This window comes from Callithrix jacchus, chromosome 5, assembly GCF_049354715.1.
Source record: "Callithrix jacchus isolate 240 chromosome 5, calJac240_pri, whole genome shotgun sequence".
In the NCBI taxonomy this organism is placed as follows: Eukaryota; Metazoa; Chordata; class Mammalia; order Primates; family Cebidae; genus Callithrix; species Callithrix jacchus.
In genome coordinates, this window is record NC_133506.1 from 54311694 (window position 1) to 54383325 (window position 71632).

Consider the following 71632-nt stretch of genomic DNA (forward strand, 5'->3'; position numbering starts at 1 on the left):
GTAATAAAATATTTGCAAGCCATATGTTCAACAAAAAATAAACTAGTATCAGGAATACATAATGAATTCTCAAAACTAAACAGTAAAAGGCAAACAACCCAACTAGAAATACGGGCCAAAGCCATGAATAGACATTTCACTGAAGAGGATATACCAAGAGCAAATAAACACATGGAAAGTTGTTTAACATCTTTATCCATTAGGGAAATGCAAATTAAATCCACAATAAGGTATTACTAATACACCAACAGAATGACTAAAATAAAAAATAGCGATAACACTATTAGCACTATTTACAGAGAAAAATAGACCACTCTGTATGGAAAGTGGAAATATAAAATGGTGCAGCCAATCTGGAAAACAGTTCAATAGTTTCTTGTGAGATTAATTTAAACATACAACATAACCCAGCAGCTGAACACCAATGGAAACGTATGTTCATGAAAAATCCTGTACACAAATACAGATTCACAGCAGCTTTATTTGCAACACCCAAACAAGAAACAACCCAGATGAACTCCAGTGGGTAAATGGTTGAACAAACTGTGTTGCATCCATAACATGAAATACTTCTCAACAATGAAAAGGAATGGAGCGCTGATTTATGCAACAACTTGGAGGGATCACAAGATAATTATGCTGAGTGGATTTCACCAAAATTAAAGAGTTTTATTCTTCAAAAGAAACTGTTAAGAGAAAGACAAATATCACATGGTCTTACTTTTATGTGGAATCAAAACAAGTTGAACGCACACAGTAGAGATAGAATGATGTATACAAGAGAGCGGAGTGGGGAAAGTAGTTGGGGAAGGGAGAGATGTTAGTCAAAGGGTACAAAGTTTCAATTGAGAAGAATAAGTTCTAGTGATCTATTGCATAGCACAGAGACTATAGTTAATAATAATTTATGATATATTTCAAAATTGCTAAAAGGGTAGATTTTAAACATTCTCACTACAGAGTAACAATATGAATGTGAGTTGTTGAATACGTTAATCAGCACGATTTAATCATTCCACAAAGTATACATGTATCAAAACATCACATTTTACCTATAAATATATACAATTATTAGTCGATTAAAAATTAAATTATTTTAAAAAGACCAAAAGGCCGGGTATGGTGGCTCACACCTGTAATCCCAGTACCTTTGGTGGCTAGGAGGTCAAGGCTGCAGTGAGCCATGATTGTGCCACTGCACTCCAGCCTGGACAACAGAGCAAGACCCTGCTCAAAAAAAAAAAAGAGAGAGAGAGAGAGAGAAAAGAGAAAGAATAGCACCCTGTTCTCTCAATAAAGCACTATTAAGAAAAGGCAAAGACAATCCATGATTTGGGAGAAAATATTTGCAAAACATAATTGACAAACACTTATATTCACAATAAAGATCTCTTATAATTTATTAATAAGAAATTAGAAGATAACAGGCAACCAACTTTAAAATGTCCTAAATATTTTAGAAGACACTTCACTAAAAACATATGCAGATGGCAAACAAGCACATAAAAAGATGCTTAGCATCATTCATCAGTAGGTAATTGCAAATTAAAACTATAACCTAATACTATTACACACCCATTAGAATACAAATTTTTAAACTGGCCATAAAATACTGGGGAAGATGTAGAGCAATTGGGACTCTTCTATACTGTTGTGGGAATATAAAACTGTACAACTGCTTTGGAAAACAGTTGAGTCTTTTTTTTTTTTTTTTTTTTTTTAGTTAACCAAAACCTATCACAAAATCCAGTCATTCTACTTCTAGGCATTTATGGAAGAGAAATGAAAGCCTTATCCCTACAAAGGCTTACACCTGAACATTTACGTCAGTTTATTTTTCATGGACAAAAACTGGAAACACCAATGTTCATCACCATGAATAAATAAATTTTGATATTTATTTTTTTCTTATGAAGCAAAATGATCTAAAATTTTGGTATTTCTTAAGAAGCCAAATTAAATAATATAGCACATCCTCTGTAAATTTATCTATATGAATTTCTATAAAATTCAAATGAATCTATAGGTACAGAGAGAAAATAGCTGCATGGGAACAGGAGTGGAGGGAGAGAGGAATTACAGTAAGACATGAGTCAACTTTTATGCGTGATGAAAATATTCATTATCTTGATTATGGTGATGGTTTTACAGATGTCAGTATTCACAGTATGTCAGCATTTATTGAATTATATACTTTACATATGTACAGTTTATTGTATGCAAAGTATATCTGAATCAATCTCTTTTAAAATTCCCAGAAGGATTGATCAAGAAAGAAGGGGAAAACCCACAAATTGCCAGTATCAGAAATAAAGGAGGGGTATCATTATAGATCCTGCAGACGTCAAAAGGATCATAAGAAAATATTATGAGAGATTCCATGCCAATAAATTCAACTACTTATATGAAGCAGGGAAATTCCTTGAAAACACAATTTAACCAAACTGGCACAACTTGAAAAAGGTACCCAGATTGTTCCAATATCTATTAAAGCTGAATTTGTTTTTAAATCCTTTCCAAGGAAATGTCAGGCCCAGCGTACTTTACTGGTAAATACTATCAAACACTCAAAGAAGAAATAATACCACTCTTAAAATGTTTCGGAAAATGGAGAAGAAAATAGTTCTCAAATCATCTTAGAAAGTTAGTATAATCTGGATACCAAAACCTGACAAAGACATTATAGAAAATTATAGATCGATGTGCCTCATGAAGCAGACACACAAAAAGTCCCTAAGATAAAATTAGCAAATTGAATTCAGTGCTATACAAAATAGTAAGACATCATTAAGTGTTTTTTCCAAGGAACATTTAAAAATCAACCAGTATAACTCACCATATTAACAAAATAAGTAGGCAAGACAATATATCTGTTTCAAAAAATACAGAAAAAGTGTCTGACAAAATTCAGTGCCCGTTTATGACACAAATTCTCAGCAAACTTGGACAAAGAAGAGAACTTCTTCAAAATGACAAAGGATGTTTATGAAAATGCTAGTAAACATCATATTCATTGCTGAAACATAGGCTTTCTCCTAAGATTGGTAACATGGTAAGGATGCCTGAACTCATCAATCCTCTTCATCATTGCACTGAATATCTAGCTAGTGCAATAAGGTAAGAAAAATAAAAAGCATATAGACTTGGGAAAAAAAATCATCTTCCCTATACTTACAAATGCTATGACTGCCTACATGAAAAAACATTTAAAGAATGTACAACAATAACCATTAGAACTAATAAGCACATTAAGCAAGATAATAGGATGCAAACAAAATATATAAAATCAATTATATTTTTATCTTAGCAGCAAGTAATTGGAAATGAAATTTTAAAACAATTCCATTTATAGTAGTACCAAAGCCTATAAAATATTTAGGAATAACTTTATGTACAAGCCTTAAATGTAGAAAAGTAGAACATATTTCTCAGAGAAATTAAAAATCTAAATGAATGGATAAAAGCTACATGTATGCCTTAGAGACTCAATGTTGTTTAAAGGCAAGTTCTTCCCAGACTGAACAGATTCCTCTAGCTTCAACACAATTCTAATCCAAATATGAATAGAATTTTTAAATAAAATTGATGAATTGTTTCTAAGATTTAAATGAAAATATAAAAGGCTTAGAATAGTTAAAAAGAAAAAAACCCAATCTTTAAAATAAACAACCAAGGTGGAGAACTTGAACTTACCGGTTTCAAAATATATCAAAAACTACAGTAATCAAGATGGTGTGTTACTAATGGAATCATAGACAAATAGATCAATGGATCATAATGGGGAATCCAAATATAGAGTTACATGTACTCAGTTAATTGATTTTTTACAAAGATGTCATGCCAAGTGAGGGGGAAAAAAAGCATCTTTTCAGCAAATGGGCTAGAAAAACTAAGAAAATATATAGAGGAAAAAGAGTCTTGACTCCTACTTCACATTACAAGTAAAAATTAATTTGAGATGGATGGATCATAGACCTAACATAAGAGCTAGAACTATAAAGCTTCTTGCAGAGTACATGGGAAAATATCTTCATAGACTTGAGGTAGGCAAAGATTTCTTAGAGAGAACGCCAAAAGCACTGATCACAAAAAGAAATACTAACAAACTGACCTCATCAAAATTAAAAACTTCCACTTATCAAAAGTCAACATTAAGAATATGAAACGGCAAGCCACAGATTGGGAGAAAATATTTGCAATATGCATGTCTGACAAAGACATATTCAGAATATTTAAAGAGCCCCTACAGTTCAATAATAAAACAACATAAGCAATAACAACAAACAGAAAAAGACTTGCATATTTCACGAAAGAACATACATAAGTGGATAATAACATGTAAAGTTACTCAATGTCATTAGTCATCAGGAAAATGAAAATTAAAAGCACAATGAGATACCACATCATACCTATCAGAAAGGTCAAAATTCAAAAGATTGATGATATCTACTGTTGGTGAAAATGTGGAGCAACTGGAGCTCTCAGACATTGCTGGTGAGAGTGCAAAATGGTGCAGCCACTTTAGAAACTTTCTAGATTTCTTTAAAAGTTAAGCATATAACCACCCTATCACAAAACAATTCCACTCTTACATATTTACTCAAAAAAAAAAAAAAGACAATGTACGCCCACAAAAACAGACACAACCCAACTATCTATTAATAGAATGAAATATTGTCAGATATATTTATACAATGATATATTAGTCAGCGTTCAAACAAACTGACACGCGGTAATGCAGATGAATCTCAAAACTCTCATGTTCCACACATCAGTACATCATCTACGATGACATGTATAAGAAGTTCAGATCAGAGAAGACTGCTATGATTATGGAAATTAGACCAGTCCAGTCTAGTAGGTGAGGACTAGAAGAGTCATGAGGGAACTTTGAGCAAAACAGCAATGATATCTGTCTTCATTGGGGTGGTGGTTACATGGTTATCTGTGTCACTCACAATGTATTAAATTGGATACTTATCTGTGAATTGACTGTATGTCAATTTCATCTCAATAAAAAGTTATGACATATTGTTGTCATACTGTTGAAAACATATTGTTCAACCTTCAGTTAACATCATCACATACTCATATGCCCCATTTAATGTTCAAAATTTGCTCCTCAAAAATATCTATGACAAAACACAAAATAGACAATAAGGCAAAAAAGCTCAGAGGCTGCTCTGACCTTTGAGTCCTTCTCTAGGACCACAGCTGGAGGAGCAAAGGCTTCAGGCTGGGGAGCAGGCACTGGCACCCCCACCCCACTGAGCACAGCACCAGGGAAGGCAGCTCCCTTGCTCCACTCTAGCCACCTTGTAACTGTAAATGGCAATCTTGACAGGCATGGGCAGGGGCTGATTGGTCATGTCACCTGCTGTCCTCAACAGGGACATGAAAACCAGGGGAACCACATGAGGAAGATCAAAGCAAGTGTGACGATACCCCAACTCCATATTTCACAGCCTCCTCTTCTGCCCAGGAGGCCAGGATAGTTCTACAGAAGAGGGCAGGCAGGTCAGGGCCATGCCTTGGATCAGACAGCTGTGGACTCAAGGGAGGGCAGGTTGGCAAATCACTCTTAAAAGTTGGAGGAGGGTGGTTGATTCAGAGAATGTCACACTGGGGTCAGGGGGAGCTGGAGTCATGTCCCAGTGCCACCACTAACCAGCTGTGACCTTGGACACACAGTCCCTCTGAGCTTCTGTCTCCTCCTTTGTAACATGGGAATGAAAGGATGCCTGCTTCATCAGGTGGTTTTGAGCACTCCCAGGTGATGGTGGGGAGAATTCAGCATGGGCTCTGCCATTTTACTGAGGACTCACTATAAACTCCATGAGCACTGGAATTCAGGGCCGAGCTGCCAGGTAAGCACCTGGTGCACTGGGCAAGACATGAGCCTCACTGCTGTAGGGTATAGGACTGAGGCAAGGAAAGCTGCCACCTCCACACCTCCTGTCTGCACCCACCTTCTCAGACTCTGCCAGTGCTTCATGATAAAGACTTTTGCACACAGGTCCCCTAGATGTATCCAGTTAGACAGGCCAGGGGCAGTGTCTGTCCATACCCACTCTATGACAGCCCTCAGCTCCAAGAGGAAAGGCACGAGGCAGAACCTGGGGCACAGAGGACCACCAGGAGGTCACCAGTCCATCCAACCTGTGCATGCCATGGCATCTCTCCCCATCCTGTCACCCAACCCATCCATCACCTCATCCATCCCATCACGTCCCACTCCACCCCAACGTCTTCAAAACCTGACATACCCTATTCATGCCATCACCATCTACCTCAGGCCTCAGCCACTACATCGATCCCATCTGCTCACCACCCTTTCCGCAAATCATCACATTCCCCAGCAGGCCATGTGCTAAGTATTCAGGATATGTGGGTGAAGAAGGGAGACAGAACACTGGACTAGGAGGACACTGGCGACACTCAGGGAGCCAGGTATGATCGTGCTAAGTGCTGCAAAGGAAGTCACCAGGCAGTGGCTGGACATGTCAGCTTGGGGGTTTGGGGGAAGCCTTAATGCCAAGACCTGAAGGATGGGATGGAGGATGAGACAGAGACAGCTCTGCAGAAAGGTGGAAGGAGCCGTTCTCAGGACTGCAAGCTCAGGTAGAGAAAGAGCTGGACACTGTCCAGGAGTGGAGGGGCCCCTCTTTTCTCTCTCTTTGTCTCTCTCTCTCTGTCTCTGCCTTTCTCTCTCTCTCTCTCTCTCTCTATATATATATATATATGTCTCTATGTATATGTATATATATATTCTGTTTCTCTGTCTCTGTCTCTCTTTACATATGAGTGTGTGTGTATATATATATTTTTTCTCTGTTTCTGTCTCTGTTTCTCTCTCTCTCTGTGTGTGTGTGTCTCTATTTCTCTCTCTCTCTCTCTGTGTGTCTCTGTTTCTCTCTCTCTCTCTGTGTATGTGTGTCTCTGTTTCTCTCTCTCACTCTGTCTCTGTTTCTCTGTGTGTGTGTCTCTGTTTCTCTCTCTCTGTGTGTGTGTGTCTCTGTTTCTCTCTCTCTCTGTGTGTGTGTCTCTGTTTCTTTCTCTCTCTGTGTGTATGTGTGTGTCTCTGTTTCTCTCTCTCTCTGTGTGTGTGTGTCTCTGTTTCTCTCTCTCTGTGTGTGTGTGTCTCTGTTTCTCTCTCTCTCTGTGTGTATGTGTGTGTCTCTGTTTCTCTCTCTGTGTGTGTGTGTGTGTGTGTCTCTATTTCTCTGTGTGTGTCTGTTTCTCTGTGTGTGTATGTGTGTCTCTCTCTGTGTGTGTGTCTCTGTTTCTCTGTGTGTGTGTGTGTGTCTTTGTTTCTCTCTGTGTGTGCGTGTCTGTTTCTCTGTGTGTGTCTCTGTTTCTCTGTGTGTGTGTGTGTCTCTGTTTCTCTGTGTGTGTGTGTCTTTGTTTCTCTCTCTCTCTGTGTGTGTGTCTCTGTGTCTCTCTCTCTGTGTGTGTGTGTCTCTGTTTCTCTCTCTCTCTGTGTGTGTGTCTCTGTTTCTCTCTCTCTCTGTGTGTGTGTGTCTTTGTTTCTCTCTCTGTGTGTGTGTGTGTCTCTGTGTCTCTGTGTGTGTGTGTGTGTCTCTGTTTCTCTCTGTGTGTGTGTGTGTGTCTCTGTGTCTCTGTGTGTGTGTGTGTGTGTCTGTTTCTCTCTCTCTCTGTGTGTGTGTGTGTGTGTGTGTGTGTGTGTGTGTGTCTCTATTTCTCTTCCTCTCCTTTGACTTGGGCTTCAAGGCTTGTTCCAATGTCTCCTGACTCCAAAAAAACCCTCCAAACTTTCCCTCCCATCCCCGAGCAGAGCACTCGCCCATGTGGCACCCAAGGACCCTGACAGTCCTCAGGACCCAAGGACCCTGATGGTCTCTGAGGAGAGACCTGAGGACCTTGATGATCTCTGGCTTGTACTGTGGCTTGCTGTTCATAGATGTATATCCTGTCTCTTCAGTGGAATTCTCAGTGTCTCGAGGAGTGCAGCTGCCTTTGACACTTCTGTGAGCCCTGAGACACAGAACAAGACATGCTCCTTGAGATCCAGAGCTGGAGGGAGCCCTGGCTGTCCCCACTGTCACTGCCTCCCACCTCAGCCACTGAGCTCAGACTGGAGCTGAAGGCATTGTGAGGCAGTTTGGTCTCTTTCCAGTCCCAACCCACCCTGGCTGGCAAATTAGGCTTCTCAGAGTGAGAGCCCAGGCTCTAACGACTTCTCAAAGGAAGCCAGGAGCCCTGGACAGGGAGGAGGCAGCAGCTGCAGGGCCCCTGAGAAGCTCCCATAGCCACCTTAACACAGGGCCTGTCCTTTGCACGGCAGCCCAGCTCAATTTGTATGCAGCTTTCCCCTTAATTAGTAGGAGCTTTTCAGAGAAGCAATAAAACAACATAGCAACTTGGACAGGGCACAGAAGGCAAGAGCCATTTCAGTAATGGAGTCAGTGGAATTGCTCAAGAGAGACAGCGATCACGCTCTGCTTTTAAGAAAGCTGAGGGCAATGCTATCCTGTCGTCTGCCTGGTTATTAAGGATAACTAATGGCTGCCCCCGCCCTCAGCAACAGAAGGAAATTCCATGAATCCGGAGTCCTGGGCAGTGGTTCCCAGGGAACCAAAGTGCTGAGCTCGGCAGTCTGGGGGATGATGCATGGGCCTGGGGCTCGTTTGCTTACCCCAAAGGCCTAGTCAGTACCCAAAGAGGATGAGGGTGAAGTTGGGCACATCCAGCAGGAATGGGAGGGCTCAGCCTCTGGCTGGCCTGCAGGTGTGTGAGATTGTGGAATAATTGACAGATGGGGTGGTAGACCTGGAAGGTCGTAAAGGCAGAGAAGCATGCTGTGGACCACCCCCAATTTGGATAATTCCTCACAGCCAGCCGGAAGGTTCTAGGAGGATACCATAGAAGACTCCATGGTTTGACAGATGCGTAAGCTGAGGACAGCACATGTGGTTTTTCCCCTAAGCTTGTATTAGCAAAGAACACTGAAGGAAAGTACTCTGGTGTTCAGGGACCAATCTTCAGGGGATGCCAGGTTTCTTTCTGACAACACCTGAATTTCTACCACCATGAGTACAGGTTCACAGCACTAACCCAGACACAGACGCTGCAGGGTTAATCCAGTGCAGCTGGGAAGAGCTTGGTGCAGTAGAACAGGTACTAGGTCACCCCCACAGTATGACACTAAGCAAGTTGCTCCGTTTCTAAGCTTCAGGTTCATCACCCACTGAATGGCAGTGGTGAGCCCTAGCCTGACTATGCCATGGGGTGGCATTGAGGGGAAATGTTGGAGTAGGTGTGAAGTAGCATTGGGAATAAGAAAGTGCAATGGGCATGTGTGATTATCTCCATAGTTTGGCAAAAGGATGGGCAAGTAGGAAGGTGGATAGATTGGGTGAGTAGGTGGGTGGATGGGTGGGTGGATGGGTAGGGGGAGGGTGGAGGGATGGGTGGGTGAATGGATGAGTGGATGGATGGGTAGGTGGTTTGATGGGTGAATAGGTAGGTAGATGATTAGATGAGTAGGTAGATGGATGGGTCAATGGATGGGTGGATGGATGAGTGTAAGGTGGGTGGGTGGGTGGGTGAATAGATGGATGGATGGGTGAGTGAATGGACAGGTGTGTAGGTTTAATGGGTGGGTAGGTAGGTGGATAAATGGATGAATGGGTAAACAGATGGGTAGGCAGGTGAATGGATGTGGGTGAATGAATGGGCAAGTGGGTGTGTGGGTGGGTGGGTAGGTAAGTGGATGGAATGATGGGGGTGAATGGATGGGTAGATGTTGGGTAGATGCATGGATGGGTGGATGGATGAGTGGGCGGACAGGTGGGTGGACAGATGGTGGGTGAATGGATGGGTAGGTGGATGGATGGCTGGATGAGTGCACGTGTGAATGGGTAGATAAAGGGATGGACAGAAATAAGGAAGGAAGTGCAGTTAGATCAAGAGATGATGAATGAACACACACACAAAAAGGAAAGGTACAAAATAGAAGGAGGGTTGATTGTATAGGTGCAAAGATTGTTAGATGGTTGAGTAACTGGACTGGCAGATAAGAGGAAAGATCAAACTATAAACTGGCAAATGCTTGGGCAAAATCATGATGAATAAATAATTTCCTGCAGTTCTACAGACAGACCAGGTAGAGGGCAAGGATGGGTGCTCTTGGAAGTGGCAGCCCGGAATCTAGGATCTGACTCATGTGTGACTGCTCCTCCCAAGGCCCAGCTCAAGCCCCTGCCATGTGTGGATCCAGGGGCACATGGCCCCACAGTAACCATGCAGCCCTCAACTTGCAGCTGAGACTTGGTCTGTGAGGAAGGGGGAAAGGCTCCCACCTCATGGCCTTCCTCTCCCATTCCTTCTGAATGAGGTCTCTTAATTACCTTTTAACGACCTGCTTCCTGGCTTTCTCCAGCTGTTTCTTCAGCATCCCTTGGCTGAGTTGCTTTTGGCTGAATGGGAATTTCCTGAGTAGGCTCCATCTCTTCCTGGATTCTGGGTCTTGGGGACCCCCTGGCAAGACACAATAATACAGGCCTCTTCTTGACCTTTTATTCCAGAAGCTATTTTAGTTGGGAGCACCCTGCCTGTCTCTTCCACTGACTCCCACCTCCTACCCCAGGACCAGCCCCATGTGGTTTCTACCAGCATCTGAACTCATGCCGGGGATTTGCTCTGTTGTGTCCCGTGACCCCAAGGGGCCAGGTCTGGAGCCCCAGGCCAGACAGCGGAAAGCCTGGTGGGGTGGGAAGCAGCAGGGAGGTCTGGGCCATGGGTGAGGTAGAAGTGTGTGGTAGGCCTGGGAACAATGACCAGCAGACTCTCTTCCAGCCCCATCATTTGGGAACTCCAATGGCCCACACTTTGCCAGACTTTGCAGCTGGTTTGAGACTATGGGGGCTCCTCCTCAGGGCCTGGGGTACAGACCAAGTAGGGTATAGCCTATCTCTGTAATCCTTTTCAGCACGCCCAGCAGTGGGCTGACAGTTGCAAAGACAGCTCCTAGGAGTGGGGGTTCTGCTCAGCCTGTCTCATGAGGTGACCACCTGGAGCCCCTTGGCTGCTTTTTACTGCTTTCTGCCCTTTTTTTTTTTCCCTTGCAAGGAACCAGGGTCCCAAGCCCTGGAGAGGCAAGGCAGGCAGGGAGGAGGGGGCTGAGGCATTTCCACCCATCACCACGGACACATATCCTCCCCAAACTCACACTTGGCCCCCAAACCAGCTGGAGGATGTGGGGACTAGAGAACTTGCTAGAGTTTGTGCAGAGGCCAGGAGGGGAAGCACAGGATGGTGGATGTGCCTCCCTTGGGGCAGGGAAAAAGCAGGAGAGAGGCAAAGGAGTATAAAATAAGTCCCCAGCAAGAAGATGAAAAAGAAAGATTTCTAGGGAAGGACAGGCAAGGTGACGAGGACAGGTTTCTGCAGAGTGGGACGAGAGGAAGAGCATGAGAAGACAACTTGGGGGCTCCCTGAGGTTGTGGGGACAGAGGCGAGGGAGCCCACTGCTGAGGAAGGACTATAGCCATGGCTCAGACCTCCAGGGATGTTAACCAGAGAACAAGAAAGTCCACATGAGTTCAACTTCACGGCAAAGAAAGCACACTCAAACAGAAGGCAGGGCAACGACCACTGGAGGCTGAACCAGGCAGTCAAAATTCAATTGTCAGTTTCTATTGTGACATCCCTGGTCAAAGAAGAGGCTCCAGCAGCCACAGGGAGGCTCCGTTTCCACATCTGGAAAATGGGGACAGTTAGTTTGGCCTTGGCCAATCTCCTCTGACTTTAATTAGAAATGATAAGACATCGGTCGGGAGAGGTGGCTCACGCCTGTAATCCCAGCACTTTGGGAGGCCGAGGCGGATGGATCATGAGGTAAGAGATCGAGACCATCCTGGTCAACATGGTGAAACCCCATCTCTACTAAAAATACAAAAAATTAGATGGGCATGGTGGCACATGCCTGTAATCCCAGCTACTCAGGAGGCTGCGGCAGGAGAATTGCCTGAACCTAGGAGGTGGAGGTTGCAGTGAGCATAGATCGTGCCATTGCACTCCAGCCTGGGTAACAAGAGCGAAACTCTGTCTCAAAAAAAAAGGAATGGTAAGACATGAGCAAAGGATGTCTCATAGGAAATGGAACCAGCTTTCATAATCCCCTGCTTTGGGGCTGATGTTCCTTCCTGGTGGAGCGGGGGGTGAACAGCCCGAGTGACTGCAGCAGATCGCCCAGGACACAGCTGTCCCTCTTCTCCATCCCAATTATATTTGGCAGGGAAAGTGGATTTTCCCCACTGATGCCAGTGTATCATTTTGTGGTCCAGGGAAAGAATCTGAACTGCAAAATAATTTGACCAGGACAGTGGCCTCTGGAAAGGAAGGAGAAACAGACAAGTCATGCAAATGGTCTGATGAACACACACGCACATGCACACCCATAAAGCCAGTGAATGCCTAGCGAAGCACTCAGTGTATGCTAATGTGCTTCACAAATGTAAGACATTGTTCTGGTCATCATCAGAGGCTAGAGATTAAAAGGAAATAAAACATCCAGAAACCACCGTGAATACATAAGCTGGCCCCATGTGACATTGCTGAAGGCTGGCCAGCCTTTTTAATTTCTCCTGACATTTGTTGCCTGCTAAATCAATTTGATGCATGGCAGGCCAGTGAAGACGGCTCTCCCAGCCTGCCCCTTCTCATCAGTGAGTCAAGGAATAGTGGTTTTTAAGAGATTGCCTTTTATGCTGAAAATGCTCAAAAATGGCTTTGTTTCCTTTGGCAAGAGGAAAAGGTCACCCAAAGTCCCCATCCTTTTAATGCTGATAGATTATCAGACATCAGGGAGAGAAGGAGTTTTTTGAGCCAAGAAAGTGAATGGCCGGATGCGTCATGTTAGACAAGTTTCTTTAATGCTATTTTGGGGCACCACCCCAGGACAGAGAACTGCTTCTGTTTCACCACCTCCTATAGTACAAGTTCTTCTTCCAGATAAATAGCCTCGTGCCTTGTGGGGACCCCCTTGGGCGCTGGCTGTTGATGCTCCTTCGTGAAAGCTGATTCACACAGAGAGATAATGGTGGAGGGGGCATGGAAAGATGCCTCTGGTCTCAGGAGTGGGCAGTGTCCCCCACATCTGTCGCCAGTAATCCTGGCAGCTAGGATGGAACTGGCTGATGGGGAGTCTCCCTGCGTGATGCAGAAGAGGGGTCAGGAGTGGGCTCTCATCTTTAATTCTGCCTTAGACCAATACCCTCTTGGTTTCCTTGTCTGTAAAATGTAGAGGGTTGGTCTGGATGATCTTTAAGGCACTCTCCAATTTTACCTTTTATAATTCTCTTTAAAAACCTTGTTTACCAGTCAATCGGAACTGAGGAGGAGAACCAGCCTCTAAGTCAGAGTGCTACTAATGGAGAAACCACAGTGTCTATACCTTTGGAATCCCACCACAACTTCATGACTCCAAATAATTCCGCTGGCAGGCACAAGTACAGATACTGGCATGTGTGGTTTTCTCTCTCTAAATCACCCATAATGTGGTATGTTGTGGAAAACTGTGCTCTGGAGATGAAAGCTGGGACTTCAAAGGCTTGAGGCAAGAATAGGTGAGTTTCACCCTGAGAACTAACTCGGTTTCTGTAGGAGTTGGGAATGACCCTGAGGATGTCACCAGGTACCAAGGGGAAGAGGGCCTGGGTACATTAGGGATGCCTGCCATGAGCACCTGATGGAAGAAACCACACACAGGCCAAAGGGTATTCCTTTCCTGGTACACGGGAAATGCCAATGAACATGGAGGCAGGAGATGTGGGCCCTTGTCAATGATTCAGGCATGTCATTGCCAGCCCGTGTTCCCTCCCTTTGCGGGGCCTGGCCTGCCTCTCAAACAACCTCTCTTGAGGCCCCTCGGGATTGGAGGGTATGAAGGGGATGGAAATGTGTGTAGACTCCCCTGGATCAAGCCATCCAAACGTGAGATGGTATTCCCTGAAGTGGTTATAGGAATAGTTTAAGGGGCATCAAATTTTATTGGACTCAGCTATAAGCAGTCAATCAAAACCAATCTGTTTCATTTATAATTGGGAGGATCTACCTGTACACCAAAAAAATGTAACCAGGACTGAAATGTACATTATTTCCAGTGGACTAAAATTTTATTTTTTTTGAGACGAAGTCTCGCTCTTGTCCCCCAGGCTGGAGTGCAATGACTTGATCTTGGCTCACTGCAACCTCTGCTTCCTGGGTTCAAGCAATTCTCCTGCCTCAGTCTCCTGAGTAGCTGGGATTATAGACATCTGCCACCACACCTGGCTAATTTTTGTAGAGACGGAGTTTCACCAGGTTGGCCAGGCTGGTCTCAAACTCCTGGTCTCGTGATCTGCCTGCCATGGCCTCCCAAAGTGCTGGGATTACAGACATGAACCACCACACCCCACCTAAAATTTTCTTTATAATGATGTTTACTTTTTTTTTTTTTTTTTTTTTAACAGAAATGTTTCTTTCTGGCTGGGATATCAGAGCTTAAAAGGAGCCAGACTGGACTCTGGCCAGCTGCCTCTCCCTCCAGGCATCTTCAGTGATTCTAAAGGAGGGCTGCAGATCTAGGAGGCTTCCCTCCCTCCCCAGCCGGAGCTCTTGGGAGCAGGGGAGGGGCAGTGACAGCAGAGGAGCAATAGCTCATGCTGACAGGCTTATAAAAATGATGTGATGGGAGAAAGAACCCAATGACTGGTACTTAACTTTTGCTCTAATTAATTTCATGGACAGACCGTCTTCAAGTTTGCAAATGTTGCAATGGAGTCAGAAAGAGTACCAGAGCTAGTGGTAAATTACATCCAAGATGCAAAAAGAAAAAAGATAAAAAGAGAAACATGCATTGCCAAAGTCCACTGTTTAAGTATTTACTACTCGTGAGGCAGGTATAAGTTCCCATTATCACTTCCCCTGACTTGTGAAAGCTGATGCACTCTTGGGAGACAATGAGAATGGCAGGGGTTGCATTCTCTGGTTCCACCAAGTCAGGTGATTTCATTCTAGCACCTGAGGTGGTTGTGTTGTCGTAAAGTCACCTCAAAGGGTGTGGGTGGCTGGGATGGTGGTGGGCAGAGTGTCTCATCTACTGGCACAGGCCACTGGGCAGGAGCTGGGTCTTGGAGGGGTCTCCCCTTGGTAACTACCTCTGTGTAATAGATTGCTGCCATCATTTCAAGGGCCTTGGGTCTGAAAACATGGCCCACAGGAAAGATAAGATGGGGAGAACATCAAGAGAATGGAAGCTGAGAATGTGTGATTCCAAATGATCACCAAATAGCAGAGCATCTCAGACTTGGACACGACCACCTGGAGCAAGGCAAAGGCCGGCTTCACCAGGCATGGCAGGCTCCCGTGAACCCCGTCTGACTGCTCAGCTCCTCACCCCGGGACATACGAGGGGAAAAGGAAGAGACTCTGCTGTGGGTCCCAGAAGGACAGGTCTACAGCCCCAGACAAGAAATACCAACAGGTAAAAATAATCCTCAATTTTTTTCAAACTCTAAACAGGGAGCAATTTTTCACTTTCACGGAGCACTGAGACACAAGGTTTTTCATTTAACAGGCACTCCCTAGATGCATTTAAAAATATATTATATGTGATTGACAAAAAAAAAGCTCAATTGCTCACAATTTCTCTATTGAGTAAAGTATTTTCAAACAAGTAATCAAATTCAAAGAACCAACAGCTTTGCATCGTGGAGTACCTAGCATAACACCTTTTAGCTTAACTTGCTAATCCAAGTATAAGCTTTTGGGCTGCTGGATTGAACAAGAGAAATGTGCTATTGCTTAACCTGGGTTACAGATACTCCTTGCCTTGTAAAGCACAGATCACTATATCTTCAGCACGAAAACAGACGAATATGCTCTCCCAGCAGAGAAGCCTGGTGAATAGACATGTTCGGCACACTTTGTGTCTTGTGCAATTGAAAGAACATGGAGCTTGGGGAATGGAAAGCCCATCAGATCACAAAAGGCCTCATTGGCCGGGCTGAGGGTTTCTGATCATTTGTGATCTGATTTCATTCTTCTGGAGGTAGGACAGCCATAGAGGAGTTAAGGGCAGTTATGGGACAAATCGAGATCAATTTAAAGAGTGAATTGGGTTGAGGACAGGCTGGAGCCAGTGGAGATTCACTGAGAGATCAGAGAAGAAACTACCAAGCTCGGGCTCAGGGCCGCAGTGGGCACAGGGCTGAAACCCAGAGACTTTTCAAAAATAGTCCCCAGGATGCAGTGGCCTCTGGACATAGTGGTAAGGAAAAAAAAGGCAATGACACCGCCTGGGATTCCACAGCAGAAACCGGGTGGCTGGTGAAGACTTTCTGTGAGATTTGGAATAAGGATGTCGATGGGCAAAGATCACAGAGCGCAGAGGGAGCCAGTTCCAGGGGCGAGGGGAAGTCACGCACCTGGGTCCTACAGAGTGAGAGAGAACTCCAGAGCAGGTGGAAATGCTGGCCAGATGCTTAGGATACACGCAGAGGAAGAACCAAGAGAAAGTGATGTCCAGAATCCAGAGTATGAGATCTGGGAAGGTGGTGGGAGCCTCGGGGGAGAAGCCAAATAGAAGGGATTTGCAGGGAGATGGGCATGGACTCACCCCTGTTAGCCAGAGTGGTCTCATTAACAGTCTGTGCCAGACCAAATAGGGAATGACTGGTGTAGAAATTAAGCACTAGGTTTAAGCCGCCCTTTGACCCTTTGAAGAAGTTTGGTGGTGAGGCATGACTCGCTGAGGCCTGCTGGGTCACAGGAAGGAAGGAAGTCAGTGGAAGAGCAGCGCTGGCAAACAGAATCAACATGGTGGAGGCACTCAGGAAGCAGAGCAGGAACGAGGGAGGCCCTGGACCAGGGGAGGTGCACCCAGCCTCAAGGTGAAAATCCACTGTTCCTGGAAGACAGGGGAAAGGGTCAAGATGGCAGGTCTGGGGAAGAGGATTCAGGAACTTTCATATTCCTCTGTGGCTTCTATTCCTGCTGCGATGGAAGAGCTGGTGTGGGGGTGGTAGAGGAGGAGGGGGAGGGGCTCAGGTTTGGATTGACAGCCTTGGAAACAGCCAAGGTGACACCCAGGTCCCAGCAAAAGTGTGTCTGAGCAGCACTGAGACTCCCGGTCTGCCGGTGGACAGGCAGAGGTAGCTACCATGACTACTCATGACTGTGTCCCCAGCAAGTGGACGTCCACACCCACTGGGGTACCCAGGCCTGGGAATATGGTGGCAGGGTGATCTCAGGCTTCTGTTTCCTCTTGTGTCCAACGGGGATAATCTTACTACCTTCCTCACAGGGTCTCTGAGGTGGTTAAGGAAGTTCATCCACGCAAAGCCACTCAGGACCATGGCAGCAGATGGAAAGCCCTTGAAACAAACCCTTGTTACCACTCCGGTGGGAGCAGCTCCTGCTACCTCCATCTCAGCACCATGGGCGCTGGGCTGCCATCCCAAAGGGCTGTCATTCTTGTTCCTACTCTGCAGTGACAAGGACAGGGCCTGCCTATGCTCAAGAATGCAGCCTCTTTTGAATTTATGGATGGTCCCAGGACGAGGCCTCTTAGAATTTCTCGCCAGGTCTCCCTCCCATCCTAGCATGCCTATGATATGTCTTCGTGAGGTCTGCACCACTTACCCCTCCCATGGGACTTTGTTAGAGGGACACACTTACAAAGTCACAGCTCCCATTTGATCACTTAAATTGCACAGAAAAAGAGGCCCTGTCACTTCAACCGGGGCCACCAGGGACTTCTCTAAGAGCCATATTTTGCTCTAGAGGAAAATGACTTCTGTACCTGCTGTGGGCCGCTGCTATTCGACTTGGAGTCTAATTTCACAGCATTAGCAAAAATGATTCCTTGTACAGCTCTATAAATGTCGTGGGCCCACAAAACACAGTCCTGACCTTCAGAGAGACTGAGTTTTCAGGGGGTGCCCTTTTCACCTGGGGCCCTTCTGGGGCAGGGAGCCCCCTTGGGGCTGAGGACAGCGTGTTACCTTCATTGAGGAGAACAAGCTGTCCTCCACCTCCTTGTCAGGGGTCTGCGCTGCAGCTGTGCATGTTTCTGAGTGGATCTCTGACAGTGTGACTCCTCCCCTTGCCTCTGTCAGTTGGGTGTCTTCCGGCCACGGCCGTCAGGACTTGAGTAATCCTCTCCTGCCCAGTTGCGGTACCTATCCCTTTTCCCTGCTGGCTGGGGCCGCTCAGGGGGTCTCCTGCAATGGGGCATGGCAATATCTCAAAATGTTCTCTTTGGTGGCCTTTGTTCCCTACAGAGAAATTCCCAATCTTTTTGTTTTTTTTTTTTTGAGACAAAGTCTCGCTCTTGTCCCCCAGGCTGGAATGCAATGGCGTGATCTCGGCTCACTGCAATCTCCGCCTCCTGGGTTCAACTGATTCTCCTGCTTCAGCCTCCCGAGGAGCTGGGATTACAGGTGCGTGCCACCATGTCCAGCTAATTTTTGTATTTTTAGTAGAGACACGGGTTTGCCATGTTGGCCAGGCTGGCCTTGAACTCCTGACCTCAGGTGATCTGCCTGCCTCAGCCTCCCAAAGTGCTGGAATTACAGGCATGAGCCACTGCAGCCAGTACTGATCTTTATTATAGTAAGAAAAAGGACAAGGAGAGAAGGAAGGGAAAAATCAGCGGGCTCTGCTTCCGTTACAGGGAACTGACTACATGCAATTCTTTGCAATTTACATCTCAAGTGGCTACCTAGTATCACCAAGGGGATCTCCTGCTGTCATCCCAAAGACCTCCCCGGGAACTCTGGACACAGGTGGCTGAGCACAGTGACTCCCTGCAGGCCTCACTGAGAGCATGCAGGCAAGGGTGTGTGGCCAGGAGGAAGGGTGGGAGCAGTCAAGGCCTTCAACAGCCATTGCCAGGAGCTAATGCAAGACATAAATCATCTGTCAGCTTACAAAGTGACTTTCAAAGTTGTCAGAATGGAATAATTTAAAAAAATGGATACTGTAAGAGAAAGCCGTCTCTGCCGCGGTCAAGCTTGCCTTACTGAGAGCACGCCACCACACATGTTGCTCGCCCACAGGGTCACCACGACGCAGCTGCTATCTCTGCTTGGTGCACCCCAGGCCTTGATGACTTTCCTGAACTCCCAGGAGAACCAGGCCATGGCAAGGAGCCTCTGGGCTGTGCTTTCCATGGGGAAAGAGCAAGAACCATTCGAGGAGGTGACTTGATGGCTCATCAGCTTTCCACCATCAGTGACAGAACCCAGCTGGCCCCAGTGATCCGAGAGAGATAGCTGATGAAATGCCACCAACACCATCACTGTTTCTTTCTGTTAACTTGCCACACAGAGCCAAAACCAACAGCAATCCATCCAACTCACCAAATAAATATTGAGGCACTGCTGTGGGGCCCTGCTAGGAGGATTTCCCTGGATTCAGCGGGTTCCTGAACAAGGAAAGAAGATGCGCTGCAGGGGTGGAGTGGGGAGAAGAGACCCTTTTGTCTCTGAGCACGGTACCCAGCTTCCACCCCTCCTTCTGTAGGGGGAGAGGTTGGCAGGGTAAGGTTTGCATTATAAATAGCTGATGTCTATTAAGCACTTATTATGTATTATGTCCTACTGAGCTTTTATCTTAGAGCAATCCTGACCCTTAGGTCCTCTCATTATCCTTCTTCACAGATAGAGAACTGAGGTCCAGAGAGTTTAACTAACTCACCCAAGATTACATCAGCTAATGGAGTGGAAGTAGGAGCTGATCCCAGACCAACTCACTCAGGAAAAGGGTTATTTGAAATCATGGTTGGGGAGAATCCTGGAAGACAGGGAGGAGGAAGCTGGAGATGGGGGTTCAGAGGGGCTGTCATAGTTCACATCCTGGCTCAGCACTTTCCTGCTGAGGGGACTTGAGCAAGTTGTGACCTCCTGATCACCTTCTTTAACTGGGAATCAGTATTAAGGGGTGTCAGATTTGTGTCTGGCTTACCCAATAAGCCCTGATGAGCCCTGGCCACGGGCTGGTTCCTACAACTAGTGTGAACACGTGCCTCTCAACCGCAGGGACACAGCCCAGTCAGCATTCTCTCTCACGACTTCCAAGTATAGAAGGCCTTTGTGGGTCAGGGGCCTCCTAGCCCCTAAACTCCACCTTTTTCCAGAAACAAAGATTCCACATCACATCAAAAAGGGCTGGGGCCACAGGGTCCCACGGAGAGCCGTGTCTTTCCTACTTCACATCAGAAACACGTCAGAAAACGTAGCTAAATGCCACTGGAAAGCCTGGCGGTGTCTTATTTAGAGCTTGGTTTTGTGTTTACATCTCTGAACTGCCTCTACCCATTTTCACCCCTGACTGAGCTTGCGGAAGTGGCCGCACTGACCTGGTCACATTTCTTTTCTTGGTAGGTTTTTTTTCCCGTGTTGGATATAGTAAAGCCTCTGTACGTACCAGGCTCATCTGAATTCTTGGCCTCAGCTGCAGCCGTGTGCATCGCCAGCCTCCCACTTCCCGAATCACACCAAAGAAAAATAAAATTGACATCCATCGGAAATTCCCATCTGCTTTCGACATACATTTTTGTAAATGTTCGTGACATCCTAGTAGGGGCATATGTGTGTCTAAGGCAGGCATGTTGATGGGCTTGGGGAAGTTATGACCCACCTTAAACACGATGACAATGTGCACTTCTTAGGGGGCTGGGAGGATGCTACAGGCATGAGTGCTCAGTCACCCGATCTTCACTCCAGACGCTAGGGAAAGCAGGTCGGTGTAAGGAAGAAAGCCTTTCCAATTTGTATTGGCTCCTATTTACTATGTGTCAGGGTCCAGGGCTTCACTCCAGTGAATGCCTCACTTAGGAAAGATTAGACACTTGACAGACCACATATTTCTCTCTGGGTCAGTCAGTGTGTTCCAAAGCCCAAGCCATTATGGAAAACAGGCTTGGAAAAATGCATCTTCCCCACTGGGTTTCAGACTCACAAGTTGCCCCTTCAGCAAACATACCATTGCCCCAGCTGTGGGGATCACCTTCATGATGCCCCCTTCCCGCCAGAGCCTATAAAAGAATCCCTATGCTTCCCATAGGCCTCGTGACCTCGTCTTCCCTACACAGTCCACTTGTTGTTAACGGAGCCAGTCAAAAGGCAGACCTGTTGGATGCCAGTCTTCCTTATTTGACCACCTGTTGATCAAAGTGACCACACAAACCCTGCTTTGCCGTCACCAGTACATCCACAGCAGCGCTGTGGTTCCCCCTCTTCCTCTCACATGGTTCTCCCCATCCCACCTGTGTCCTGCCTCCTTCTCCCAAGGGCAGACATGAAGCTATTTGTCCAAGCATCACATGTGAGCTTTGGGGAGACGCTCATACATCCCTGCCCTGTTCTCTGGCAGTTGCAGACATTGTTGGGCCCAGACCCTCCTTTTCTTTCTTAAAGGTCACAAAATCTAATTAGAACACTGCTAACTGTATATTCTTGCTGTCGGTAAGCCTTAAATAATAAAAATCAGACCAAATGAGACTAATCAAGGGAGATGGAAAATCGATGTCATATTTGTTCCAAGTAATTTCCTTTCAGAAGAGAAAAGGCTCTTAGGAGTGGTTTGTGAATTTAAAAGATGTTTAAAGTTGCAACTAGACATCGGAACATCAAAGTCAACCCCAAACAGAATTTCGCTGGATGATCTCTCTCTCCTTATTCCCGGAAAAGTCAGTGCTGTTTGGTAGAAGGGCCTAAGATGGGGTGATGGCCTTCCTCCTCCTGTCTGTTCTAAGTAGTTCTGGCTTTGCCAAAAACAAAAATGAAAATAAATTTTTTGAAAAATATGATCCCTTAAGACAGGAGCAAAGAGTAATAACAGATGAAGTTCTTTTTCCTTTCTTATTCTTCTGCATACTTTCAACTAAAATGCACACTTAAGAAAGAAACCTAAATAATAAGAATACAACCCACACATCCTCACACATGCATAGTGAGGCCGAGCACTGATCCGCCCCTTGAAATGATTTCTCCTTTTGTCTGAATACCCAAAATAGGTTGATTAACATCTCCGGTTGAGCATTTCTTTCCCATGCCTTTTGGTTTTGTGTGTGTGTCCATGACAATGAGAGTGATTTATGCCAAGAAAACTGGTTGACCTGTGTTATGGTTAATGCTGAGTGTCAACTTGATTGGACTGAAGGGTACAAAGTATTGATCCTGAGTGTGTATGAAGGTGTTGCCAAAGGAGATTAACATTTGAGTCAGTGGGCTGGGAAAGGGAGACCCACCCTTAACTAATCAGCTGCCACCGAACATAGAGAAGGCAGAAAAATGTGCAGAGACTGGCCTAGCCTCCCAGCCTGCGTCTTTCTCTTATGCTGGGCACTTTCTGCCCTCAAACATCAGACTCCAGGTTCCTCAGTTTTGAGACTCGGACTGGCTTTCCTTGCTCCTCAAGCTTGCAGATCAGCCTATTATAGGACTTTGTGATCATGTAGGTTAATACTTAATAAATTCATATATATATATATATACACATACATACATATATATGTGAGTGTGTATATATATGAGTATATGAATGTGTATATATGTGAGTGTATATATATGTATGTATGTATGCATGTGTGTGTATACATATACATATATACATACACACACACACATATGTGTATATGTATATATATATACATATATATATATAAATCCTATTAGTTCTGTCCCTCTAGAGAATCCTGACTAATATAGATTTTGGTACTGGGAGTGGGGAAGCTGTTTCTTCTGGCAAAAAAGGCTCATCAGAGTTTACAAACTCGGGGTCCCCAGCTTCATCAGAGTCCTCCCACACGTCCCCATTCCAAGTTGCAAGGTCCCATTCTTTTCCAGTCAGTGCCCTCGCTTTAACAGTAAACACCTGGCAAGGCTGTGCATGCACTTTTCTTTGCATTTTCAGCCACTTGCATGATAAGAGCTTGTGTCTGTTTTTCCACAATTTCAGCTCTTTCTCTACAGGAGATAAGACTCTCACTCAGGGCCGTCTTAGCAGATTTGAGGCTCAGTATCTGCTTGTGAAGCCGGGAAACAGAATCCCTGAGTTCATCATTTTCTTTCATCACTTTGTCCACTGAACTTAGGAGCAACCAACCAGCTTCATTATGTCCCTTGGTTCTCCACATATGGTGAAAGGTATTATGTATAGAGTCACTAAACTCCTTGTCTCTCAGGAGCCATCAATCAGGAGTGTCAAATGCATTTATTTTGTATAACTCTCTAAACAGTTCATGTCAAGGACTACCAGTGTTCTCCATAGTATTAGAAGTAAAGTCCTTAGCAATTTCGGGTTTAATCATATTAAGCAGCCAACTCCAGAAACCTCAAAACCAACAAAAGAACGTATCCTTAATATTCTGTTCCTCTAGAAACACTCCTGGTACCAAAATCTGTATTAGTCAGCGTTCTCTAGAGAAACAAAACTAACAGGATAAAGGAGAGAAGCTTTTGCTTCTAATGGTCTTGGTGGACTTGTGTACCAAGCATGAGGCACCGCCTGCTTCCTTGCTGCAGTCCCCATTGTGTAAGATGATAGACATTTTCTGAAGAATGAGCTGATCTTAGGGAACCCTGGAACTGGGAAGAGCCAGTGTGCCCAACTGGCTCCCATACGTGGACTTCTGAAGGGCTGTGCTCCTGGCAGCTGAGTAGCTAAGTAGCGGCCTTCCGTGGCCCACTCACTGGAAGGATGTGTCACCCAAGGCTGCTACCATTTTGTGTCTTCTTCATTTTCTGTCATGGTAAGATCATCTAGACAGAGACGAAACCTAAAATCTATCAGCCATTCCCATCCTGGACCAGGGTGGGGTCATTCAAAAAAGAAGCTGGGCTGAAATGTACTTAGGAGTTTCTGAAGAAACCAGAACCAACTCCTTGAGCATTTATGAACTCCCCCTGCCCTCACCCAACCTTACAAAATGGTTTGTTTGGACAAATTAATTAGTTCAAATAAAACTGAAAAGGAAGTGCATAAACAACTTAAAATAATTTACGCTGATATTGAGAGTGTTCAGGCTAACAAGCCCTTTCTTTTCTGTTTTGAGATTTCCCATAGAGGCGCCACTGAGCATTGCTTTAGGAGACCAGTTCTAATGGTTTTGTGAACTTGATAGTACTAAAATGGAATATCTTTTCTTAAAAGCACCAGAATTCAGTCTCGTCACTAATTCAGACAGTGTGTTTCTCAATTAGGAAGGTTAAACTGTGTATCACACCCTGCATATAAATTTCCAGATAAAACAGAATCATCAGAGCGGTTGAAAGCCAAGTGATAACATGATTTTCTTCAACTTATTCAACTAAGGAAAGGGAAAACCTAGTCCACTTTAAGAGGAACAACTTTAGAAAGATATTTATTTCATGACCAACAAAAACTGAAACACCTTTCTTCTTGAGCCACCTGGCCCTTTGGGGGAGTCACGTTTTCTGAAAATCTCAAAACTGAAAAGCAGAAATGTCATTTAAAATAAATAACCTAACCATTTCCCAGAAACCAGGGTCCAAGCAAAAAGAACACTTCTTGACCAGGGGAGTTTTTATTTTGCTGCTGGGGGAGGGCCCTTCCTGCAACTTTGGTCTGAATTCAGAATTTCAACTCAAACCACGATTCCAAATCTAAGCTCTTTAAATGCTCCAGTCAAAAAGGCACTTCCATTATACCACAGTTCTGAGGGGAGAAATTCATTTTCTTGGTGGCACCGGGTGGCAGAGGGATTAGTTTAGTGTCCCTGTTTCAAGACCCCTGGGAGCAGGTCACCTCCATGATCCCATGGTAACAGCATCTCACCTTTTATGAAGGCCCTTCTCGCAGCTTCCTCTCTGGGCAGGCAGTTCGAGCTAACGGCCAAATTGTCAGAACTCCTGCAGGCTCTCTGCAGAGCACTAATTTTCTTTTGCTTTGCTTTGATTTTCTCCATCCTGCCAATTGAAGACAAACAGAGTAAGCCACTTTCTTCTCCACCAGTCAAAACGTCTTTGCCATTTTGTTGGTTTCAGTGCCTGCCTTTTTCCCTAAAACTGAGACTGAGGAAGAGATGCCCAAAGTCATGCTCCCAAGTTTCCCCTAGTTCAGAGGGGCCTCATCAATAGTCAGTCCCCAACAGCTAACATCTCCTGTAGCAACATGGACGGGATTCTGCTCTAGGTACTGCAAAGGAGTCAGTGGTGATAGCCATGGGGGAGGGCTGATCCCTCTCTGGCTGAAACATGAGTTACAGGTGGAGTTTGCCAACTTCAGGTGACCACAGTGGAGATGAAGGGCTGGGGCTGGGGAAGTCTTGGCAGGCTCAGACAGTTTGGGAATTCAGACCTGAGCAGGCATCAGTTTCAGTCATTATGCATAATTTTTCCAATATTATTTGATTTCTATAGTTGACTTTCAGTCCATTCAATTTTAAACTTGGTTTCATCCTATTATAATATCCTTGCAACCACCTACTGGATGGTTTAGATAGTTCCTGCTAAATTGCATTTTTTAATGTAATTATTAAGCAAAAATTCCGTTTCTCTGTGTACCCCCTAAAGCCTTCCTGGGAAGCGTCTGGGATATGTGCATTATAGCACATTGAGAGATAGAGCATGGTCTTGACTAAACAGGGTTTTGGGTAGCCCCTCTTTAGCAAGGGACAGACTCAGACCCAGGAAGGCATGTGACCTGCTTGGGGGACAGTGGGTTTAGCCAAAGCAGAGCATCTGAGCTGTTAAGAGCTCAAAGCATCACCTCCTCATCTAAGAATTACATCAGGAGATGGTTCATCCCAGAAGCCCATGTTCTCATCACACTCAAGAGCTCTGCCTTTGTTCTCTGAGCTAGAAGAATCAGCCGGCAATTTCTCTACCTCCATCCACTGATTGACCTATATTTATAGCTCATTAGTGCTTCACACTCCCAACCCCAGAACACTCCCAGTCTTATTGCAGGCTCTTCTTCTTGGTGAAACTCAAAAATAAGAGAAAGAAAAAGGGGGAACCCTATATCAAAGAAAGAAACAAGCAAGAAGAAGGTGGCAGATTCTTTGGAAGGGCTACACTTCCAGGACAAAAAACAAAGAAAAGGCAACCTGACTGTTTCACGGCGATCAGTGGGGATTTTTCCCATCTTCACAGTGCTCCAGTGCCTTACTTAGGGTCTGCTTCAATAGCTTAGCACTCCTGTTTGTGCAATAAAATACATTTTAAAAAGTCAACTTAGCCTACGTAACATTTTTGTGTGAATTCTGCTAGTATAAAGTCACTACAAATCTTTGCACTGAGATGAATTGTATAAATCATTTCACATAACAAGACAGGTCTAGCTGGCTGCTCACAGATATCCATCCTTTTCTTCTTTTTTCCCCAAAGACATGAACCTCCAGAGCATAAAGACCAGGTTTTGCTCAACATACAGAGGAGAGAACACTCAACAAACTCTGCAGACTTTACAGCCAGCCTGAAAACTGGATGTGCTTGGGTAAGCTCTTAAGGTGAGAAGCTGCTGAGTTTGAGGGCACATAATTTGATCAGCAGCATATCTGAATTTAGGAATGTGGTCTGAACTGCTGAAATGGTTGGCATAATTCCCTTGAAATTGAATCTGTCTCTTCCCTTTGGTGCAGGGTTAAAATGCAGTGTGAGGTCCAACTCTAGGGAGTTGCTCCCATCAATTAAAGAGAACAGCCCAGCGCTGTGGGATGATCAGTTTAGTATCCGAAGGGGCTGTCAGGCAAGCCCGTGATGCAGACATTCAAATGAGGAAAGAAGCGTGAGCTGGGATGGGGGTGGAGACTGCATAGAGAGGTGATGCCTTGGATCTCGGGCAGGGCTGGTTGACCGGCAGATTCTGAGGAACTTTTCGAGCTTCACCCTTGACTCTGAGCTGCACAGGTCTTTGCCTGAACCTTTCCACTGTGTTTACAAGTCAGTATGGCTCCAGGCCTCATGGCTCTACACAGTTAGAGCCCCACAAGGAGATAACCGCAACTGAGTCCCAAACTCAGGATGAAGCTGTGTGCGGTGGAAGGGCTCTGTGAGGAGGGGCAACAATCAGCCCTCTTCTGCCCCAAGCCAGCAGAGTAGCCCCAGGCAGGTGACTCACTCTGAGCCTCAGCTCTTCCTCTGTCCAGAGGAGGCATGGGATCAGGTGGCCTGAGGTTCCTGTGATTTCTAAGGTGTCATGCAGTCCAGGGGAGCCCCTGAAGTCTGATGTCTTTGCCCCTATGTCTCCTGGTGCCTGTATGCTGAGGCTTTGGTGGCCTCCAAATTGGTGACCACATACAGGTGGGAATAATTCAGGACGCTCTGTCATTGGACTTGCAGAAAGGTGAAACACATAGACTCCCAGAGGACTCCCTCTTTCTTCTCTTGGGGTTCATGAGGCGACGTGGAAGACAGGGGAAGACAGGAACCCCAGGCTGGAGACTGGCATGGGTTGAATCTCTGGATGGAAGGAGCCAGTTCCAATTTGGATAGACTCTGTTTCACTTCCTTTTGGACTGTTCTGTCCTCTACTCATCTTCCCTCTCCCCTTTCTGCCCAAATGGCTGATTTTCTAGGGAAACAAGGAGATGAGGTGAGATCTGGGGAAATGTGCCCAGCCCTCTTTGCTCCCTCATCAGCACCGGCCCCTCACTGGAGCCTGAGCCCACCCCCATACCAGATTCTCTGAGGTGACTCCTGCTGAAAGCTGCTGCATGGCCTTCCATTTGGGGTAAACAGGTGGCTGATCGACAGGGTGGGACAGGTACATTGCGGCACCGTAGATTCTTTTATTTCAGCAGCTCGCTGTGATGCAAGAACCCTTTTCCCTGTGGCCTGGTGCCAAGCCCTGGACTTGTCTATGAAAGATGAGAGCTGTGTCTTTACATATTTTCTTGACAAACTAAGAGAAAGAGAATGAGAGCCTAATCCAAGATGTCACTCAGAGACAAGAGTGAAAATAAATAGATTTCCCCTTTTCCTTCATTCATAAAAGGAAGCCAGTTACAGCTCAAGTCGGGCAGAACTCAGGGCTCCTCCCTCTCTAAACAGGCCAGAATCCCAGTCATTAGTGGCAGGGCTGAAGTTTGGCAAACTCTGCAGAAGTGCCCGTGGCACGAAGTGGGATTATCCCCAAAGCGTAGGAGCTATTACTGCAGGGCACCACTGCCCTTGACTCGACATTTGCTGCTGAGGCAGAGGGTGGATGTTACATCTCCTCTTTTTCCTCGAGGTTTGGTCCCCGAGTTTTCCCTGGAGAGAATGGACATCCCTCCAGGTCCCACCAGGGCTTTTCTCAATGGTCTTGCAGAGGACAGTCTGGCAAAACAGTCAAATGCAGCATGTGAGCTTTGATTGGACTCTGATTCTAAAAATAATAGTAAGAGCTGCAATCGACCATTTGGAGTCACTGGAGGCACTGGAATGCAGACCGGGTATTAGAAGATATTAGGGAATTGGAGTCATCTTCTTAGGGTGGACTAACAATGTGGTGGGTAGGAAGGAGAACGGCTTCATGTCTGCACCTTTGTTTTAGAGATGTCTCAAAAGCACTCAGGCACTCAGACACACATGCGCGCACACCAGTATAGATAAAGCAAAGGTGGCTAAATAAACAGCTGTTAATCTAGGGGTGGGTGTGTGGGTGACACGGGACTATACTTTCAACTTTGCTCCATGCCAGCTGTCCTTGGGGTCATGCCTGCACTGTGCTGGTGAACGTTCTGGGTGTTCGTCTAACTGATCCTTTCACTGTGCAGTGAAGACAAGCCAGTAGTGGGAGACAAGTAAAACCTCTAGGGACTCACATGTAGTGACTGGTCACAGAGAAGTGTGAGGCAGACTCACCATTCCCTTCATCTGCAGTGCCCCCCCATTTGCCCTCCACAACCGGTGTCATCTTTTTTTTTTTTGAGATGGAGTCTCACTCTTGTCACCCAGGCTGGAGTGCTGTGGTGCTATCTCGGCTCACTGCAACCTCCGCCTCCCAAGTTCAAGCATTTCTCCTGCCTCAGCCTCACAAGTAGCTGGGATTATAGGCGCGTACCATCATGCCCAGTTAATTTTTGTAATTTTAGTAGAGATGGGGTTTCACCATGTTGGCCAGGCTGGTCTCAAACTCCTGACCTCAGATGATCCACCTGGCCACCTCCCAAAGTGCTGGGATTACAGGCATGAGCCACCAGGTTCAGCCAGTGTCATCTTTCATTTGTCTCCTTAGTTATCTCCTCAAGAGTTCTAGTCACTCAGTAGAGTGTCATTTGGCTGGGCAGCCAAAGAGATCCAATCATACCTTTCCCCAGGAACCTAAAGGAGATTTAACCAGGACGCCACAGGAGAATCTTCTATGTTGCTAAAGACTGAAATTGAGGAAAACGAGCAGCCACACACAACTGTGGGATCAAGACCAAGCCCTTGCCTTTCTCATCCTCTGTGCTGTCATCTGCAAAGTCGTACATCATCTCTGAAGTCTCCTTTCCTCTCATGATCTATCGTTTTCATCAAGGAAGACCTACTACTGGCCACTAGGAGGATGAAGTCCTAAAATGTATTACACTGTAGGACACTGTGGTAGCTAGCGCCTCCCAGGGAGACACAATATGATAACTTGGTAACACGAACGTCACCATTGCAGTAAAAGCTAGTTTATCTAACAGGCAATCACTTGGAAACCAAGGATGACCAAGATTCTGAATAATGACCTGCAGCTTTGAGATGTCCAAAGAATGACTCCATTATGCTGAGTGGAGTTTAATGTACAGCCGAGTTGGAAGTTCATGCATGGGGCACAGCAGATCAACAGAAAAAAAACAGCACTGGGGGTCTGGAGATGGGTCAGTCGCTTGCAGGGCAGCTGACAGTACTGGGCTGGTCTCTTATTTCTCTGTCTTTATCTATCATGTGGAATCTTGAGTTTTATCAACCCAAGACAGCAGTAGCGGGTAGGGGAGAAGGATGAACCAAATAATCTCTGGAGGCCCCCTCTAGGTTTCAAACTGTTAGATTAATCTACTTTTCTCTGCGTTATTTAATGTGACTGCTTTTTGAAATATACGGTGTGTTCTGAACACCAGATTCATCAGGGCGTCGTCTCTGGGTTACTCATGAGTTTATAAAACATTCTTTCTGTTGGGCTTCCTCTTTTTTTACGTCTTGATTTCCTTTAAATGTAGAGCTCTTCAACATCAAAAGCTGCTCCAGAAAGCCCAGGCTGCATCATGCATGACATATGGAGGATCATTTTACATTTTCCACCTTTGGTAAACATGGCTTTGAAAAAGGCCTTTTAAGATGACTGTTGGTTTTGGCAGTGCCTTTTCTTGGGGTATTAAGACAGTCAGGCTAGGAAAACAAAGAGCAGTCTTGAAAGAAAGGCTCCCATACCGAAAGGAGAGTCTCCACAGCAGCCACCAGCACCAAGCAGGCCATTAGTCGGTCCAGTGGCCAGAGAATGGACTTCATGGGCTTTGCGGGGAGGTGGCCTCCATGCAGCATGAGGTATCCAAAGGCCACCAGGTACCCAGCCCCCAAGATGTTGATCCATGCCATTCCCATGAGAAAAAACAGTCAGAGCACACATCTGAAATGATACCGGAAAACCAGCAACTTTTACCATGTCCAAGTAGGATCTGGGAGGTTGAAGAGGGAGTAAAACACAAAGATGCTGTCACTTGACAGAGGGACAAAAGCATGCCTTCCGCAGGGCACCTTAAAATATCTTCAAGAAACATGGAAAACGGAGGCAGTGAGAGAAATGCAGCGAGGAGACTCTCAGAGGCTCTTAGCAAAGCCAGTGCTGCCCGTGAGGGCAGGGTATTGTGTAAAGTCAGGTTCATCAAGGTATAACTTGCATATAGTAAAAATCTCCCTTATTCGGTGTGCAGTTCTTTGAGTTTTGACAAATTGCATACAGTCCTGTAACCACCACCACAATCAAATCCTGAATATTTCTGTTATTTCCAAAGTTTCCCGGGCTCCTTTGCAGTCCCCATGCTTCCAGGCAACCACTGATCTCTTTTCTGTCCCTATAGTTTTGCCTTTTTCAAAATATCATGTAAACGAAATGATACAGTGTGTCACCTTTTGTGTCTGGCACAAGGCTTTTCAGAGTCATCCACGTTATCTACACAGTGCCTGTAGCTCCTTGCTTTTTATCGCTCAGTAATATCCCTCGCATGGACGCACCACAATTTATCCATCACCAGGTAATGAACAACTGGGTTGCCTCCCGTTTTTGGTGATTATGAATAAAACTGTCATAAACATTCATGCCCAGGTTTTTGTGTGGAAATAAGTTTCCATTTCATTTGAGTAAATGTATAGGAGGGGAATGGCTGGGTCGTATGGTAAGTACACATTCAACTTAATAAGAAGCCACTGCTGTTTTCCAAAGTGGCTGGGCCATTTTGTGTTCCTGCCAGCAATGAGTAAGACATCCTGCTGCTCTGCATTTTCTAGCACTTGGTATTCCCAGGAGGGTTTGGTTTGTTGTTTTAATTTTAACCATTCTGATAAGTGTGTAGTGGTATTTCATTTTAATTTTTAATTTGCATTTCCCTGATGACTAATGCTATTATCTTTTCAAAATATGCTTAATATCTTGTTATCTTTTTTGATTATTTAAATCTTTTGCCTATTTTTAAAAATGAGTTGTTTTTTTTTCATCAAGCTGTAAAAGCTTTTAAATATTCTGGATACAAGTACCGTATCAGACACTGGTTTTGTGAATATTTTCTCCCAGTCTGTGATTTATCTTTTCATGATTTTGATACTGTCTTTTGAAAAACAGATGTTCGGTGGTTTTTGGATGGATACTGATCATCGACTTTTTCCTGTTATAGCACATGTTTTTTGTGTCCTGTTTAATAAATATTTCCCCAACCCAAGGTCATAAAAAGCTTTTTCTATTTTTGTAAAAGTTTTATAGTTTTGGGTTTTACATTTAGGTCTACAATCCATTTCGAGCTGATTTTTTTATATGATGTGAGGTCTGGATTAGGCTTGTGGTGTGTCAGGTTTTTTGGTCAGGGAGCTGGGTTGTGGACATACAATTGTTCCAGCAGCATCAGTTTTCAACTGAACTCCCTGCACCATTAATCTTGAACACTGCTTAGTACATAACAGATGCTCAGTAAAATTGCTGACTGCATGAATAAGTGGTAAGCCCATGCAGAGACCTAGTCAACATATACCAAGTGACTTGAGAAGGAGACATTCAGAAAGTTGTAGATGGTACAGCTTCTTTGAAAAACAATTTGGCAGCTTCTTAACACACTAAAGGTGCATTCATCCCATGACCCAGTAATTCCATGCCTATGTTTTTATCCAGAGGAACAAATATATTTCCACAAAAACCCTATGCAAAAATGTTTGTGAACAGTTTATGCATAGTAGCTCAAAACTAGAAACAGTATTGATGTTTATTAGCTCATGAATCGATCATCAAAATGTGGTGTAATCCCTGGGAGAAGAATTAACTGGGAAGAGGGGACAGGAAAATGTCTGGGATGATGGGAATGCTCCGTGCCTTGATGCACCTCCATCACCGTTGGCTATCATACTTAAGATCTGAATGTTTCACTCTATATAAATTATACTTCAATTTTATAATTTTTTTAAATTAAAAAAGAATATTATCATAATGTCTTATCCAAAAGCAGCAGTTCTTGGGCTTACCATGCTGAAAGGGAATATGCCCACTCACACGGGGGCCTGGGACCAGGACCTCAGCTCTCACTGGCAGAAAATAAAGTTGGGAACAGGGCTGAGTTGGGCGAGGTCTTCTGGCCTCAGCTCTCTGCTGATCTCCACAATGTACTCTGCCTGCATCCTCAGGGAGGCTACCTGGAGAAGCAAAATGTCAACTGAGACACAAGGAGGAATCACAGTCCCTGGCCATGGCTGCCCTGACCCCTGGTCTCAGGCATCCAAAGGAGGACTTCACCCAGTGGGCATACCATGAGGGGCCGGAGTGCAGGCAAGGTCCCTGGGACTACCAAAGCCATATGCTCAGGGGCCAAGTTCATCCTCTCACATCACCTTGGTGCCTTGCTTGTCACCATCTCCTTGGTAAAGGAGGTAGCACAAGGACACAGCGTGAGTTTCCAGAAGGCACCTCCTGGAGCCTCCCAGCCCAGCTCAGAATGTGATACCAGAGCTGTAGGCAGAGCACTCGCTGTTCCATGTGGATCCTCAGAGGAGTTCTGGGTTCCCTGGCAGGTGCTCTCTTCACCCTTCCAACCCCTTGAAGACCTGGATTGAGTGAAATGCAAAGTCTACCAAGCGGAGACTTTGCCATCTTCTCTCTGCCATGTCTCCATGCTCAGGGGAGTGCTCAGGCACCTAGTTTGGATCAATCAGCATTTGATGAATGAATAATGGATTTTGAATGTCCCAGAATTTAAGGAAAAGGCAAGAAGTGGAAGAAAGATATGAAAACATTTGACTATTTCTACCATTCATAGTTACACGTTCCCCTATAGAACTCCATCTCTTTTCAAGAAGATGGATATTTTCCAGGCTAACTGAGAAGGGCAAATCCTAAAAGAAGACAAAGACTGCTTACCTTTGGATAGGTAAACACTACGTCCCCAAGTCTGTATTTTGGAAACTCTTTATTTGAGATGCCATTTGGAAATCTTATTTGCAAATCAGCCATCCACTTTTTATTTAGTATCTTACTAAATCTCTGGATTTTAAATCATCTACTGAAAGTACCCCCCCACACACACTTCACGCCATCAGAATAATGCTTATGAATTAAAATTCTCTCCAACATAAGCATTTTTTAATTAGATGGAGACCTTGGAACCTGGTAACTATATTTCTTCCCTGAGTACCGACCGTCTGGGTGATTACAAGAAGACGAAATGGAGAAATATCAGAAAAAAGATTGGCCAAGAAGGGAGGCTGAGATGGCACTTGGCATGTCCTAAGTTCTCAATTGCCTGCCCAATCTGAAGTTCCTGACATGAAGAGGCACTCAGACACCCTCGGTACTCACAGAGTAACAAATTGGCATCCGGCTTCCTGGCAAAAATCTGGGAGATACAACCACTTAATGAGATTTGAGTGTATTTCTGTACTAGTGTTTCTCCATGGGTAATCTGTAAAGGAAGGAGCAATTTTCTTTTTGTCTTCATTATGTTTCTAAAGACCATTGAGTCTATGTTCTGTTAATGCTTCTTTCAAATTATATGGATTGATGAGGATGTTGGAGATGATAATTTCAGGGTCAAGGGATGAGCTGTCTTTTACAAAGTTGAGAGGATGCTGGAAACTGCTTCAGAAAGCCTGACAGCTGGCTCATCTGGGGAACCATGATCCTTCCCACCTCACGGCATGGGAGTGTTTCGTGGAGACACCTGCCCAACCTGCATATGATACTGGGGATCAGTTGCACACCTGGGGTGCAGCCCGTGCTCCTTTCCTCGTCAGCCTCAGCTTCCCCTCTGTACAATGGGAGTGTTGGTGTCTGATTTAACTGAACAGGATTGCTATAGGGTGGTCTGCAGGTGGCAAATCCAGGTGGCATCTCCACGTTGGGAATTGGGAGGCGGGAGCTGAACAAGGTTGTAAGAGAAAAATCACATGGGGTTGGGGGTGGGTGCTGAAGGTTTCAGTATCAAGCTCGGAGAAAAAGAGGGTGAGAAGAGAGAAGAGAGAAGGTGGGAAGCTGGAGAGTGTGACTGTCCACAAAAAGAAGGCAAAAAAGAAGAGGAAAGAACAAGAGAAAGAAAATGAGAGGGGAAGCTGGTGAGTAACAGAGAGACCCAGAAACAAGAAACAGAGAATCACAGAGAAAGAGAGACAGGGAAAGGAGGAAAAAGAAGAGGCTTGGAAAGAATAGAAGGGAAAATAAAGGGTAGAGCAGAAGGAGGAAAGAGAGAGAAGAGAGGAAAAGAAGGAGGAGGAAGAAAGGAGAGAAATGGAAAGCCAAAGACATTCAGTAAAAGAAAACCTAATGCAGATAGTAGATGAATTCTCAGGAAACCCTTAGCAGAAAAACTGTGTGTGCTGGAAGACAGTACCTAAGATTAAAATAGAGATTGTTGATTTGACTCAGGGTAAGTTTTTGAGTCTTTACTGTGTCAAGATAAGACCATCCCAGGAAAAGACTACCCCAGTCGAAGTCTGCAGACCCAGGTCTTCTTCAGCTTCTGTCACCAAGAGCTGTGTAATCCTAATTACAAGGGAGCAAAACCCCCAGCACAGCACCTGGTGTGCAGCCCATGCTCCTCTCCTTGGGCAGCCTCAGCTTTCCCATCTGTACAATGGGAATGCTGGTGTCTGGTTTAACCTAATGGGATTACTATAAGGAAAAAGTATGAAATGCTTGGAAAGCTAAGAGTGTACATGAGCGGAGTGGGCACTGTTCTTCCTATTTCCTGCTCTTTTCATTTTTAATCTGCATTTTAGGGCAGAGGTGAGCCAACTCTTCCTCTCAAGGTAAGCCTGGGTTGGGCTTAGTGGGTTTGGCTCTGTTCCTGACCTGTGCCCATAGTAGTCAGTTATTCCCCAGGACAAGGTGACCCAGGTGTCAAGTCCAATTATTTCTGTGAGGTCCTATTCCTCAATGCAACCATCCTCCTTTAAAAAGAAACTGAGGCACAGGAACCCTAGCTCCCCTGCCCAAAGATACCCAGCATGTCTAGGGCAAAGTCAGCATTTGCCAAAACTTAGCATTTCCCCTGAAGAATCATGTGCACAGTCAGATTGCTGGGCTCACATTTACAGAAAGCAGGAGGCAGCCCCGGGCATGGAAAATATTGAAAGATCCTAAGACTGATGAGAAAACCACAGTATCTGGCCAGACCTCAGCAATTGCTTTTCTCTATTGAAGATTCAGCAAGTAAATCAACAAGATGACATGGATGAAGGCATAGAACTTCATGTGCTACCCTGTGGCACCAAGGGCAGCCACGAGGCACAGCTGAAACACAGGCTGAAAGATGCAAGCCTAACACTATCCGTGGACATCAGCGAGCAAACACCACAGGACAGAATGGCCATCTCAGGCCCTAGGGCACAAAGACTGTTGGGATTTGGGGAGGGTGAGGAGTTGGGTTTGTTCATTTGTTTGTGCTTCTTTGGCTTTTATAAAGCACTCCCATTGTCCAGAAATTCATTAAAACCCTTTGATGTGTTAGGAAATTGGATAAATTACAAGACCTAATTTGTTAAGGCCTGTCAGGGGAGATAATGAAGCAGAATCTGTCAACCCCACAGTGATAAGGAGACAGGGTCATGCTCTGAGGTGAGCATCGTGGCCCAAGGGGCTCTCAGTGGGTCTGAGATTTAAACAAAAAAAAACATCAAGGATAGAGCCCTTAAAGAGATCCTGGGCAGTGAAGACAAGGTGCTCCCACTGGTCAAAGATGGGGCAGTTCAGGCATCGGTGGGATGATGACTACCGGGAATTGGAACGTTGGAAACTTACCAGGCATCTTGGGAAGATTCTAGGGAACGAACTTACTATTCTGAACACTGGTAAATAAAGGGAAAAATCAAGCATTTATCTGCTTAAAAAAAACATAAGAATTGTATATCGGGGAAATTGGATAGTTAATGAGGGGAAGTTTCTCTTTGTAGAAGTCTTTCAGGCAACAAATAAAGAAGACATGATAGAACTCGAATATTGCCATTTTAAGTGAAGCCATGGGGATGCAATCAGCAGAATGTAGACTGTGAAAAATTCGACAGCGTCTGATCAGATTCCTTCAACTGGTAAATTGCAGGGAGGGAGAGAGTATCTGTAGACTAAGATTTAGAAGATATATCAACCAAGTAATCACTTATAAAACATAGTCTGGATTTGGTTCTTGAATTGAACACATTTTCTTTTAAAGTTATTAGCCAGTCAGGAAAACCTGGACACAGACTCAATGTTTGTTACTGAGGAATTGATCATTTGTTTAGTGTGATAATGGTATTGTGTTTATGTCTTTTGAAGAGCCCACATCTTTTAGAGATATACACAGAAATATTCTTGGTGTTTGGCTTTTCTCCAAAATAACTCATGGGCAGGGGGAGACTGAGGGAGTCAACTGTTGAGGATGGTTAGGGTCACAGAGGGGTTTATGGTACTTTTCTCTCTCTTGTGCATATGTTTGATATTTTCCATATTTTTTTAAAAAAAAGACAATCAACAATCCAGGCAGTGGGGCCTATGCAGGATCACCTCAAGGCCAAGCTTATAAAATCCATAGTTGATAAAATACTGCAAAGTATCAGTTCATCAGCCCGTCATCAAGAAGTGCTGGAGGGATGGTGTCAAAGACCACGCCAGTGAGGGGCTCTGGCAGCTGATTCCAAAGTTGGTGGAATCTCTGATTCCTACTCACTATCACCCCCTGAGTCCTGAGTACCAAGATGGCAAACTGGTTCTGCCAAGCTAAGCACACCCGAACCCTCGCTACCCAAGATGGAAGCCTTGTTTCGCCAGAGCTACCCATGAGGCAAGCAAATGAAATACTCACCTGGGCTCACCATCATCAATGCTTCAAGAAAACTGTGGTTTGGATGATCAAAACCATTTACCAGCTAACCTATCCCCTTCCAAAAGAAAGAGAATGTTTCAGCCCCAACTCCTACAAAGAAGAGTGACTGCTTTAAAACACGGGCTGTCAGATGGGCTAATTTCCTGAATGTTTCCCAAATGTTTCTTTTCATTTCTTCCTATAAGAGATGCTTTCCACAAATACCAAGGTATTGATTTTCCAATCGATCGAGGTGGAGAATGTTTCATACAGTTATGACTCCTGACAAGTGGGGAATAAAAAGCCAATCATAATGAGTTCATTTACTTGGCTTGATTATATTACTTTATAACACAATGCTTACCCAACACACCCTCTCAAGGACATCTCCCCCTCTAGGCTGCCAGCTCTTCACGATGAGGCCGATTAATGCTAAAATCCATCTTACTGCAAGGATGATTTTAAAATCATCCTTAGTGGGCTTAAAAAAAAATGCTGTAGCCATGATATGAACTCTTCCCCTACACCCATGAACAGTTGAGTGATAGAGTGAGAATGACTCAGATTTGGGGGTGGGACTGTAGAGGGTGTCTGTTGATGAACGATGCAGGGGGAATGCAGTGAAAGTCTAATTGTCTGTTATAAATATGCTGTATTTTCCCTATTGATTATATGACACCAAAATGAAAAGGATTACCTTATTAGATCATATTTAGGCATAAGGATGCCCTTCGTGCTTGACTTGGGGCACTTGCAAGAGACTAATTATTTGAGATGAAGACCGAGGTCTGTTCAGCACCCCAGACGGTCCAAGTGCCATCCCTATTCCTCTGCAGATGCTGTTGGACTCTTCACTCTCTTTCATGAACCTCATAGAGATTCTCTGTTCTGACAAGCCTCCTGTGGCTATATGGATCCCTCCGATGCATCTTCTCAGCAAATTAGGAGACAGAGCCTAAATAGGACTTCTGTTTAAGGGTTTGGATGGCTGGTGCATCGTTTTCCATAAGCTTTTTGGGGCAAGGACTGGAGTTGAGTGGTCACCAACAGAGCCTGGCACTTCCTTAAACAAAATGCCTTAGAGTAAAACCCCAGCGCTCCAGTGCTCCCAGGAAATGAATCATGGAGGTCTGCCCGAGGTGACTCCGGGGAGAGCAGACCATTTGTCCCTGTGGACACCACAAAGCCTTCTTGTTCATCTTCCTGGGTGACTTGTTTAAAAAAATAGATTCCCACTCTTCCCTGCCTTCTAAACAGTATGTATTGAGCATAATTTAGTTCTTCCTTGATGCGTGAGGTCAGCCCTTCCCTTGCCTTCCAGACCTCAGCCCAATTAGGCTACAGGGCAGATGGTCCCATGGTCTGCACATTTCTCATGAGAATGAGGTATAGGAGCAAAGCTCCGTCCTGCCTCTCATCATGTGACTGTGGCTGAGCAGCATGAGCCTTCTGGGCCTCAGGGTCCTCGTCTGAGAAGGGCGCTTCTTAGTGGGGCCAGAGCAGAAATTCAGTGAGCAAGTGGTCACAGTGTTGAAAATGCATGGGTCATGGTTGGGGGATGCTAGGGCTGCAGACATGCCAATTTTGGCCACTCTTGACTATTATCATGCCAATTTCTTGCATCAGAGACCCTTAGCCAGCCACATTTGCTCCCCATGTGCTTAGACCGTGGTTACTAGGGCGTCTTCCCATTTGCTATTTAACTCCTCTTAGTTCTAGACCTGACACCACCCACTCAAATGGAGTAAGGGTGGTGTCTGTCTCCACTGCTTCCACTGTACCTGCTGTCACCACCTTCTCTCTGCCTGCTCAGGGCTGAAGCCCTCTGCACATGCCTCCTGTTCCTCAAGGGTGACCTGGTGAGATGAGGTGTTCCAACAGCCCAGTGTTGACTCCAAGATGGGATCCCATTCCAGCCCCACCATTCATTCCCTGTGTGGCCTTGGAAGGGTTATTGTACTGCTCTGAGCCTCAGTATTCTCCTCTGGAAATTGGAGCTACAACCCTTAAGCTTCAGGGTTGCATCTAAAGAATTAGGATCAAAAGAGATAAACTCTTGCAAATTCCCAGCACTTGGCAGGGGCTCCAGAGGGGAGCAATTAATCTCCCCATTTGTCCAGGCAAGGTGCTACCAGGCTTTGATTTTGGCTGAGTTGTTTAATTTTCACTTCTGCTAACAGCCTCCCTTTAATGTCACCTCTCTCCTTATTCATTTCTGGCTTTCCACGCTGCCACAGAAACCACTCCAGGCAAAACAGTGAAAGTGAATGATAAGTTGGAGCCAGGTTCATTCTCGATAATATAGAACTTGGCCACCAAAGCAATTACTTAATGTAATGTTCCCCAGGAAGGGAAGGGGATGCTGAGCTTATAGAGTGGGTGCCTACCATGGGCCAGGCCCTGAGCCAGGCACTTCATCTCCTCTGAGCCTCCTTGGCACACAGATCCCAGAGGTTTACACTTCTCAGACAGCCCCATGTGTCTGCACCCACTAATCGTGTGTCGTTATTCCATTCCCACCTTCAGACAAGGCAATGCTTGGCCCTCACGTTTCCCTAACACTCCAAGCCACTGTGCTGGGTCCACAGGCTGCAGAGAGATAGAAGATCCATTCTCCAGCGAGCTGGGCTGGTGGGCATGTTCTGTTCCCTTGCCACACCTTAGGAGAGGCAGGAATGACCACCAGGAGTACTTGGTGTGGCATCTGCCCCAACTGTGGACTGCAGAAGGAACTCAGGCTGCAGGGCTGTCCAGGAAGGACCACAGGCTGAAAGCGAGTAGACTGGAACTCTAGACCCCAGGCAGGCCCCTGCACCTTGCTGAGCCTCAGTTTCCCCCTCTATAAAAGACTAGCAGGGCCATCTTTCTAACTCTCTTGCAGTCCATCCCCACCATGAGCCTTGCCAGGCCTCAGATTAGCCTGGGGCAGGTTGGACCCACAGAGGAGCAGTGGGTGCTATTGCTTCTGGGCTCACAGACCTGAGCTCTGTTCCCAGAGTCCTGCCCTTTCATAGTCTTAAGCCCTAAGAAGCTGTGCTTCTCACAAGTTCCCCTCTGCTCCATTTCTATGCCTGCCCCAGAGTTCTTTCTAGAGCTCCCTGGATAGTGAGCCAACAGCTGTCTGCTTCTCCACCTGCCCCAAGAGGATAAAGGTTCTGTTTCATTGTGTTCTCTTGCATGCAGCATGAATAGGCCATGGGGCCAAAGAAAGGCCAGCCTGGGGGCCAGGGGACCTGGACTCTGCTGCCTGCCCTGCCCTGGGCTCCCTCCCACCTTGTGGCCTCTGGTTTACTGTGCCCTCTTCCTGGAGTGTTCTCCCATTGATACCCTCACACTTCCGGCCCTCATTCTCTCATGGTCTCCCCTGACCTCCCAGTGCTTAACCCCACCCACTCCTCTTGGTCCCCTCACTAGCCTTCACCTTCCCCACAGTTCTTGCCACCACCTCCCATTACAAATGTCTCTGCTTGCTTGCATATGTCTGCTCCTTTGGAATCTCATCTGCGGGGTCTCACTGCCTGCCCAGCTCCCAGCACGATGTCTGACACAGAATAGCTATCCATCAATGTTTGTTAAATGAAAGAATGAATGAAGGAAGGAAACGTAGAATCTTAGATGAGTGTTTTTGCATCCCTCCAACCCAGGGCCTCTGTAAAATAGCAAGAGTTGCACTAGATGGCGTTTTTCCAGTCACTGTGTCTGAACGGTTCACACAACAGCTCTTAGAATTGGGTTCTTCTTAGAGAAGGTTCTAGGAGGGCAGGCTCTGGAGAAGTCCAGACTCAGTCCCTGTCTCCCACCAGGAGCTCCCACTGGGGTATGGAGAGGTTCTGGTCTGGAATGAAGTTCACCTCTGAGCAGCTTGAGGAGTAGGCAGAGCGCATGACACATGACAGCAGGTACAGCATCTGCGGCTCCCCGCCACACACGCCCATACAGCAGAAACACAGGAGGCACTAGGGCAGAATCTCACACAGGGCAGGGACATCACCCAGGGGACGAAACACAGGGAGTGCATCAAGGAAACCTTTCAGGGAAGTGCGAAGCCTGTGGGTTATCTTAGGTTGGTTTTCAATCCCTCGCTGAGATCAGAGCATTTAAATTAGGGTAAAAAGGGAGTTTAAAAAAACATCCACTGGACCTTAAATTATAGGTCTACGCTCTGCCACAGAGGGGAAAAAAGGTCTCAAAACCTGCCCGAGTCTCTAGATCCTCAGGGGATTACAGCACACATTCTCTGTAAAGGCCACTGACCTCCTACAGGCTGAGCCTGACAATCACACAGGCCACGAGCTTTGAGATGTGTATTTCCAGAACACACCTGGAAAAACTTGAGTCCCATTAACCACTTCTTGAAGCTTCAGCAAACCTGTGGTCAGTGTGTTCACTGCCGAGTCCCCGTCACTTCCTTTGACAGGCTGCCTGAGCGCCCGGTGATAGTGTGGGCTTCAGTTTCTTGTTTAAAACAATATGCAGACCTCTGCATTGAAGAGTAAGCCAGAACAAAGCAGAGAAAACTAGGAAATGACAGATGTAAAAAAACGAAAAGAAGAAGAATGCCATTTTTTGATAATACTAAATACCTATAGCAAGGCCCCTCGGCTTCCAAACAAGGCTCCCTCCTCTCTGCTTCCACAGTTTTCTGTATCACCTTCTGCCATAACATCACTCTCCCCATACTCCAGGTATCTGTTAATATTTCTGTGTCCCCCTCTGGACCAGGGCTTAGAAAACTGCTTCTGTAAAGGGAACATAGTAAATATTTAGACTGTGTGGGTCATATGGCTGCTGCCCGTCACACTACTCAACTTGCCACAAACAGGAGTGTTGGACTCGGCCCAGGGGCCACGGTTGGTGGATTAGATTCAGTTGGTGGGTTAGATTCGGTCCCTGTCTTAGATTCAATTCCTTGAGGGGAGAAAGACCAGTTGTTTCCCTCGATTACTTCCATGATTAGCTCAGTGCTTGGCACATAAAAGGCACTCGCTAAATGCTCAATGATGGATGCACAAATGAATAAAGAACGAAACTAACCGTCCAAGAAGTTGAAGTTTAACCAAGAGAAGCCTTCCTACGTTTGTTGTTGTTTAACAGTTGAGAAAGATTCCAATTTGGAAAAATGAAAGCAGCTAGCATGTATTAAGTACTCGGAATGTGTCAGGTACTGTGCTAAGTGCCCCACATTTCTTATTTTGATCTCAACCATAAGCTGAATCAAACACACGTATGCTCCTGAAATCACTTGTAAGCAGCTGGTTCCCTAAGTGTCTCTGCTTGCTTGCGTATGTCCGTCTATTCCTTTGGAATCTCACCTGCGGGGTCTCACTGCATTCATTGAAAGAGCAATGGCAAGGCAATGCAGCCAGTATTAGAATCATTGTGGAATTCTGAATTTGAAGGTCCAGCTAACATAAACTGGCTTCTTGTGGCATGGGAGTAAAAAGCCTGGCTGCTTCATAGGAGCAAGCAGGGAGAGGGTGGGAAATCAGCAGCAAGTCCACCCACCTACGGGACAGTCACCCCTTTCTGACTGCCCCCAACATAAAATGTGAGGGAGGCATTTGTTGAATCAGGTCAATAGTCTTGATTAGTTTTTTTTTTATTGGATGTTTCACTATGTTGCCCAGGTTGGTCTCAAACTTCTGGTCTCAAGCAATCCTTTCACCTCAGCATCTCAAAGTGCTGGGATTACAGGTGTGAGCCACTGGCCTGGCATCAGTTAATTTTCTTTTTTAATGAATCAACTGTTGAGCTGAAAGCTCAGGATTCTTGGTAACACTCAGAGCAGCCCAAGGTACATCATGCAGAACTTCCAGGGGAAAGTGCCATCTTCAACTTCTCGGCACCTTCCCCCAGGCTGTCCATCCTCCTGTCTCCTAGGGCCTGACATGTTTTCCATGTCAGGCCCTAGGCTAAGCATCAAAGGCAGAGGACGCTTAGGCATTTAAACTTGGGAAATGGAATGTCACCTGGCCAGCTGGTTTTATCAAAGCCTGTAAGCAAAATGGGTTCAAGCCACTAGGAAATATTGGGTGGGAGGCATGGTGATTGACTTGGTCATTTAAAAAAATCCAGCTTGACTTAGTTCATTCTGCACTGTTGGGAATCACATCTATGCTTCTCTCATATTCTCAGGCACAATTGACTCCAGAAAACAAACTAGAACAATGCCTTTCCCTTCATGATTTAGCTCTTATCTCTTTGGATATTTCCAAATTGTAACCCTAAGCCTGTGAGGGGCAGGGTGAGGAGGGAGGTGAAAGAGAGAGGCTCGTCTGTTTACAAAAGTATTCATTTCCACAGGATTTATTTGACCAGCAAACTCCTTAATCGATTTTTAATATTGTGCTTATTTATTACATTAACTAGACAATGCAGGCACATACTTAAAAAATAATTCAAAAGGCACAAAAGGGTAAATAGTGAAATGTAACTCTCCCTCCCATTTCTGTCCCCCCTCCCCCTGAGGGGGGGCACCATTGCAGGCTTCTTCCATACTCTTCCAAAGATATGCTTTGCATGTAAAAGCATGTGCATATATATCTTTTTCTTAACCAAATGGAAGCACATTCTATACACAGCATTCTGCACTTTGCTTTCTTCACTTGGCAATATATCTTGAAGCTCATTTTGTATCAGTATATATAGAGCTGCCTCATTCTTTTTAACGGCTACATAGCATTATGCTGCTGAGACAGACCACAATTTGTTTAACCAGTCCCCTAGTGATGGGCATTCATTCCCTGCTGGAGTTTCTTAGAGAATGAGATTAACACTAGATGAACAGAAAAACAGCACCTGAACAAGGTGAGGCATTGCTAGCACAGGCAAGCAAAGGGGAAACCTCCTTGCAGAAGGAATCTTAAAGAAAAGAGCATCCAGCAGGAGCTGCACATCAGTTTCCTCCTTTGAGTTGCTGGCGGGGTATAGATCACAATGCCCTCATGCTGTGAGTGGGGGCTGGTGCTTCTGGGATGTTACAGAGGCAATCTGGCCCCGCACATTGTCAGCCTCCTCCACATAGGTAAAACAACAGGCTCACCCCGGAAAACCTTCACCCCTTCACCCATTCAGTGAATTTATCCAATGGGGCCCAGTTGGCCTCAAAAGAAAACCTTTCTCCCCAGGTTTCTCCTCATCCTACAGCACAATGCTGCTTGCTTTATCTGCAAAGTTCCGAGTTGCACCCTCTTCCCTGTCAGGCCCTAGGCTAAACTTCAAAGCCAGAGCTCGCCTAGGCACTTAAACATGGGAAATGGAATGTCACCTGGTCAGCTGATTTTATCAGAGTCTGTAAGTAAAATGGGTTCAAGCCGTGAGGAAATATTGGGTAGGAGGCAAGGTGATTGACTTGGTCATTTAAAAAAATCCAGCTTGACTCGGTTCATTCTGCACTGTTGGGAATCATGTCTGTGCATGTCTATACACATTTCCGAGCACATTATTTCAGGGACTAGAGGGTGAGAGAGAGAGCACATTGCTCATCTGTGGAGCTTGCAACTCCCAAGAGACCCAACGGTCTCACCAGCACCATTTCCATTTTCTTTATGGCTTCCAACTCCTACCTCAAGTGTGAGCAAAGCAGGGCAAAAAACAAAACAAACGTCATGATGTTAACAACAAAAAAAAACCCAAAAACACAAAAAACAAGCCATGGGAAAAGAAGAATCAAACCACGATATTTTGTGTACTATTTTATGCAAGGCGGCTGGATTGTTGCACAGTGTGATCAGGAAAACAGATGCAGGCACTGAGAAGATCACAGACTCCTGGCTCAGTTTTTCTTAGGGAGAAAATGAATTGCTTGGCAATGTACCACCTTTCAAAATAAGAATTCTGCGAAATACCCTAATATATTAGTGACTCAGTCTAAAAATTAAGAAATATTTAAAAGTCAGGTTTCACAGCCAGCATCTTAATTTAGTTAAAGTACCAAATGGTAAAAATGAAAACAAATCCGTAGGCATTTAGAAGACCCACGAAGCAGGGGCTCTGCTCCCGAGACACTCTCGAAGATGCTCAGTAAAGGAATTCCAGCAAAAGCAAAGTGGTAGCTCAGCAGAGGGCGACCACAGGCACCTGCAGGGAAACCAAAGGCCCCATCCTGTCTGCTAACCCTTGTCTTCACACACAAGGCTCTATCTTCTCCCAGCAGCTTCCAAAGAACACCTACAAATGGATGACTCGGCAAATGGAAACTGAATCTAATTCCCCTCTCCTGAGCTAAGCCCATTCTCTGAGTCTATTAGCAGAATCTCCAAATGCTACCCCAGGGAAAGCAGTACCTGTCAGGTGTGCCTTTCTGTTGAATAGGAATATTATGCAGGCTGGTGGTCTTCAGAAAGTCTTCATTAAAGTAATGAAATTGAAGGATGCATGCTAGCAGAAAAACAGAAGGCAACAGAATCTTGGTGAACAGCAACACCGCACCAAACAGCTCCAGGCCTGCATCGCGGAACGTGGAATGGGCTACAGGGGAGAGAGCCGTGGTTGAGAAGCAGGTCTCTACCTGGGTCCTACCAACAAAGACGACTGCCTTGACAGGTCCCAAAGCCCTTTCTCTTGATATCTAAATGGCATTTGGTTGTGAGCAGCTGAAGTAGGGCCTGCCCGTGGTCCTATGAGCTCATGTGAGACCTGAGAAAGCGTGGTGTTCTCAGAGAACCATTTAGAACATATGCTTTTGGTGTAAACTTGGACTCAACAGCCAAAGTTGAGGGGTGTGAGCTGAGAATGGGCTTTGGTGAGAGTCTGGTGAAGCCCCTAGGAGGGAGTGAAAGCACTATGGGGCTTCAGTCTGTGGGCTCCAGACCCACATCACCCCACAGAGCAGGAGTGCCCAGGCAGCAAGATGTGGGTGGGTTCTCACCACGTCCTGCCTACCCTTGACGACGGAGCTCCAACCTTGAAGACTTGGAGCTGGAAAATGCATCTTAAAAGACCTTGAGCAGCTGAGAACTTTACAAAGGCATCCCTTGTGGACAGAACTAACTACAAGAGTCCCTCTCCATCACCTTCTGTGCTTATGATGGCCCCATGGGGAACCTGAGAAGGCCACAGAGCTGCCAAACCCTGCTCCTTTGGCAGATGCAGGTTCTATTTCCTCTCTGCTCTATTTCCTCTACAAGTTTCCACACAGGAAGCTGGGGGGACTGGCTTCAGTCTGATACTACATCTGCTTCTGATCCCAGAAGCCTGTGAATTCTGGCAGAACTAAGTGTCTTTTAGCAAACTGAACTGCAGGAGCTATGACCCATGAGTTCGAGAAGCTAAATTCGTATCCCTTTTCAGACAGCCCCAGAGTTTGGCTGAAAATTCCATCAAAGCTTTGAAACTGCTAAGTGTGAAGACAGCCCTAAGGGCTGCCATTGAACGAGATACCATGACCATCCAGAAGCACTTCAGGACGCTTCTTCAAGAATTGTTGTGCATCTGCAATTCAGGCTGAGTCCCTGATAAAACACATTGCGGATTATTGGAGAAATGAACAAAAGCTGGAGCCAGCAGGGCAGGCACTGGCTGTAACCCGGAAGGGCCAAGCGCGAGTTTGGAAGTACAAACACCCCCGCACAGAATCATATTTTCCATTGGAAATCTTTGCTGGAGAGAGTCCAAGCTCATTCTCCTAGGAGGGTCTGCACCAGCTTTTATGAGACTCCAGAATGAAGTCGGAGTTTGGGCCTTTAGCTAAGTTGCCTGCAGAAACAAGCAAGCTCAGAGCTGGAGGAAGGAAACCACCTGGGAAGCCGGGAAGCCCTGGGGCTGGGAATTTTGTCTGTTTATTGAGCGATTTGGGTGGTATTGGAAATCAATCTCTCCCACTGTCTGGGCCACTCACACACACACTGGCTCTCTCTACCTGCGTGTGTGAACTTCAGGGTTATCTGGAGGGAAGGGTTGAAGTGTGTGGTGTGGATAAGGCCGTGTGACCTTATTGATGAATGCACGTGGGCTCCCTGTAGTTTCTCCCGGGGCCTCTACTATAGTCCTGTGATGCTGGGAGCTGCCCACCCATGTGAGAGCAGGAACCAGGGGGCAGATGGGACAGAGGAGAACTGCAAGTCCAGTTCCCCAGCCAGCATGGGCTGTTTTCCAAGCCCTGTCCTCTGAGAATGCTGGCAATGCCAACATGGAGGTGTTCGGGAAGGACATGAAGACACTGGGCCCTGACCTGTGTCTCGCCTTCTGTCTGGTCTCAGAGTCACCCAGATGTGCAGCCTCTGGACGTGGCTCACTCCTTCCCTTTTACAGAGCTGATCCCTCCCTTCTCCTCCTCTGCGGCTGCAGCCATCAGGATATGTCAGCCAACCGTGCCTAATGTGGGTCCTGTGAGTTTTGCTTGAGCTAGGGTCAGACACTTAGCCGAATGACTGCATACAGGAGCCATGGGAGCCACATGGCCTCCCCCTACCCATGGGGACAATGCCAGGCATAGTACAGGCACCAAGTCTTCCTCCATAGCGCTGAGCTGGGCCAGAGTTGGTACTGCAGGAGGTGAGGGTGCCAGGCTCAGCAGAGCAGAACAGCGGGAGCTTGGAGCTGTGCATTCACCTGTACGAGGCCACTCAGGGCAGGAAGAGAAAGAGGTGGATGATCCCATACAGCACACCCAGCCACTGGAGCCATCGACCAAAGCAGGGCTGCGTGGCTGTGGATCCAGGAGAACCTGGAGGAAGGAGCCCAGAGAGGGACACTGGGCTCCCTCCTGGAGGAAGGCAGGGAGGAGGCCGTCAGGGTTGGCTCTGGGTGGTTGGGCCCCCAGTGTAGAGAGATCACTCTTTCTTCTATCATCTTCACCCTCTCCCTCACTTCTCTCCAACTTGAGGCGGTGGTGTGCCCAGGGGTGGATTCTTAGAACCCCAGGAGGAAAAGATAAGAACAGACAAGAGAGTCAAAACTAAGGGGGCAGAGAGGCCTCCTCCAAAACCCTCTTATTGTCCAGGTCCCCACCATCCTGGGTAATGGCTGTCTTCACAATAGAAGGCGTGGCTCACATCCCACCTATGACCAGAGAATTCCAGACCCCAAAAACAAAGGCTAGCATGGAAGAGGCCTGTCCCTGATGTGGGCATTTCACTGTACCATGGCAGGCCCTGCCCTGAGCTTCTGGTTGTGCCCTGGGCCACCTGGGACCATTAACTGTGTGTACCCTGAGAACCATCTGAAGACAGAAAGCAAGAGAACAAGCAGGAGAGAGAGAGACAGAAAGAAGGAAGGAAGGAGGAGAGGGAGGGAGGGAGGAAGGAAGGAAGGAAGGAGGAGAGGGAGGGAGGGAGGAAGGAAGGAAGGAAGGAAGGAAGCGGGGGGGAACACATTCCCCTGAAGCAGTCCATGGCATAGCATTCGGTCTTTCAGGAAGTCATTATTGGGTGCCATCTGTATGCCCAGCTCATGCTAGGCACTGCAGAGGCCACTAAATCGCTGGAGGCATTAGCTCTGTCCTACAAGAAGTCAAAACGTAGTTGGACAGAAATGATCCAAAGAAATTGCTGGAAGCCAAAGAAGAGGGCACGTGATGTTGATGTGTCTCCCGTCTTGTTCCCAGCAGGGATGAGGATGGGGAGATGGGAATGTGCACCACCCTCACTTCCTTGGGTCACCACAGGAAAGTCTAGCACAGTGACTCTCAGCCACAGGCAATTTTGCCCCCCTGGGGACATTTGGCAAGGCTGGAAATATTTCTTTTGGATTATTGATTACTAGGAATGTGGGGAATGCTACTGGCATCTAATGGGTAGGGCCCAGGGATGCTGCTAAACATTCCCCAATGCACAGGACAGGCCCACGGCACAGAATTATCTAGTCCCAAAGGCCAGTGGTGCTGAGGCTGGGAAAACCAGCTCTGGCACCACAGTTAAGAGCACGGGTTTAGAGTCAGCCAGACATGATTGCACGTGGGCCCGGCAGTTCGCTGCTGGGATCCTCTGCCTCCTCATCAGTAAATTGAGGATGATGACAGCACCTGTTTATGAGGCTCATTTCATCCTGCAAGAACAGAATGAGATGGTTCACAGTGAAGGCTTGGGGGCAGCGCCTGGCTCATGCATTTAAACAGTGTTTGTTCTTGCCATTATTATAAACCTGAAAACTGCCAAACTAGGACAGAAACTCGTGAGCTTTGCTCCTCAACCCAGGTTTCTCTTACCCAAGGAACATTCCCCAAGAAAGTGCAAGGCATAGCTTGGCTTATCTAGGGATCCTCCTTGGTGCTCCCAAATGTGTGCAGCCAGCTCTGGGGATCTCTAGGACACAGCCAGCCAGCCCCACCTTTGGAGGGTGAGATGTGTGGACAGGGCTCCAAGCCGACTCATCCCCTCGGGAAGACTGCATCCATTCCCTCTCACTCCTATTGCTGTCTTAAGGATTAAGGTTTTCATGTACAAGCCTAGGGTTTGGGACAGTTTGGGGTTTGGAGGGCTTCTTAGGGGTGTGAAGGGGCTCAAATCAGAGATGGTCTTTCTCTGTCCCAGCAGGAGAAAAGCTGGTGAGTCCAGGCCCAAGCTCTGCCCCTAGGGCTCCCTGCAGTACAGAAGGGGCAGGTCCCACCAACTCCCATTAGAGGACAGCATCACCTGGCGACGGGGAGGGCTGCTTGGGGCTGGCCTGGCCAAGAGCTCTCTGGAGCATGGTCCTGGTGGCATACCCAGGACACTGAGCTGGGACACAGGGACTTGGGCCTGCCAGATGGAAGCCAGCAGGGAGGGCTGATATTGGTTAACTCTCTGGTAACAATTTGTGCAAACGCCACGGGAAACGCGAGGCCCCTGGGAGCCTTGGTCTTGGCAGACTGTGGTTCACCAAGAGCCTGTTGCAGATCCCAAGTCCCCTGTACGTCTTTTCCTTTCCCGCCCTCCAGGAGCCTGAACTTGACCTCTCAGCGCAGGTGACTTAGGTTGCCCTTGCTGCCTCTGACCCAGCCTTCTGTCTGGCCCATTCTTTGTCTAGCTTCTTGGAGATCATCTGGGGGCATCTGCACTCTGCTTCTCTTCCCCAGCCCCAGCAGCCCCCACCCGCAGCAAGCACAGCCTCCACACGTCAGTGGCACACGCGGCCTCTGTGGCCCAGACGGCGGTGTTTAAATGCCACAGCCACTTCAAGGTCTCCGCGTCCATCGGTTCAGGAAGGCATGTCGTACTGTGTATACAACTATGAGCAAAACCAACCCCCGTGCACACATCCATGCTGCGTGCAGCCTGGCAGCTCTATGATATCAATTGTAATAGAGACATTTGAGAATTGTGCACACACACACGTAAAATTGTAGCTGCAATCAGAACTATGTCAAGAGATATAGAATGGTGACAGAGCCTGAAACTGGGGGTCTAGTCATAGAGGCCAGGGAGGCTTCCTGGAGGAGAGGACTGGGCCCTGGGAAGGAATAATGAGGGCTGCCTGAATCAAGAAAGGAGCGAAAGTGAGCCTGGCATGAGCTTGACCCCCAGAGAGAGAGATTTCAGGAGGAAGCCAGGGAGCTGGAGCCCAAAAGCAAAGAGAAGTGTGATAAGATTGAAGACAGGAGAGGGAGGCCATAGGGAGCACTGAATGCCATGCTGGGCACATTGGCCTTTCTTCTAGTGGCAATAGTGAGCCATTGAAGGCTCTTGGCAGTGGAGGGACAAGGTTAGATTGACTGGAAAGAATGTTTCTAGCTGCAAGGTAGAGAATAGACTATAGGGGACAAGCATACTTGGACAGATCAGTTGGAGGGCATTGCAGTGGTACAGGGAAAATTGGGGATTCGTATACAGGGAGGGCGAGGTGGAGTACAGAGGAAAGTGGGTGATTCCGGAGAAATTTAGGACAATCAAAAGCATCCTTATTGTGGGTTAGATATGACTCGAGGGTGAGGAAAGAAACGTGCTTACAGATTTCAGATGGATGACACACAATTTGCCAAGGCAGGAAACTGGGAGACCAGACTTGGGAGAAGTCCTGAGCCTGGTTTGGAGCAGGTGAGGTCTGAGGACCTCTAAGCCATCCAGGGCCATTCTCCATGTGAGCCCATGCTGCTTTCCAACCGAGAGCTGCTCCCTCCACACTACCATCCATGGGCTTCACCCAGGAGTTCTCCAGCCAGGAGTGAACTTCCTGCTCCCTCTCCCTGTAGAGACCCAACCCTTCATTCAAGGCACGCTCTTCCTCCAGGAAGTCCTACCGGACAAACCAGCTTTGGTACAGCACCCCTCACTGAAGCAGTGACGAGACCCAGATACCCAGTTACCATCTTACAAGACCAAAGCCTGCAAGAAGCGCTTCCCCGCACGAAAAGAGGCTCCAACTCTGCTTCTCTCTGCCTTGCACTCTAGTTATTCACAGGCATGTCCTGGTGCCCTGCCTGGAGGACAGAGACCCTGCCTTCTAGTCTCTGTGGCCTGCACACCCCCATGCCCAGGGTCCAGCACCAGCACCAACATTGAACCACAGCCTCCTCTCTGAGCCTGGAAGTGAGCAGCCACATTTACATCCCAGCATATGCATTCCAATAGGCTGCAGGAGGTGCTTGCTAAAACATCATTCCATCTTGTGCTTAGAGCTGAGGTCGAGCAAATGGATCTGTGCAGAAAATGCTCTTTAAAATGCATTACGCACATGAGTTTAAAGAGATGCCTGCTGCTCAGTGAATTTCAAAAAGGAGCAAGCCAGTGATGAACGACCTCTGTTGTTACCAGGCTAAGGAACAAGGAGCTCTGTCTGCCTGTAAATAAAGTATGGACATGTGTCACCTACAGGGCGTCGCTGGAGGGAGACTCTTGAACCTGTTGGACAGGAAAACACAGGTCCCAGCTCATCAGGATACCATACAATAAGGTTCTTATTTGGATAAAATATGAAAACAGTCACAGCTGGAGGAAGGGGTTCCCCATACCCATTATGAAGGACAGGGTCTCAGGGAGGCTGTGACTCAGGGTCACAGTCCTACTTGGACTTGCTTGGGTGTGAAGGTGGCTCCTATGTCAAGAGCAACACCCGGGAAGTGGCCTCAAGGCAAGAACAAACAGGTGTGACTGTTGTTTTTGTTTTTTTTTTAACTAATCTAGCCGATTTTATGCTTTAACTTTTCTATGCTGGGTGGCACTATGAAGACAGGTCCTAGCCTGGCTTAATGGAGGAGGAAATTAGTTGAGATCATCTGTAGTATATTAATTATAGTGTAGACAGCTCAGGAAGAGGTTAGCTTTGAGGGCAAAATTCAACCCACACAAACCTGAGTCTGTGTTCATCATGTTCCACTGGAAGAAGACACCATCTACCCCCATGCTTAGCCATCTGCTGTCATTCATTCATTCATTCACTACACAGCCTGTCATTAAGGCACAGGCCCAGGTGGCTGGGGACATAGGATGCACAGGAAACACATGGCCTTGTTTGGTCTTTTTCTCCTCCAGGCTGGCACCCGACACCTTTCAGAAGGGAAGGGAACTAACAGTTGGGTACCAGGCACAGAGGAAGCAGCAGTAACCAGGACAGACGGGGCTTGCAGCCTGATGGGGGAGACAGGAGGAACTGGATGGTGCAATGAGTCCCATAGCAGAGAAAGGGCAGAGGCCATGCAAACACACTGCTCCCACTCCTAGAGCTAGCTGTGAGGTGAACAGTGGAACGAGCTTTTAGCAAGCCATGATTAAATATGCCTCATGTCCAACACACTGTGCTAGGCACTGGGGGGAGATGAAAGACCTGCAGAAGCCCTTCTGCTGCTCCAGGGCTCTGCACACAGATGCAAGGAGCTCCGGAGCAATTCTGGAGCTAAGTGCAAAGCAATGACTCTACTCTGAGCAGCTGAACTGGGAAGGTGAACTCACCCTGCTCTGATAGGCAGAGAGGAGAGTTTGCTCTTACTTTGGGGAGCAGAGTTGGCTGTCTGCAGACTTCCTTTCTCTGTATTACAAATCATCCTGGATCCCTCTGGGCTGGGGTATTGGTGTTGTCATGGGGCTGTGCACAGAAATATATACCGGATGAAGGATGGGCTCTACCCCGCCAAGGTGAGCAGGTGTATAATCACCCTGGTGCGAGTGGTTTGGGCAATTATTCATCCAGACTGTTTTTTCCAAGATGGACAGCTTCTCATCAAGGCTCAGGGAAGCTGGGTTTGTGACCTTGGGCAAGTTATTTGCTCCTGGAAACCCCAACCCTCAGCATCTGCAGATGAGTAGTGCCTGCGAACTAGTCCCCAGGGTGCATTTGTGAGCCCGAGCCACCTCCACTACTTCTGCACATTTATCAGACAAACCGATGAATGATGCACAAGCACCAGATGCCCTGCGCTGGGAGACAGGCTTCTTGCTCAGCTCCCCAGGGCAAGCCTCATTCATTGAACAAGCATTTACTGAGCACTTGCTGAGTACTACAAGTGTGCTGGCTGACCAGCAGGTACGCTGCCGGCTGGCGCTACCTCGGCTCGCTGAGCTTGGAATTTCCATGGTGGTTTGTTTTAACTCAACTCTACACACACTTCACAGCAGGCTCCCCACCTTCCATTTGCTAAGGAGACAATGGAGCAGGCAGTGAAGGTGGAAACTCTGGTGTCGCACTGCCTGGGTTTGAATCCTAGTTTTGCCACTGAATGCTGTAACGTGAACAGGCGACAATCCCTCGATAGAATGAAGGGCAGATCGTGTGAAGCACTGACATGGAGGACACTCTGAATACACTGACTGTTGCTGCTGTTACTATCATGCTACTTTTAAAAGAAAGTGTGCGTGGCCATGTGAGGATGTCTCACCTGGTCTTCCTCCCTGCCTGAGGCCCCCGGCACAGAGCACAGCTCACAATCTTCACTGTTGTCTTGTGACTTTGCGGGGAGCACCCCCATCTCTCCCTGTTCCTCAAGGAAAACACAGATTTTAAATCTTCCACCTTCTCTAGAGTCCCCAGTGAGACTGACTGGTGTGTAAAAGCCCTCCCCAGGAAGAAGAGATCATAAAGTGGGATATTTTCAATTGAGGCTACTTTCCTCCAGAAAACCCTGCCTCTGGGTCTCTGGGCCATTGAGCAGGAAGCACGTCTCCAAAATCTCAGCTCTGTTCAGCAATTCCCAGCAGACAGGCTCACTGCTATAGGGAGGGGGCCCTAAGCCACATGTGGCTATTTAAAACATCCAAAACATGATTACTTCAACATGGAGGCAAGACAAAAAATATTGCAATATCCACATTCTTTTTTATTCTATATCATGTTTTCAAAATCTGGTGTGTGTTTTGCTCTTACAGCATATCTCAATTCAGAGGCTGCATTTTCATCAGAAACATTTGATCTGTATTTAGATTTCAGAAAGTGTAAAGTGGAAGACAGATGCATATACTTGGGTTGTTCCAAACAAGCATTAGAGTTTTCCAATAATAATCAAGTGTTACCATTTCCCATTTTAATTAAGTGAAAGGAAACCTCTGCTCCTCAGTCACATCGGCTCCCACCATAGCGGTCCACCCCAAAGCCCTGCGGTAAGCTGAAGCTGGCAGAACCTCCCAGTGCTCCTGAATTTGTCGCAAGACACCACCCAGAGAGCTGTCCCAGGGTTGGCGTGGGTTGAATGCTCAGTGACCTATGCCTCCGTCAGGGAGCAGCTGTGATTTTTTTTTTGCAACTTTTTCACACGTTAAGCCAAAACCTGCCTTTTTGTAGCTTACACGCTCCCACCTTCCTTTTGTTCCCTGGAGCCAAGTGAAGACAAGTTGGCTGCCTCAGCCATGTAGCGACTCCTCACAATTCTCAGGCAACTCTCGCACCTCCTTATTCTTTCTCTCTCCCACTCTAAACCCTCACACTCAATCTGTTTAGTACCATGGGAAGAGAAACAGAGTAAGCAAGTATCAGTCCTTCACACTTTAGTAGAAATTGGCCCATCAACTTGCTTTCCTCTGTAGGGGTGGGAAGGTGAACAGATGCTCCCTTACTCCAGGCTGTGGGGCCCACGGAGGCAGCAGGAGGACCAGTGTAATAGGACAGCAGCAGAACCAAAGGGCGTATCAGCTCTGGCTAGCCAGGGCCTGGATGGCGGTGGAGTTTCCAGGACACTGTGTGGTTGGTCCTGATGAGGGCGATCGTCTCCAGCAGCCTGTGTGCAGAAGGCCAAGCAGTAAGTCACAGATGCCACCATGGACGCCTCAGGACTGACACCCATCCTGGCAGCAGCACCATCACCTGAACCTTCTGTGCCCTAGCCCACCTGTTGCTTGTGGAGGGGAGATGGCCAGGCACAGAGAAGGGATATGGAGACAGGGCAAGGGCACACCATGGGTCCTCCCCTGGCTGCCTCAGACTGAACCCCTCCTTAGATGGCTGTTTCCCCCAACACACCCCAGAGCCAGCTTCAGGGGCTGCCCCTGCATGTTTGCATGGCCTCTGCCCTTTCTCTGCTATGGGACTCATTGCACCATCCAGTTTCTCCTGTCTCCCCCATCAGGCTACAAGCCCCATCTGTCCTGGTTATTGCTGTATCCTCCGTGCCTGGCACCCAACTGTTAGTTCCATTCCCTTCTGAAAGGTGTCGGGTGCCAGCCTGGAGGAGAAAAAGGCCAAGGAAGGTCGTGTGTTTCCTGTGCATCCTGTCCCCAGCCACCTGGGCCTGTGCCTCAATGATAGGCTGTGGAGTGAATCAATGAATGAATGAGGACAGCAGATGGCCAAGCATGGAGGTAGCTGGTGACTTCTCTCCTTCTGGTAGAACGTGATGATGGGCACAGACCTGAGGTTTATGAGGGTGGAATTTTGCCCTCAAAGCACACCTTTTCCTGAGCTGTCTACATTTTCATCCTGGCTTTCAAGACATGGGAAGCGGTAGACACCAGTCACCCACACCCATCCACTTAGGCAGTCAAGAATGAGCAGGAGAAGAGGGCTTGGCCAACCCCTCTTGGCCACATCCAATGTGGCCCTGGCCTCTTAGTGAGCTGCAGAGCACCAGGGAGGCTGAGCCTAGCACTGCCCAGGGTGGTGATGAACAAGGGGCCTTTGCAAGGCATCAATGTCACTGGGAGGCATGAGTTCCTGGAAGAAGGGGAGCTGGTAGAGGTTCAAGCACGCCAGGCAGCCAGTGGTGAAGATGGCAATGAAGACACAGAGCCTGCCAATAGCCACAGCACTCAGAGCCTGACAGTATGGCCACCAGGAGCCCAGGCGGAGGCCACAGAAGAGGATACCATCTCGGGGGAGACAGGTCCCACCCATGTGACTGTCAGCCCTGCCCACCCCACACCCTGACCACATGCACTGAGACCCAACCAGGAAAAGCTCTGAAAACAGCCCGCCTGGTGACTGCTGACACACACCCAAGAGCACAGCAGCCTGCTGCTCCTGGACAGGGCTGACCCTGCAGGGTCCGAGCCTGGGCTTCCTTGGGATGGCCTGAGCCACTTCCAGGAACTCCTTGTCCCTCCATCTGAAGAGCAACAAGACCTAATGGCAGGTAACACCCCATCTCAGCTCCACCAAGAAGTGCACTCTCCCTCCGCTTCTTCTCACTGTGACTCTGCGTCACCACTGTGCCGGGGAGCTTAGCCTACAGACCTGCTCCAGCCACTCCAGAGCGTATTCTACCCAACATGTAGCCCAATGCTGGCCCTACCACGGGAACCTTCTTGGCACCTGCCCAGCCCACGAGAAGGGTTACCAGGCCCTTCGCTGCCATGGGAAGAAAGGCTCCACGATGGTTTCCAAGCCCAAAATGAAGGCAATGACCTTCAGGACAAAACCCTTGCCCAGGCCCTCAGCCTCCTAGCCTTCTCTGAGCAAGAGCTGGTGACATCATCCTCAGAGTCACTCTCACCAACCTGGGAAAAGCCAGAAGTGAAAAATATCAGCCAGAAAGAGTCCCCATGCCTTTCCCCTGCCTGACAAATGAGGGGCAGATCATTGTGGAATCTGGAGATGAACCCCAAAGGATCCACAGTTCACTCCTTAACGAGCAGTGAGCATCTGCCTGGAGCTGGCCCAGCCTCAGCCTTGTATGGAAGCAGACTATAGCACAGAGAAGGGGAACGGCTCGCTGAAGGTCACAGAGCACATTCTCGGCTTCCCTGGTCCTTTGGGCCCAGAGGAGAGTCTATGCTTCCCAGGCTCAAATCTCAGCACTTGACAAATCAAACCAGATTTTCATTGTTCCTCTAGCCCAGACTGGGCCTCTGGAAGCCGTAAAGTCACCCAAGCCTGTTGCTGGCATCCTGCACCCCACCCCTCGGCTATCCTGCATCAACCTCCTTCCCGGGGGCCCTTCTTGGGCCCAGGTAACTGTCAAAGCATTCAAGCAAAACTTCCCAGGCTGGGTCAGCTACTAAGGGTTACAAGATTCTAAATTTGGGACAGCGGTGACTGTGCAGTGAAGCATTAACCTTGTCCCAGGCGAGCTGGCCTCTGCCCCTGCCTCCTGGGAGGTGGTCCTGCCTGAGAAGAGTATCTTTGTTTAACTGAGGGTCACGGGACACCCCAGATCACTTATGCTGACAATACGCTTTATGGCAGGGGCTTTGAGCTCAACCCCCAGAGGACTGGAGATGAAGGTCAGCTGCATGGGTGGACACATCTGTGTGGCAGAGACACAGTGGCTACTTCTGGGGCTGGCGGCACTTGTGTGCAGTCACACATCATACAGGTAAGTGGTGTCTGCACGACTTCCTGAGAGAGGAGAGCTGAAACTCACTCCCAGAGCCCTCCTGGACTCTGGCCCACGTGCCCTTCCCCGGGCAGACTTCACTGGAGGAACTGTCGCTGTGAGCACTGCTGTGCTGAGTTCTGAGAAGACTCCAGCAGAGCCCGACGGGAGGGTGGACTCAGGAACTCTTGAGAGATACTGACCCATCCTCTATCTGGATCTCTATCTCCACCTCAAGCTAAGGAAGACTGACAAAACTCTCCCTGGTCCTTTTAGGGGTTTCTGCATTTAAATGGCCTATGTGCATGCGTGTGTATGTTTTGGCTGAAGGTCTGAATCTCAAATGCTGGCTGGAGCCTCAGGCACTGGGGTGCAGAGTGTTTGGGGTGCCTCAGCAGCACAGGAACAGTCCCTTCCTTTGACCCTGGCTCTCAGGACCGTGTGCCCAGTGCATGGGCAAGGCCAGCTTTGGTGGAGCTCACTCCTCACCTCACACTGGACAGGTTTTCTTCCTGCTCTATATACTGAGTGGCTATTACAGGCCGGGCATGGCTCAGGTGCCCAGGACACACACAGAAATAGACAAAACTACCACCTGCAGGAGCAACGTGCCCCTGCCAGCAGCGGGTGGAGGGAGCCCTACAAAGGCACTGACAAACCCTGCAGGAAGAATTCTTTTTAACTTCGAAGAACTTGACATTTCTCTCTCTCCCTCTCTTTTTCCACCTGCAAACACCTCCCAGCACTCCGTGAAGCATGTGGTCCCTACACACCTTGGGAAACAGGCTGTCCTGCCATTCCACCTACCTGTGCCAGCTGCACCTCCCCATCCCTCTTGCTCCTCATGGCCCACGATGTTGGTAGAGAAAGACTCTGTTCCCAAGAGGATACAGCTTATGGCTCAGCTGCAGATGATGAGGCCCGCAAGCGGCGTCCCGGGGGCTGGAGGCTGCAGGTGCACGGCGTTCCCTGCATCCACGAGGCTGAGCCTGATAGGAAAGAGGCGTACACCTGTGGGCTCCCTGGGATGGGTGGGCCACAGACAAGACACCTGTTTGTGTGGGGGCTATGCAGCCTGGTGCTCTCCCTCCCACGATAGTTTTCTCTCTTGTTCTCTCTCTCCCGTCACCCTCCAAAACTGTGCCTCTTCTCCAGGAAGAGCCACCTGCTGCCCTGCCTGTCCTAGGAGGCATCCCTCACCAGCTCCATCGCTGAACCTGGGTTTCCTCATCTGAAAAGTGGCAAGATACCACAGCCTACCTCCTGTGAGTGTGGTGAGAATTCTGTAGCTAAATTACATTAACACTGTTATCCTCAATGTGCCTACTATTATTTTCTCCTAATGACAGTGGAACAGCATGGTGTACAGTTAGAAGAGCATGGGTGGAGCCCCCTGGCGTGTGTGACTCCCAGCTCTGCCACTTATAAGCTGCGAGAGCCTGGCCAGTCACCTGCCCCTTCCACGCCGCGTTTTTCCCCATCAGGAGTGCGGTTGTGAGGGTAAATGGGTGGATTTGTGAGGGCTGCGTGGCGGCCCCCAAGGATGCTGTGTGTTTTCCGTAGCATGGCGATCACTTGCTGAGCCCCTTCTTGGCCTTTCTCTGACTCCTCTGGCACTTTCATGATACTGGGGGCTATGGCACTGCCCTGGTCTTTTCCAAGTGGGTCCTGACTCTTCACCCAGGCATCAGGCTCCCTGGGGAAGGACTCAGGTCTTATTCTGCTCACTTGGGACTGAGCAGCCCAGAGCTTCTCAAGAAATAGGAGCTGGGTGGGTCTGAATGCACCCAACACCCACCCATAGTAACCTGTCCAGGGCCTACCCTCATTCCCAAGCCCCCCTCCTTACCTAATGATTCCAAGATGTCCTAGAACCTTCTCCCAAACAGCACCTGCGGAAAAGATGACAGCTTGGGCTCCGGCCTTACAGGTGTCTTCTGGGCCGCAGTACAAGGCTGTGGGCAGGATCTGTCTTTCTCGTCCCAGCCCCAGCACTGTGCCTGGCACTCAGCAGACACTGGCGGGATTATTTGAGCAAATTCGGGTTTTACCAAGCAAGAGAAGCCTCGCAGTGGTCTCAGATCTGTTAGACCCACACCTAGAGGGGCAGAGGTCCATGCCCGTTGCAGGAGGAGGGAAGGGCCTGTGTCCACCCAGCTGGCTGTCGGCAGGTGGGAGAGCCCACGTGTCCTCACTCACTCACTGAGGGCCAAGCCCCGCCGAGAGCAGGGAGCACGTTGGGCTTCCTGCAGAGGCAACCCGGCCATGAACAAGCCCTGCAGGAGGGTGAGTGTGATGGGGGCTGGAAGGGAAAACCCTGAGGCTGAGGAGGCCTGGGAGCTGCCTCTCAGCTGAGTCCTGTTGAGAGCGGAGGACAAGAGCTTCACAGAGAAGCTTCTCGTGGGGCCTGCGGAGGCGAACCCCTCATTGCCAGGGAAGGAGCTCAGTGCATAATGTTCAGGACAGATAAATTGAGAGACAACCACCAAAGCACATTCTTTAGAAACATGCTGGCAGGGCCAGGTGCGGTGGCTCATGCCTGTAATCCCAGCACTTTGGGAGACTGAGACGGGTGGATCACCTGAGGTCAGGAGTTCAAGACCAGTCTGGCCAGCATGGTAAAACCTGTCTCTACTAAAAATACAAGAATTAGCTGAGTATGATGGCAGGCGCCTGAAATCCCAGCTCCTCGGGAGACTGAGGCAGGAGAATCACTTGAACCAGGGAGGCGGAGGTTGCAGTGAGCCTAGATCACAGCATCATACTCCAGTCTGGGCGACAAGAGGGAGATTTCATCTCAAAAAAAAAAAGACACTGGCAGAGGACACAGGCAGTAGCTGGGAGGACAGTGAGGAGGAGCCACTGGAGAGGGTGGCGCTGAGGGCTGGATTTGTCATCCTCAACCTACAGAGTTCTTTGGCTTTTAAATTATGTACGTGTATTACTTTGATAGAAAAACAACACAATACTAGATTTCCTTATTTCATCTGATCAGAGTAAGAGGACGGGAGCCTCAATGATCCATCCTCAATGATGGATCGCGTCAGGTTCATCAGAGGTCAGCGATGGTGCAGCTGCCAATTGAGTGGGACACAGCAGTTAAGAAGAATGAGGAAGAGCTCGTGCTCTGCTCTTGAGAGATGTCTACAATACATCATTACACGGAGAAGACAATGAAGCCAGCGTGCTCAGAAGACATCCCAAGCTGGGGAGACGCGGGAGAACCCATTCCCGAGCAGTATGTGGCCATCATGTGGCAGCCAGCAGCTCCTTCACAAACACCGTCCCTTCCTCTATTGTCCATTTTGGCCAGGATTTCCATTTTTAGAATAAGCATGGATTTCAATTGTAATCAGAAAAGAGCTTATGCCATAAAAATATATATAAATAGGTTTAAAGGAAATAAGTGTCATTTAAAAAAATTATATATATTTTAAATTTATATGTTATATATGCATAAAACATTTATATACACGAGGTATCACTTCGTGTTCCTTACTAGACCACCAAATGGTGCAAGAACCATTGGAGGGAGGGGCCAGGAAGAGTCGGAGGGGGAGATCCATCACTTTGTTGGGGGGGATCAGCCCAAGAAGTACAAGTGGGGTCATGAGAAAGATAAGCGGGGTCATGAGAAGGGGACACTTAGGAATTTGTCCTTCTTACTCTTCTGGTTTTCTTGCAGATAAAATACAAGACACTCAGTTACGCTGGGAATTTCAGATAAACTACGATTTTTTTTTTTTTTTTTGAGACAGAGTCTCACTCTGTGGCCCAGGCTGGAGTGCAGTGGTGTGATCTTGGCTCATTGCAACCTCTACCTACCAGGTTCAAGCAGTTCTCCTGTCTCAGCCTCCTGAGTAGCTGGGACTACAGGTATGCACCACCACACCTGGCTAATTTTTGTATTTTTAGTAGAGACAGGGTTTTGCCATGTTGGCCAGGCTGGTCTCCTGACATCAAGTGATCCACCCATCTCGATCTCCCAAAATGCTAGGCATGAGCCACTGCACCCAGTTTTTTTTTTAAGTATAAGTGTGTCCCAAATATTTCATAGGATACACTTGTACTAAAAAGTCATCGATCGTTTCTATCTGAAGTTCCAGTGAGCCAGTGGTGGGGTGCTGGAATTGTATTTGCTCCATCTAGCAGCCCTGTGCTTTGGGGACTGGGGCCCCTTTGAGAGCCTGATGAAAACTGTGGACTTGCTTCTGGAAAAGTCCCACTTTGCAAACAATCCCAGAGAATTCAAGGGGCCCTTTGAAAGTCCATCTGTGAATTTAGACCAGGACTTGGAAAACTTGTCCAGTAAAGCACCTGATAGTACCTTTTTTTTTTTGAGACAGAGTCTTGCTCTGTTGCCCAGGCTGGAGTGCAATGATGCAATCTTGGCTCGATGCAACCTCCACCTCCTAGGTTCAAACAATTCTTTTCCCTCAGCCTCCCAAGTAGCTGGGATTACAAGTGCCCACCACCATGCCAGGCTATTTTTTTTTTTTTTTTTTGTATTTTTTAGTAGAGATAGGATTTCAACATGTTGGCCAGACTGGTCTGGAACCCGACCTCAGATGATCCACCTGCCTTGGACTACCAAAGTGCTGAGTTTACAGGCATAAGCCACTGTGCCCAGCCGACAGTACATATTTTCAGCAAAAGCAGCCACAGATGAAAGCTACACAAGTGGACATGGCTGTGTCCCAAGAAAACATTATGAGAAGCTGAAATCTGGACTCCCATAGTCATCTGTGTGTACTGAGAAAGATTCTTCAGTGGGCATGGGGGCTTACACCAGTGCTTTGGGAGGCCGAGGTGGGAGGATGGCTTAAGGCCAAGAGTTAGAGACCAGTCTGGGTAACATAGCAAAATCTCATTTCTACAAAAAATTGTAAAATTAGCCGGGCATGGTAGCACATGCCTATAGTCCCAGCTATTCAGGGGGCTGAGGCAGAAGGATAACTTGAGTCCAAAAGTTTGAGGTTGAGGTGAGCTATGATTATGTCCCTGCACTCCAGCCTGAGCAACACAATGAGACTTTGTCTCAAAATATGTATCCTGTAATCCCAGCACTTTGGGACACTGAGGTGGGTGGATCACTTTAGGTCAGGAGTTCAAGACCAGCCTGGCGAACATGGTGAAATTCCATCTCTACTAAAAATAGAAAAATTAGCCAGACATGGTGGCACATGCCTGTAGTCCCTGCTACTTGGGAGGCTGAGGCAGGAGAATCACTTGAACCCTGGAGGCAGAGGTTGTAGTGAGTTGAGATCATGCCACTGCTCTCCAGCCAGGGTGACAGAGTGAGATTCCATCTCAAAAAAACAAAACAAACAAAAAACCTGGCAATCTCCTATTTTTGTTTCGTTTTGTTTTTACTGGTCTACAAAATCCCAAATCTGAGGCCTACTTCCATAAATGAACAGATTAGAACAATGAGTCCAGGTGATCATTGAATGGAACGGAGTATTTCTGAAGCACCCTGAAATCATTCATGTTTATCCATCTTTCCTATTTGCTACAAAGCGTTTTTGTTGTTGTTTTAAACATAGAACATTTCCACGCTCCTGTGTAAAACACAGCATTACAAAACATTTAATACGAGCTTCTGGGAAGATACTGAGGAAACTCTTACTGGGTCAAGCCAGCAACATAAAAAGGCTCTTTTGTAAAAGCTCTAGACGATGGAACCTAGACCAGTTGCTTGTATGATTTTCGTCACCTGTAGGACGCTTTCCACATGGGGTTGGCCTGCCTCTCATGGAACTGGCCGAAGGTCTGAGGAGTAGAGGAATCAGAAACAGAAAAGCCAGGTAGACAACTGGTCATCCATCACAGCTGCACGAAACAGCTGAAGGCGAAAAAGAAAGTGTGCTGAGTCTATGATCCCATAGACGGCCCCACATCCATGAGTGAGGAACAGATATGCTGAGATTTCATTAAGAGGGTCTTGAAAAATCAACCTGCCAGGATTAGACGCTTGTTATTTCCAACCGGTTTTTGAATTTTCATGTTTTTTTTTTTAAACGAAATAATTCTATAGATTCTTTTCCCCAATCAGTTGCCTGCCTTTGAAATTAACCATTTCCCTGGCTTTCCCCCTGATTGGGACCATGCCCCTCCTCAGTCTTGCTGAAGTGCTATTGTGTTGGGTGTTATTCGCTTAGCCACACATAATGTAACTTTGAAATGTGATGGAAAAAAAATTAGCATTTCCAGTGAACTGGAAAGAATGCATCTGATTTCAAAATGTGTACTTGAAAAGGCGCACCCAAATTGATTCTACCAACTACAGGGCGCATTCTGCCAAGCCAAATCTGAAATGCGTTTTTTGCAAAAGGATAACTTTATTTATGATTTTTTTAGAGGAAAGAAATATGTAGATGCAGGCACAGAAGAAAAAAGCATCTTGAGGATTTAATACAGCTTGGATTAATCAAAGTGCTTGCTTTTAAGCTGTGTGCCCCCACAGAGGAGTGAATTAATGAGCAATTTATGCAATGAATATATTTTTTTCTTTCATTATCTAGGTATTTCTGAGGAACGTGCTTCTTCTGACTTGAATTCTCCAGATACTTCTCTGAAATTGTAGCTTCATTTTGCATGTATAATTACAGCCTCTAGCCGTTTGGAGAGCAAGTCTCAAGGTAATCGGAAACTTCTCCCTCTCCACCCCGCCTCATGCAAATCAACCTGGTTGCTCACAACTCAACCTCAAATCTCCCCTGAACCCTTTTGAATGAAGAATCCGTTTTGGAATTATCCGTAGGCCAGCGTTTCCAAGGCTGGTTTGGAGGAGGGGGTACTTTAATAAGAATACAGATGCCTCAACCCCATCCATGGAGGCTCAAAACCAGCAAGGCTGGGGCGGGGCCCGGGACCCTGTATTGTTCAAGTTTGTGTAGCATGCTTATACTCCCTGCTCTCCACCGCAAAACGGGAAGAAAATGCTAAACGAGGCAGGTTAACTTAGCTGCTTCCTGACGGGGGCAGTTTTTAGACCCAAGGCTGAACCTGAAGGCTGGAGCTAAGACTGAACAGGAAGATGGGTTTTCCTCTCTGGCAGCGCAGCTCAAGTTCAGTTGCAATTTAGATCCCAAGAAATGCACATGGGGTCTTTGGAAATGACCTGAATTTGCAAACTATGTTACTCCACCAGCCCCTAGAAACTCTGCGAGCGTCACCAGGGTATAGTTTTTCTATCCCATAATTGTCCTGGCTTCCAGGAAATGGGGAGGGGGCTGGGGGGGCGGCCTATAGTCTTATCTTCCCCTGCAGCCTTATCGAAATCCACGAGAAACAATAGGTGAACCCGCCAAGAAGGCTGGAGCTATTGAAATCTCTGGGCGCAGATGGTGGTTCTGTTGGTGGAATGTCCCTTTCCTTCGGAAAACAATCCAGGGGCCTTACCTGAGAGCAAGGACCATGGTGGCAGAGTTCGGAAGAGGAACCCAGACTTCACCTCCGAGGCCAGGGCCCCCAGCTGCCTCCTACCCGTCCTCCTCGGCCAGTCTCCCCAACCAAGCCCTTTTCAGATTCTGGGAGGAGGGGCGTTGCCTGGACAGTGGAAAGAACTGATCCCCCACAGGCCCTTCTCCCCTCCGACGCAGCCCCTCTTGGTCCGTGGAGTTCAGGAAGCGCCAGTGGTGACCCTCAGGTGAACTTCTTTCCACTGCTCCACTTGGGATTAAAGGGAGTGGGGCTGGGGCTGGGACAGGCTGCAGTGAATTCCCATGGCTGGCCTCTACTCTTCTTCACTGGGAACTTTCTGGAACCAGAAACTTCAAGTTCAGGGAAGCACAAGGGGCCTCTCCTTTCAGTCACCGCTCCCCTCGCCACATTTCCATTAGCACTGGAGTCGCAGCATCCAGAGCCTCGATGGCTTCCCGGCTTGGATGATTATTTTCTCATTAGTTCGATTCACATTCACCTGTGACCTTCATTAGACACTGGTGTATAAAACGATCATCTCTGGGTATACGCAGCCAACTGGGCCCACTGCGCCACTGGCGCCTGACCCCAGCCCTCCACTCCACACCCACTCCCTCCAGCGTGGGTGGTGGGCAAGGGTTCCAGGCTCCCTCGCGAAGGAGGAAGTGTCCTGGGGGGCTGGAGCAGATGACCTCACACTCTTCCTAGGCTTCCTCCTCTGCTGGTTGGATGCCCACCATTAGCAGGGTGCTGAGAAGGCTTTGACAATTGCCCCTTCCTATGCCTGGGACTATGTGTGGGTGGATCGCGAGGACCCCGCAGGACAGCTCTGGTAGCTTAGAGTCTGCAGGCTTCCTGCTTTCCCAGTATCACCCAGAATATGTTCTACCTCTGAGGCTGACAGCCCAGGAAGTTGACATTCCAAGCCCTCACATGGCCAACTCGTATCCACTTGTCCCATGGCTTTTCTTGAAGGCCCACTTTGGGGCAGGCGCTGTGTCAGGTGCTGGACTTCAGCGGGCACCAAGGACAGCCCCATCCTCGCAGAATGGAATACAGAACACGCAAAATCGCCAGTGTGTGGCTTTGACCTGCAAGAGCAGCCGTTTCATTTAGTTCAACTTAATCCAGTGCAAGCAAAGAAAGAGACGATAAGCAAAGGCCATGGATGTGTTATGGACTGAGCACTGCAGTGGAAGGAGAGCAGGGCCAGGGTCTTCTGTGCAGAGGACAGGGAGAGGGCAGGAGTGTGCAGTGCATTCCAGCCACCTGCAGTAACACATGCTGGCCCAGGTGAGGAGGCAAAACCACCACACCAGAGGATCAACAGATTGCATTTTCCAGAATGCCTTCCTGGGAGACTGTCCGAACCCGGGAGGAGAGCACAGAGTCCCCTGAGTGGAGCCCAGCCCCTCTCTGGATGCTGGGGTTTGCTTCCAGTTGCTGTTGCAGTCTTGGACCAGAACTGAGTCGCTGGACAAAGGAGGCAGGGCTCTATGTCCATGAGCCTCCCCTCCAGCCTCCTCCTGCCAGGCTGCCCTCTCCTCTGATAAGACATAAAATGATCCCCAGTATGGGCATGCCAGGCCCCTCTCCAATGTGGCTGTGCATTCTGAACAAGCTGTCATGGGCAGTGTCTTCTGGGATCAGCTGTGGACAGCCCTTGCCCCTCCTCAGGCACCCAGGGGATGGTTCTGGCTCCTCCAGAGTCTCTCATGCCTCTGGGGGTGGCACCCTATCTCTGGAGTCAGACCTGGGGTTGAGTCCCCATCTGCAATGTCCTGTGTCTGTGTAGCTGGCGGGGGGTTGCCCAAGCTCTCAGAGCCTCTGTCTGCCCACCTGTGAATGGGGATCGTGCCATCACTTTCCTCGTATGATCTAGTGCGCTGAGATGTGCACAGTCCTCACAGCCAGCATTCAAACCATGTCAAAGAGTTTGGATTCTTTTTTGTCTTCCGTAGGGTAGCTGCAGGTGGTTCCCTGAAGCAAAGTCTGCTCACTTCTGTTCCACCTCTAGCAGTCTCCAGCATGATATTCAGGATTGCCTTAAACCATCAAAAAGATGGCTCACTCCTGACCTTCCAGAAACATCTCTACAGAACAGCCAGAAACTCTGGTTCCACAGGAGCTTGCCTTTCCCCAGCTCCAGTTCACAGCCTCCAGTGAAAGTAGAAAGGAAGGACTAACAAGCTTTCCAGCAGAGGGAAGATGTCTATCAAAGAGTACATGTAAGGAGGGCCATGCTGTAGCCCGCTCCAAGGGAGGAATAAACAGGCACTTTGGGTATTTCCAAGGCAAGATGGAGAGCTGGGGGCTTGTGAGATGCTGCTTCTGTGCGACAGTGACTCTGCAAATATCACCCTCAGCCCGCGCGGCTGGAATTCTCTTTGCCCCAATTAGGAGAAGCCATTACGTCCCGCTCCACTGGAACCCCTCCTGTGTTTTTCGGCAGTGTAATTTAGAGATCACTTGCATTTAAGTATCCCATAATGCAACATCACCGTCTCATCTGTTAACCAGTTCTTGGACCACAGCTCTTCAGAGGGAGAGCTTTCTCCCCTGACCCATTCCTGGCACCACTTGCAACGTCTCCAAGAAAGGGCTGCAGGAAAGTGTCGATCCAGCCAAACCCAGGACTCATTAGGGCCTCGCTTACCAGCTTAGGATTTGCAGCACTTAAGCTGTAATAGACATCAGAGAATGGACAAAAAGGGAAATGTAAAATACGCTCTCAAATGCAGTCGAAAGTGAAGGTCATCATTGCTATTCAGAGATGGGCAGAGCTCTCTGCTTTGAGGAGACCATCTCCCCACCCTGCACCTGATGACTGGACACCTGAATCTGCTGCTCTGCAGAGTAATTGAAAGCTCACTGCAAAGGCTTAGTTTTTTTCTCTTCTCATCATATTGATTAAGGGAATCCAAAGGCCCGGTTATTGAAAATCAAGTAGATTTGCTAGGGAGATGGGGTGGTGTGTGCAGAGCCATGGACCCCAAATTCCAGCCAGCAGGGTCTCAGCTTTCTGGGTTTTGCACCTGCAGGTCTAGCTGTGCTGTGATTTTCTTAATATTGTTTTGCTCTTTCATTATTTAAATACATGATTTGGCAAGGAAATTTTCCTCTATCATAGTGAATGGAAAAGTCTCTATCACTTGCCACAAATGGGAAACAGCCATCATGATGCACACATGCACATTAGCCTGGTAATTGTCCGTGTGTCAACCAAAACCATCCTGACTTTGCTTTGGGAAGCCAGGGTTAAAGGGACAAGAGCTTGAAATAAGTTTTAGCCCACGACTAGAGGGTACGACGCCAGTGTTGTTATTTGGAGGTTTTTTGTATTTTGTTTGTTTTCGAGACAGAGTCTCGCTGTGTCACCCAGGCTGGAGTACAGTGGCATGAGATCAGCTCACTGCAATCTCCACCTCTCAGGTTCAAGTAATTCTCCTGCTTCAGCCTCCCAAGTAGCCGGGATTACAGGTGCATGCCACCATACCTGGCTAATTTTTGTATTTTTAGTAGAGACGGAGTTTCACCATGTTGGCCAGTCTGGTCTCGAACTCCTGATACTGTGATCTGCCTGCCTCAGCCTCCTAACATGCTGGAATTATAGGCATGAGCCACCATGCCGGCCATGTTGTTATCTGGAAGACATCAAAGTGTCACAAAATACTAGAAAAGCAGGGTATCCTTAGAAAACAACCACTGCACGCAGAATGCTGAGGTGCAGCACATGGGCCAGGTTCCTCTAAGGCAACACCCAGATTTGTTTCATAGGGATTCATTTTCCCTCCCCTATGATAGAATTTTTTAATAACAAATTATCGCAGTCTATTTTTGGTTTTGGTTTTGAAGAAGTTTCATCTTATACATTGATTTCTGAGCACTTATTTCTGGTTCAAAAAGCAAAACCTACAAAAGCATAGGACGAGAGATGTCTTCGCAGTCTCTCTCCTGCCACCCTGCTCCTCCTGGGAACCAACTAGCCTGGGCATACACAAGGTATACACACGCCAGGGCACATGTGTATATTTTTTCCTTTTTAAAATAAACACAGATGGTAGCATTGCTATATTGTCTGGCACCTTGCTTCACCAATGCAGCGACGTGTCTCCAGTCACTATACGATGAGCCTTCTGCTGTTTTTTTAGCACCGCGTGGTAATTCCATCACAAGGGAGGAATGGGGTTTATTTAACAATTCTCTATGTTGGTACTTATGTTGTTTCTACTCTGTTGCTATTACCAACGGTTCTGCAATGAATAAACCTGTGTATTCATCCTTTGGGCCTGTGTGAGGACAGCAGCATGATAACTTCCTAGCCGTGTAATTCGCGTGAGTTTTAGAACGCTGCCAAGCATGTGTTTGGAATGTTCCTATCCCTGTGGGATAAAGGTTCTGTGGCAAGGAAGTCAAGAGCAGGGGACGTGAGCTCCAAAGAGTTGCTTTTTATTTTCTCCATGTCAAGAAAATGCCTCTCCCAGCCTCAGTCTTTAGAAAAAAGGATAATTCAGTCTGGGAGGCATACCCCTGACTGGGTTCTCTATGAATTATAGATTTTTAAAAAGACAGGAAGGTAGGTAAGATACTGCGTTCCCCAAACACAATTGAGGGTTTTATCTTCCTAATTTAAAGTTCATCTTCTTCTTCTGAGGTTAGGCGCTGGTGCAACGCGGCCGCTGTAGCATCTCTCTGGGCTGTCTCACAATTAGCTAATGCTTTATGCAATCCCAGGAAGTGAGGGATGTGTGTTTTCAGTGTTCATGGGCTCATTTCTGTAGTTCTGTCACCCTGGCTGCCTGGAACACAGCCTCCCTGCCATGTCATTATTTGTAGGAAAACTAGACCCCCGGTCCCACACTTCACACGGCGTAGTGAGACTTGTGTCTGGGAGACTTAGGGGTGTCCAGACCACTAGGGGTCCTGTCTGGTGCTGGGCTGACTCGGGGAGGGGGCAGACACAAATGGAAAAATTTTGAAGATGGAAAACATGAGCAGTGACTCAGAAATGCAGCAAACCAGTATCCTGATTCAGGAGCCTGCGTTATCTCTACAAAGTCCTCTGGCCAGAACACCAAGTGGGCTGGAGCCAAGTGGGCTGCACCTATGTGACTCTGTCACTCCCACCCTGGCGTGTGCCCTGGTCTGCGGACATTTTCAGGTGTTTGGATTTGGTGGTGGAGATGCTCTGATCTCCATACAGTGAGCCTTCTGCTTGTTGTTTAGCACTACATGGTAATTCCACTGCAAGGGAGGTCTCCCATCTCACAAGCAGAGCCAGGGATGTTGCTAAACATCCTACAATATCCAGTACGGCCCTCACGGTACAGAATGAGCCTACCCCGAATGACAGTGAGACCCTGGCTGGAAAAGCCAGACCTGACCCAACTCTGAGACAAAATCCAAATCACCCCAGGACTAAACACTGTCTTTGAACAGTGGGGTGGGAGCGCCCATTCCACACACCCTCGACAGGAGGCTCACTGGGCCTATTGTGTTCCTCCTTCTCCAGCCAGGTCCCTGGCAAATACGGGGCCCTCACTGTGGCCAGGTCTCCTACATCTCTATGCTGCAAAAATCTACACGGCATCTCGGAGGGGAAATATATGAGAGAAGTAATATCTCAGGATTTTCAACAATTTTTCTCCTCTGAGCTCAGAGAGCTTTTCCAGGACAATGTTACTTTATATTCCCATAATATAATGCAAGAAGGATTGCTCTTCTCACTTCCAGATAGACATATTTCCCAGAGAGCTGCTCCTGACAGCCTGTATAAACCCTGATTATACAGGCTGGATCAGAATCAGTACGTCCTGAAGCCCTTTTTTATTTTTACAAAATGAAAACAGCTTTTTCCTGATTATAAAAGTGATACATGCACATTGTTTCTTAAAAAATTCAAACAGTCTAGAAAAACATAAGAAAGAAAAATAAAAAATTACCCAAATCATTTCACCAAGAGATAAACAAATGTAGACATTTGGGTGCATATCTTTCTAGCACTTTCTCTGCATGTGGGTATATACATATTTCACCAACACTGTTTTCCCTAAATCAGGGTTCCAGGACCTCAGCACTATTGACATTTGTGGCTGGATTGTTCTCTGTTATGGGGGCCACCTTGTGCATTGTAGGATGTTAACAGCATCCCAGTCTCTACCCACTAA

At 47.3% G+C, this 71632-nt stretch overlaps 1 protein-coding gene and 1 long non-coding RNA gene across 2 annotated transcripts; both read right to left on the reverse strand.

Annotated features, from left to right (window-relative positions):
• Positions 1-4635: 4635 nt before the first annotated feature.
• Positions 4636-10637, reverse strand: LOC144582507 (uncharacterized). The gene is made up of 2 exons (XM_078372024.1): positions 10371-10637; positions 4636-7995 (listed from the first exon to the last, which is right to left on the reverse strand). The coding sequence occupies exons 1-2, from the start codon at positions 10415-10417 to the stop codon at positions 6876-6878; spliced, it is 1167 nt and encodes a 388-aa protein (XP_078228150.1). The 5' UTR covers positions 10418-10637; the 3' UTR covers positions 4636-6875.
• A 22016-nt stretch (positions 10638-32653) lies between these two features.
• Positions 32654-48358, reverse strand: LOC144582508 (uncharacterized). The gene is made up of 3 exons (XR_013535262.1): positions 48002-48358; positions 45736-45919; positions 32654-32816 (listed from the first exon to the last, which is right to left on the reverse strand). It is a non-coding gene; the product is annotated as an uncharacterized LOC144582508 (long non-coding RNA).
• Between the last annotated feature and the right edge of the window lie 23274 nt (positions 48359-71632).

Coding starts and splice junctions, on each gene's coding strand:
- LOC144582507 (XM_078372024.1), bottom strand. CDS start 10,417: ATGCTGAAGAAACAGCTGGAGAAAGCCAGGAAGCAGGTCGTTAAAAG. Junction 7,996..10,370: donor AGGAAGCAGGTCGTTAAAAG/GTAATTAAGAGA, acceptor TCTGTGTCTCAG/GGCTCACAGAAGTGTCAAAG.